A 72,089-nucleotide genomic window follows, 5' to 3' on the forward strand; every position below is an offset into this window, starting at 1 on the left:
TCGACGGGCCAGGTTACGAACCCCACCACCCGGGACGGGGACAGGATGGTATCTCCCCCCTCAGCGACACCCGAATCCGCCTTGGGGAACTGGCGGGAGAGAGCATCAGCTTTGACGTTCTTGGAGCCGGGACGGTAGGTAAGGGTGAAGTCGAAACGACTAAAAAAAAGAGCCCAGCGGGCTTGTCGAGAGTTGAGCCTCTTGGCGGACCCAAGGTAAGTGAGGTTCCTATGGTCAGACCACACCAGGAACGGTAGTTTGGCTCCCTCCAGCCAGTGTCTCCACTCCCTCAGGGCCTCGTGAACCGCCAGCAGCTCCTTGTTGCCCACGTCGTAATTTTGGGCCGCGGGTTCGTAGCGCCGAGAGAAGTAGGCGCAAGGGTGTATCTTCTGGTCCTCCCCCGACCGTTGAGAGAGGACCCCCCCGATCCCCGTGTCCGAAGCATCTACCTCTACGATGAACTGTCTCTCGGGGTCGGGGTGGATCAGCACTGGCGCGGAGGAGAACAGGTGTTTTAGTGTGCCGAAAGCGGTCTCAGCAGCGGCGGTCCAGCAGAAGGGCCGTGAGGTGGAGGTAAGCGCAGTGAGCGGCGCTGCGACCTGGCTGAACCCTTTAATGAACCGCCTCACAAATCCCGCGAACCCCAGGAAGCGTCTAAGTTGGGTCCGGTCCGTGGGCTGAGGCCACTCCACGACGGCCTTGACCTTGGCAGGGTCCGCCCGCATCTGTCCGTCCTCCACCACATTACCCAGGTAGGTGACCGAGCTGGTGTGGAAAACGCACTTCTCCCCCTTCACGAATAAGCGGTTCTCCAGGAGCCTCTGCAGGACTAGCCGGACGTGCTGGTGGTGCTCCTCCACGGACCGAGAAAAAATAAGAATGTCGTCAAGGTACACAACAACAAAAATGTTTAACATGTCCCGAAGGACATCGTTGACCAGGGCCTGGAAAATAGCAGGGGCATTAGATAGACCAAAAGGCATGACGCGGTATTCAAAATGGCCGAGGTGGGTGTTAAACCCGGTCTTCCACTCGTCCCCCTCCCTGATGCGGACTAGATGGTAGGCGTTACGTAGGTCCAGCTTGGTGAATACCTTGGCATGGGTGAGGGGTTCGAAGGTGGAGCTAATGAGGGGAAGGGGATAACGGTTCTTTACAGAAATGTCATTCAGAGCCCGAAAATCAATGCAAGGTCTGAGCCCACCGTCCTTCTTGGATACGAAGAAGAATCCAGCCGCGAGGGGAGAGGAGGAGGGCTGGATGATACCAGAGTTGATGGACTCCGTAATGTAGTTACGCATCGCCTCCTTTTCAGGGAGTGAGAGGCTGTAAAGTCTACCTTTAGGAAGGGTGGCACCAGGCAGGAGGTCTATAGGACAGTCATACGGGCGATGGGGTGGAAGGGAGAGTGCCTCGTCCTTGCTGAACACCTGGGCTAGGTCGTGGTAGATGTGAGGAACCCCGGTGAGGTCAGGCGGAGTGATCTTAGACTTGGGGTCGCTAGAGGGAGACAGGGCGGAGCGAAGGCAGGAGGCGTAACACGTACCTCTCCAGCCTAGGATCTGGCCCGAAGCCCAGGAGATGTGAGGTTCATGTCTCTCGAGCCAGGGTCTACCCAGCACCAGGGGAGACGTGGGGATCTGAAGGACAAAGAACCGGATCTCCTCGGTATGATTCCCGGAGATCGTAAGAGATATAAGCCCAGTGGTGTGGGTGATAGTTCCTAGGGAACGGCCATCAATGGCCCTAGGCATGATGGGGCGGTCTAGAAGGACTAGGGGGATGCCCGCCTGGTGGACTAAGTTTTCATCGATTAGACAACCATCAGCCCCGGAGTCGATGAGGGCGCTGACAGACAGGGTGTCCTTCCCCCAGGTGAGAGTGGCAGGGAATAGGCGACTGGGGGTGACCTGGGGCTGAGAGAGAGAGGTGTTGCTCACCAGTATGCCCCCTACTGGTGAGCTGGGTCTTTTGGCCGGACAGGACACGCCCGGATGATGTGCCCCTCCTTGCCGCAGTACAGGCACTGCTTGTTAAGAAGCCTCCGTTCTCGCTCCTCTCGCGAGAGCCGAGAGCGGCCGATCTCCATGGGCTCCCCAGCCCCGGAAGTAGCCACGAGAGGAGGCAGCATGGGCAGAGAAGGGGGCGGGGTCGTTCCGGCGCGATAGGTAGTGGGGCGCGTGACAGCTCGCTGGACGCGGTCGGTGCGTCGTACCTGGAGGCGTGCATCCATCCTAAGGGCCAGGGTAATCAGCTCATTAAGGGTGCCGGGATCGTCACGCACCAACAGGTCCTTGATGGAATCATGTAACCCCTTGTGGAAAAGGCTGAGGAGGGCTCCGTCATTCCAGCCTGTCTCCGTGGCTAGAGTACGGAACTCGACCATGTACTCGGCTACAGAGCGGGAACCCTGGGAGATGGCTAACAAGCGGCCGGTTACATCCTGCCCGTCCTGGGGGTGGTCGAACACGAACCGGAACTCCGCTTTAAACAGGGGGTAATCCGTGGAGTATCTTGAACTGCTCCCGACAGCGGCTATGGCCCATTTGAGCGCTTTGTCAGCGAGTAGAGACATGATAAACGCTACCTTGGCCCCGTCGGAGGAGTACTTGGAAGGCTGGTGCGTAAATACTAATTCGCACTGGGTCAGAAAACCCCGACAACAATCGAAGTCACCATGGAATGGAGCGGGGCTGACTAACCTGGGTTCCCAGTGAGCGACAGGAGGATAGAGCGAAACGGGGTTCACAGGATCGACCGGGGGATTAGTCATCTGCCCAGATATGGAACTCGTGTCAGGGGGTGGTCTGCTGCCAGCGGCGATGAGGTCCAGAGAACGCTGGATGGAGGCGAGAGACCCGGACAGGGCGTCCATCTTCGTCTCGAGACTATTTACAGCCCCGACGGTGGCACGGGTGGTATTCTCCAGTACGGCTATCTGGCCTTGGACCGTGGGGAAGGCCTTCAGGAGCTCGGCCTGCAGACTGGTAAGTTGCGTAGCATGGCTATTTACCTCTCTGCGTAAATCTACGACTAATGGGAGAACCCCAATACCCGGGGAACCACCCTTGTTCTCTGGAGTTCCACCTTGGCTCATAATGGCTTGGACATACTGTTATGCACACCTTGAAACTGGAAAAGCCAAATGTGGTGGAACCCCAGAGAAACAGAGACAGAGGCCAGGAGAATATATAATGATTTATTATGGATGATAAACAAAGAAATAGGCCCTACACTAACTAGTGGAAAAATAAACATAAGGTGTGATGCAGGCGATAGTTATGGGGTGTGTAATTATACTATGTGTGTGTGCGTGTATGAGGTCAGGGGTGTTGTATTATGTGCTGCGATACTACCCTAGTGAGCAAAGTCCGAGATCCTTTTCGGGCCAGGGAGAGTGATCCATGAGAGAGTAGTCCAGAGGGGAGTCCAGGGGTCGAGCCAGGGAGGGAAATCCAGATGAGAGTAGTCAGAGGGGGTCCATACAGAAAGTTATGTCCAAGCGTTGGATCTCCGTCTGTAGCAGGGTTAAGTAGGCGGCTGTCCAGGTGGTGATTGGGACAGCTGGGCTGAAACGTAATAGCCCACACCTGCTGCAAACAGAGCCAGAGATCCGGCCCACTCAATCCGGCCGGGAGGGGGCGCCAGAACGAGGCTCACGGGGGCGTGTCGGATTAGGAGGCACAACAGTTTGGGCATAATGTTTTAACAGGGTTTTCAGTAAACATTTTAAGAAGGTTATAAGCAAACGTTTTTAGAATGGTTTTTAGAGCACGTTATCCTAAAACATTCTGGGAACAAACAAAAAACTTAAGCTGAAAATGTTTTGAGAACATAAGGTGTAATGTTCTAGCAATATTGTCAACTCACATTTTAAGAAGGTTATTACCAAACATTTGTAGAATGTTTTTGAGAACATTATCCTAAAACATTCTGGGAACTTAAAGAAAACTTCCCGCTGAAAACATTTTCAAGAACATTAGGGCATAATGTTCTAGCAATGTTGTCACTTAACATTTTAAGAAGGTTATCACACAACATTTTAAAAATGTTTTTAGAGAACATTATCCTAGAACATTCTGGGAACTTAAAGAAAACTTCCAGCTGAAAACAGTTTCAAGAACATTAGGGCATAATGTTCTAGCAATGTTGTCACTTAACATTTTAAGAAGGTTATCACACAACATTTAAAAAATGTTTTTAGAGAACATTATCCTAGAACATTCTGGGAACTTAAAGAAAACTTCCCGCTGAAAACATTACGAGAACATTCTAGGTAACATTCTTTGAACATTTTTAGAACAAAAAATTCCTAGCTGGGAATGTTCTTCCTTTGTTATCGTGTAACATTGTGGGAACATTTTATAAAAGAACATTCTTGTTACAAGGGGGGTCAGCGAAGAGGACTCCCCATCGCCCCTACTGGTCGAAGAGCGACAGTGCTCCAGCCCTGGACTAATTATCGAATGATTGTTGTCACCTGTGAGTGTTTGTCAGTGTATATAGGTGTGTCCCATTTCCTTGTTCCCTTGTCAGTCGATCACTTGTGTTACCCCGTATGGAATGGTTCAGAACCCTGTGTATGTATTACCACTTCACGTATCCATTACCCGGAACGTAATTTGAACTTTGACTTTGTTTGCTGGTTTGCAACCTTGTACCGCCTTTGGAGCCCTTTGCTCAATCTTTAGTTTTCGTGCACTTTATTATTGACCGCAGTGCCTGAGTTATTATTACCTACGTGCTGAGCCCTACTGCTCCCCTTTTGTTATTCCGGCTAAGAGTTTATGTTTGTACCTATGAATCATACGTCTCAGTAAAGAGAATCTTTATTTTATTACATCTCCGTCTCATTCTTTACTTACACCGCACCTAGATCCGACATTATTGGGTACACCCAGAACCTATTGAGAAACATAACAGAACCTATTGAGAAACATAACACATTCTATAATCTGTTACCTAAACAATGTCCCCAAAACATCCTTGGAATGTTGCAGGTAAAACGTTCTTCCTTTGTTTACATATCACATTACAGGAACATTCTAGAAAAAACGTTTTGTGATCTGAGGCATCAATAACATCCTGAAAACATTATCGAATGTTGCTTTGAAAATGTCCTTCCTTTGTTATCATGTAACATTGTGGGAACATTTTATAAAAGAACATTCTATAATCTGTTACCTAAACAATGTCCCCAAAACATCCTTGGAATGTTGCAGGTAAAACGTTCTTCCTTTGTTTACATATCACATTACAGGAACATTCTAGAAAAAACGTTTTGTGATCTGAGGCATCAATAACATCCTGAAAACATTATCCGAATGTTGCTTTGAAAATGTCCATTCTTTGTTATCATGTAACATTGTGGAAACATTTTTATAAAAGAACATTCTATAATCTGTTACCTAAACAATGTCCCCAAAACATCCTCAGAATGTTTCACCTAAAACGTTCTTACTTTGTTAACATTTAACGTTATAGGAACATTATTTGAAATGGTAAACATCCTTAAAATGCTCTTTGAACATTAGATGAAAACATTTTCTTTAAAACATTAGCAGAACTTGTCGGGAATGTTAGCCAATGTTGTGGGAACATTCCCTGCTAGCTGGGTCAATGCTGTTGTACCATTTTCTGAATCACACCATTATTTTTCTATGAATGTTGTACTTCTTTTGTGAACTATTTAGGGTAGAATATGTATATATTAACAAGAAAATGCTTTGTTTGATGCTATTACACTAGTGTGATGTGTTGTTTTTTCATAAAGTTTCCTCATTATCATCATCTCAATCTCTCCGTCTCTCACACACACGACTCTGTACACGTTGTGCAAAGAGAATGTACAGTATGCAAACAGAAGTTAAGATCAGTGCATTGTTGCAGGTTTGCCCTGCGTCAGAACCCCCTTACTAAGCAGGATCGGGGACTGACAGAGCGGGGTACAACTGGAAGAGAAACAATGTTGTTTCAGAGAGCAGTTCCAGCTAGTCATGGGATTGGCCGTATTTAGGGTCAATTTATTACTTTCAATATCGTCAATTCATGACGTAAACTGAAGTGTCTACTTAATAATAGTTTAATTTCCATTTTTTAAATGTATTTATTGGAAATAAATGGCAGCTTTTCAATCCTTCAATTCAGTTTCTCTCTCACATATGACTGAATGAAGGGATTGAAAGAAACAGATTGATATTGGCCAGTTCTGGCAGAGAATACAGAATGTTAGAAAGGTTCCAATGTTCTAGGTTATATTTGGTTATCATTTCCACCTTAAGAGCTAAGGTGCGTAATATCACCTGCCACCTTAAGTGCGCAGTGCATTCTGGGAATCTGGGCCGCATTGATTCAGATCGGAGAAGAAGTTGGAAGTACCACACAAGTTTCTCGTGTTACCACTCCAATCAGTTAGAAACATTGTGCAGCATTACAGTGTAAATGTGCGTCACTGAACTACTGTAAGTACAATGTTTCACCCAGTATTTAGGTTGTACATATTTGTTGTGTTGATTTGGATACTGCCGTTTTCTGCACTCTATACTAGCACTAGCAATTAGTTTGGACATGTGCTTTCTATGGCCGCCGTTATTGCGTGCTCTTCAATGAAGTTCGTTTGGCGCAGTTCACGCTGCAGAGTTTGTTATTTGAGTACTGTCTTAAGTTGGTGTTATAATTCAGATTGTATGGCAAAGTGTACTGTTAAGTAGCTTAATGTGTATGGTTAAGTTACATGTACTTTTGTATTGTAGAATGCATTTGATATTGTAGATCAGTACTGTATTATTAGTAACAACATGTGTACTGTAATACCTCTTTCTGTTTGTTGCAGAACCACACATACACCCCTTGTAGTGTTTGCAAGCATCCTACCCATGCCTGAACTGTACCCTGTTTGACCCACTAAAGAAGTCTAAACCAAAAGTCAATCTCCTGTCATGTGTGTCCTGATCGACGCCCCGGGGGCGAATGGAGCATACTCCCATTGAACTATTCACCGTATACAGTCCTTTACCATAACCTCACTAACATTGGTCCTTCGAGCCGGATGCTCTATTTACCCCTGGACAACATGGGGCTTGAAGACTGCGTAACACGTCCTAAGCGTCAGACACGCCGACCAGCCCGTTTGGACGACTACCACGTCAACTATGACCAGAACAGGCAACGAGACAGGCATGGGTACGAAGAAGAGTGGACATCTCACGAGGAGGGAGCGGCCAGGATGACCACCCTCTACTCCACCCCCTCTCCCTACACTGATCACTACAGGCGGAATGCTGTCCTCCAGGAGGCGGACCTGTACCATCCAGAGCGTCTGAAGTACAGTCCGGAACCCCAGCTAGCCCACCTACAGTATCCAGAGAGAGAGCCCAGGGAGGAGATTCGAGAACAACCTTCACTCCGTCATGTACCCCACGAACACACCCTGAGAGACGAACTCGGGGAAATACAGAGAGAAACCGCCACGCTACAGCAGTCACAGCAGGCCATTTATGCTGATGTGGCTACACTCCGTGAAGCTCAGGCCGAGATTAGGAGGCTAACCAACACAGTAACCCGCCTTCAGCAAGCTAGGCCACACTCCGTCAGCTACTCTCACACCCATCCTGTCCACATTGAGGATGAAGAAGACTGGCCCGAACCCCCGCCGCCTTGGCCAGATACAGCGGACTATGAAGAGCCGTCATCTCAACCGAAGATAGACCGGTTGGACGCGATGATTGTGGAGCTACAGCTAATGAAGAGCCAAGCCATGTCAGCTAGCCGCCGGCAAGCGGCACCAGTGAAGACCGGCAGTCAACCGGTACACCTACAACCCCAGCAGCTAAGAAGGGAGCTCTATCAGGCCTACACGGCGGGCTATCCACCTCAGCAGCCTCCACAACCATTCCAGCCTCCAGTACAGCCTCCACCCCCGAGGTCTACGTACCACGCTGCTACGTCGCCGCAGCTCCCGTACCAGTACCAGCCTGCGTACCAGACTGCACCCATCCGAGCTACACCCTACGCCGCTGCGTATGTACCTCAGCAGCCTCCAAACTACCACCAGCCTGCATATACACAGCATATACCTCCTAGAGCCCCGTCCTATGCAGCAACTTATACACCTCGACCGCCTGGCCACCCTCCAGTCTCTACACAACCAGCCTCATGGATGCAGAGACAGGGCCATCAGACCCCTGTTCTACCGCGCTACGACCCAGCAGCCACAGTTGAAAGGATCTACAGGGGCCCACGCCCAACCATACCCAACTTCAGCAGCCGTGACCCCTGTGAGTTTGCACGTTTAAAGATAGCTCTGGGAAATCTCCTGCCCATAGATGGGACCGAACTTTTCAAGTACCAGATCCTCGTAGACCATCTGAAGTTTGAGGAGGCAAAGTTGCTAGCAGATTCATTCCTCAACTCCCCCACGCCCTACACGGACACCATGTCAGCCCTCAATGAGAAATTTGGCCAGCCCCACCAAATAGCTCTCAAGAAAATAGCCAGTGTCCTGGACTCACCTGATGTTCACCGTGGGGACACCGCTGCCTTTGAGCGGTTTGCCCTCCATGTCCAGTCACTGGTCGGCCTTCTAAAGACATTGGGCCCTGACGGGGATGTGGAACTCCGCTGTGGGTCTCATGTGGCAAGACTGCTATGCAAACTACCCCCAGAGCAACGGGTGGACTTCCGCCGATGCACTTTCCGGGAGCCAAGAACTGTTCCCACCCTGCCCGATCTGGCACAGTGGCTCCAGTATGAATCGTGGTGCCAGGACTTCGACGGACAGATATCATCCAAAGTGGTGAAAGAGCAGCACGCATCCAGGTCAGAGGGTCGCCATGGACAGCGGCCCACTACTGTCCTCCACGGATCAAAGGGCCCTGAGTCCCCGGGAGACTCCAAGGGGAAGAAGGGGAGAATCAAGCCCTACTGTCCTTTCTGTGAAAATGAGGAACACTTCCTCAGCCAGTGTGAAGAAGTCACAAAGCTGACCAAAGAAAAGCTCACAGACTGGATAAAGGCCAACAAGAGGTGCTGGTGCTGTGCAAGGCCTCACCAAGCAGCCCAATGTGACCTCAAGAAGCCCTGCAGCCTGTGCCAAGGGAAACATCTCCGCGTCCTACATGAAGTCAACGAGCGATCACCGAGACCATCGGTGAAGGAGGAGAGTGGCCAGGTGAGCTCTGTCACTGAGACCCTGTACGTCGGTCGACCACCAGAGGGCAACAGAGTTCTACTGAAGGTCGTCAAAGTGCTCCTCCATCATGGCAATCGCACTATAACCACCTATGCCATCCTGGACGACCGGTCTGAAAGGACTATGCTCCTGTCAGCGGCTGCCAGAGAGCTCGGCCTACAAGGCACACGTGAGGACCTGACCTTGCGGACCATCAGACAGGACGTCCAGACTCTCCGCGGCTCTACAGTAGCCTTCCACATCTCTCCTGCCTCTGATCCAAAGACCAGCTTCCTAGTCTCCCGGGCCTTCACTTCCGCTCGCCTGGGTCTGGGAGACCAGTCCTACCCGATGGACCGACTCCAGAAGAGGTACCCCCACCTGGCTGGCCTGCCAATCAAGCCCTTTCGGCGTGTTAGACCACTGGTGCTTATTGGCTCCGACCACCCAGAACTGATCACCGCCATCGGACCAGTCAGACTGGGTCCTCGAGGTGGGCCCGCCGCTGTCCGTACCAGACTGGGTTGGACCCTTCAGGGCACAGCACGGTTCATCCAGCAGCCTTTACGTCCACAGCAGTGTCTGTTGACATCAGTTCCGACACAAGATTCAGAACTGTTCAAGCATGTTAGAAGACTCTGGCAGCTAGACACTCTTCCATACAGGAGTGAGAAGGTAGTGACCAGGTCGAAGCAAGACCATGCAGCAGTAGCCCTGCTAGAAGAGAAGACCACCCGCGTAGAGGTTGCAGGAGTCATGCGCTATGCCACGCCTCTTCTGCGCAAGGGAGGCATACCACTCCTCCAACCCCCCGAAGAGTGGCCTGTCAAGCCCAGTATCGAACACGATGGAGACGCCTCCGAGCTGCGAAAGTCTTCTATCTTATGTGGCGTCACTTCAACCACAGTCAGCGCAGCCGACGCAGACATGAAGCAGTATGACACATGGAAGGAGCTGCTAGAAGCTACAGCGCAGGAGCTGCACGGGGCGGCAGATCAGAACAGCCTCTGTACTGCTGAAGATTACCGAAAGGCAGAGATCCTCATACTCAAACGATCCCAGCGGGAGAGCTTCCCAGACGAACTGCGGCTCCTGAAAGCAGGTAAATCTGTTGCATCCAACAGCAGATTGCTCACCTTGTCACCAGAGATGGATGAAGAGGAGGAGCTCATTCGTGTTGGCGGCAGACTCCGTCATGCTGAAGACCTCGAGCCGTCAGCTGTGCATCCTATCGTGCTGGATCCTAGCCACGCCTCTACCAGACTCCTCATTCAAGACTTCGACAGTCGTCTGCACCATCCTGGGCCCGAGAGGGTGTTGGCGGAGATACGACGCTCATACTGGATCCTGCGGGGCCGTGAAGCGATACGTCGTTACCAGCACACCTGCACGGAATGCCGACGCTGGAAGGCCAGACCTTCCGTTCCCAAGATGGCAGACCTGCCGCCCGCCCGCCTGAGAAAAGGAGCTGCGAGAGGCGTTCGCTGCCCTGTCACCAGATCTACAACAGCAGCTTGCCAAGCAGAAGATCAGTTTCCACTTCAACCCCCCGGCAGCACCCCACTTCAGAGGAGTGTGGGAGAGGGAAATCCGTTCTGTAAAGGCGGCCTTGTACACTACGGTGGGAGTCCAGTCAGTCACCGAGGAAGTGCTAAGGACCGTGCTGCTTGAGGTGGAGGGGATACTCAACTCCAAGCCACTGGGTTACGTCTCGTCCAGCCTCACCGACCTTGACCCTGTGACGCCAAATGTTCTGTTGATGGGGCGGCCCGACGGGTCCTTACCTCAGATCGTGAATACACCAGACCAGTGGCCAGGCTGATCGCCCTGCCATCGGTCCCGACCAACGAGGAAGACCACAGCACTGTCGTCACCGCCACCCCCTCGTAAGACATTAGAGACTTTGTCACCTTTCTTGGGAGCGAATGTACTCCGTACTTTCGGGGGCGGCTGTTAGAAAGGTTCCAATGTTCTAGGTTATATTTGGTTATCATTTCCACCTTAAGAGCTAAGGTGCGTAATATCACCTGCCACCTTAAGTGCGCAGTGCATTCTGGGAATCTGGGCCGCATTGATTCAGATCGGAGAAGAAGTTGGAAGTACCACACAAGTTTCTCGTGTTACCACTCCAATCAGTTAGAAACATTGTGCAGCATTACAGTGTAAATGTGCGTCACTGAACTACTGTAAGTACAATGTTTCACCCAGTATTTAGGTTGTACATATTTGTTGTGTTGATTTGGATACTGCCGTTTTCTGCACTCTATACTAGCACTTGCAATTAGTTTGGACATGTGCTTTCTATGGCCGCCGTTATTGCGTGCTCTTCAATGAAGTTCGTTTGGCGCAGTTCACGCTGCAGAGTTTGTTATTTGAGTACTGTCTTAAGTTGGTGTTATAATTCAGATTGTATGTGTGTACTGTTAAGTAGCTTTCGTATATTTTGGTATCTGTTACTGCTAAAAATGAAGAAGAGTTCTTGAGCAAATTTAAGACCTGTTTATTCAAAAAAGCAGGTTACACAGCATGGCCCCTCAATGGAGCTGGTGGTCCGAATCGGTCACAGGATATTAAGTCAAAGACATGGATATGAAGAAAAAAAAGAGAAAGAGCCCATCTGTGTACAGGATTTTATACCCCCCCTTGTCACTGTCGCTGAGCCAATCAAAACAGAGTCCACGTCATTTTAATTTGGTCAGATACAAAGTTTTGCCAGTGAGATCATAGTAGGTGAGGTCATTTTCTGTCCTGTAAATAGGATGTTATTATCTTATTATCTTCCTTTGCTGTGTATTATCTGCCATACCTGAAGGCAGATAATGTACTCTGCATTGGTTTAATGCAATTCACCCTATGGTCTAATACAATTCTAATGCAATTTATGTTATGGGCGTCTTGCTGGCTCGGGCCCTAATGCAATTATATCTTCCCATGATGATATTACAGCCTCTGCACATGCATGTCAAAAGGCCATTGTGTGTATTAGAGGGCCATTGCTATGGTTACAGAGCATGAAAATACACGACACAGCCCCCCTCGGAACACCCAGAGTGTGTTCCGAAACTAAACGACAGACAGAAAAACTACATCAACCCATCAACTACATCAACAACATCAACACATCAACACATCAACACATCAACACATCTCGGTAGAACCTCCACACAGACCAACCCAGGACCAGTACTATGAACCAAAGATAACACATACAAAAAATAGAAAACAACCAATAATAAAAAGAATCTTGTAAATAACAATCACAATTAAACCACACTCAGTTCATCATGCATAATACAAAAACTGAGATACAGAAATTTCCAACGACCGATGTTTCCCTCGTCCTCGAAGCGGCAGGGTCAGAGGTTGCTAGCACATGGCCCCAGTTGGAGAACAGCCTTTACCGCTGTCTCAGATTGATAACACTTTCATAGTCAGGAGCTTCCATTGTCGCGTAACCATTACATCACTTCACAACCGACATCAATCACATGATATAGAAAGAAACAAACAGGAACCGAAGCAAACAATCACAAAACATCACTTAATAAACAAATCATCAAAAGAGGAAACAAAATCAGAAAGCAAAACAGAATCCAGCTTTTGCTCATCAGCTATGTCGGCCATCATTAAAGCATTAACCGGAACATCAGAAATACACTTTCCAAAACATTTGATTAAAATACCAAGTAACATAATACAGATGATAATGACAACAAGAATAATAGCGACGGACCTGATCATATTACCAATACCTGAAAAAGCAGAATCAAAGAAATCCAATGTATTCCAACCGTGTTCTTTACGTAAATCCTCTATACCCTTCTTGTTAGATTCATGGAAATCATACAGAGCGTCACCAGAATCCGAAATATAACTGCAGCATTCACCGCCTATCAAAGCACAAGTACCACCCTGACTGGCCAAAATAATGTCCAAAGCCATTCTATTTTGGAGAGCTACATTCTTAGTTTCAGTCAATTCAGTAGCCAGGGCAGATACTACAGCATCCGAAGCATTAATGTGTTTTTCAAGAACGGATGATAGGGCACTTAATTCAGTCTGAGAGTTGTAGACACCATAACTTGGGAATATTAGGCCAAAAAACTTCTGAGCGGTAGACAACGCCCTACGACTACGATGGGTTGCTTGTTTGTGAAGTACAGACATCTCTCCCGAGTAACTTTCCTAATCAAAGGTATCAGATGAGCTAAATAACAAAGACCCTCACTCAAAGCAGGAAGCTTAGAGAATGCATTATTATCACACACAAGAAACACACCCTCCGGGAGTTGAAGCTCCGTACCAGGATACAAGAAAATGACACCACCTATACAAGACGCGGCCCCTAGCTGACGAATCGCGCTGCCCTTGAGCCGAGATTGAATGTCAATACAGGTTGTAATATTTACGAGAGGCATGACCTTAAGCTGCGTGGTGCCTTTCTGCCGTCTGGTAGTATTGGTATCATGTAATTTCATTTGAGGCACCATAGCACAATCAACAACTTTACATTTCAATCCAGAAATAACAACTGAACCTCTCCACCGTGTAGAAGTCACACTCCCAGAACATGACAGATGAGGACTCAATGCAGTACCATTCAATTGAACGAACATAGCTTGGATAATATATATCTTCTTCGGACCTGTTGGTTGTGACAAATGTGTAAGCCTATCAATAATAACCTTCCCCACACCGCTAGGCCTATGGTGTTCGTTAACTGCTGCTGTCAGACGTTCCAACACACCAATATCCACACCTGCATAGGAAGAATTTAAAGGAACCAGAATCGTGCTGGGCTGACAAGAAGAGCTCTGGTTCTTGCCCTGTAAAACAAATTGGGCTAAACCCTGCCAATTATAATGAAACCATTCTGCTTTAGTTAACGGTATGGGGAAAAACATAGGAGCAGATGTACTTACAGGGACCTGTTGACAAATCCAGCAATCAGAATAATTCATTTTTGAAGCAAAATCTTTCATGATACTAGTGGCAGAATTAGGGTGGGACCGTGTCCCCAGGTGATTAGAATCATACAACAAATAATCGTCAGTAGCGACTACAATCGCCTTCGTAGAAGCCTTCACAGCAACATTTTCAACCTTTCCTGGTAACTCAACGTGAACATATTCATGCACAAATTTCTCACAGTCCAACGAATAGTAGTGTGGAAAGTCAGGAGTGTTCCTACAAACTTTGTCCTTGAAATTGTTGGATTTACTAGACACCTGTTCACCGATATTACGTCTAGCACACCAATACGAGTTCAACACCTTGTCAACATTAGTTAATGTCACACGAGTTTCTTGCGTGTTGCTTGAGTGTTGATTAAGTGTAACATATTTAGCATCCAGTAAATACCACTCGTCCGCTTCGGCGGTATAGATCAAACAATCATCAACAGTACAACGTGAATGTGGGCAAACAAAAGCTCTACCTGCTGTGATCATTCTTCTCTGACGTCCAGGCATAACAGTGTGTGAGTGAAGTGTAACATTGTCCAAAGAAGTCAATGGGGTAGGAACACTAAGGGGTATATTAGTCTCTGAAACGGCATGGCTTGAGTTTCCTCCTAATTGGCCTCGGTGTATCACGGGATCTGTCTGGTTGGGGTGTATCACTGACAGGTCTGTGTCTCTCAATGGTACCTTGGTCCGGGCAGCCGCCCGGGTTGCTGACATCTCCGTCTGGAGCATTGTCAGGGTCGGAAGGGGTGACAACAGGGGCAACACCAGGCTTGGTAGAACCCCCAAGAGGGGTGTCGCAGTCACCGGATCCTTCACGATCTCCATTGGCCCACTCATCTCTGGGCTGGACAGGGTCTGGGACGAGGCCCCCGGCATCATCTGCATCACGGCGCAGATACTCACCAACATCTTCGTCAGCCTGGATGTCCAAGCTGTGGACTTCCTCGTCCCCAGGGGTCTCCTCACCATCCTGCTGAGGCTCTCCCTCATCGTCCTCATTGGGTGCCTTGATGCAGTGATGAACGTGATACCAGGTGGGGGACCCCTTGATTTGGATGGCAGTCCCAGTGCACCGAACGACCTCGTATGGTCCTTCCCGTCGAGCCTCATGCCACTTCCGTCTGTAGACCTTCACGTATACTTTGTCACCCGGTTGCAACGCGTCCTTCCTCTCCTGTGCGTTCACCTCCTCTTCACGTTCCTGTTTGTGGAGCACATAAGAAGAGATACTCTTTTGCCGGTTAGTCATGTACTGTACATAGGCTTTCATGTCACTCTCCAAGAGAGCCAAACTTGGCCCTTTCCCACTGGTTCGTGCACAGGGAGCTGTCATTATTCTCCCCATAGCCAGTTCATGGGGAGTCAAGTGCAGCCCTCGAATCTCACTGGAACGACAGGCCATCAATGCAAGAGGGAGTCCTTCCACCCAATTAAGACCTGTATGCTGACAGACCTTAGAAAGACGGTTCTTAAGGACCCCGTTCATCCTCTCTACCATCCCCTGGCTTTGAGGTGAGTAAATACATCCAAATCTCTGCTTGATTCCCAACTTTTGTAGTATAAGCTTTACCGTCTTATCCACAAATTCCTTACCATTGTCTGACGCTATCCTATCTGGAATTCCAAACCTAGGTATGAATTCCCTGCATAGGAACTTTGCTACAGACTGAGCATCCTTTTTTCGAGTGGGGCATGCTTCTACCCATCTGCTGAACCTGTCCACTACAACTAACATGTACCTGTATCCTGCAACAGGACGAATCATGTCCACATAGTCAATCACCAAATGTTTCATTGGCCCGTTTGGGGTAGGGATATGCCCAGTTCCCACTGGTATTCCAGGTCTGATATTGTTTTTCAAACAGACCACACATTGACCAAGGATATGGTCTATTTGTTCCAATAAATATGGAGCCCAAAAACCATATTCCTTGGTGATCTTGCGTCTTACCTCCCCCCTGGCCACATGTGCTAATCCATGGGCTTCCTGTATCAGCATGCCTAATAAATCTGGGGGTGCCACAACCAGTCCCTCATGATTTCTCCATAGACCTGTGTCATCCTGACTAGCCCCCCTTGTTAACCATAGGTTTTTGTCTAGCGCATTTGCCCCACTCTGTAACATCAACAAATCCTCAAGCGTGACCATGCCCTGTAACTGTGCTTCATGTGTGACCAGCAGAACTTTACCTGCTTTGTCTGCTCCTGTAATGGCTTTGGCTGCATCATCTGCAGCCCTGTTACCTTGTGTGACATGTGATGAGTCAGATCTGTGTGCGGCACACTTCACTATGGCTAATTCCCTTGGTTTCATCATGGCTTGTAACAGCTTCATGATTTGGGCGTGGTGTTGAATAGGCGAACCATCAGTTTTCTTAAAACCCCGTCCCTTCCATACAGCTCCATGTAGATGACACACATTATGGGCGTAGGCAGAGTCGGTGTACACTGTCACTCTTCGTCCGGTTCCCAAGTTGCATGCTTCTGTGAGGGCAATCAACTCAGCCAACTGAGCTGAACAAGGCTGAGGAACAGCCTCGGCTTGTTCCACAATGAACCCTGAATTTTGGGATCGGACTATGGCATACCCAGCACGTAAACTTTCTCCTACCCGGTAACAAGATCCATCAGTCCAATACTCAACGTCAGCTTCCTTTAAAGGCAAAGCTAGTAGATCTGCTCTAAGCTTAGAGTACCTCATAGCTTCCTTCACACAATCGTGTGGTTCCCCATCTTCTGGGGTTGGCAAGGTCTCTGCTGGGTTAAGTGTGTTACATCTTAGTAATGTTACATCTTCCCTTTCCAACATCCTGTAATAATTCCTAATCCTAGGCATCGTCAAAGTATACTTGCCTTGATTCAAAAGATTCCTTAGACTGTGGTGGCAGAGAATGGTAATTGGGTACCCCATTGTTAAGGTTGTTGCCTTCTCGTACATAAGATATGCCCCGGCCATTGCTCTGTAGCATGGCGCGAAACCCATTTCTAACTCTGAATATGCGACAGAGTAATAGGCTATGGGCTGTGGACTAGGTCCAATGCCTGTTGGTTGCGTAAGAACAGCGCAGGCATACTTCCCTTTGGCTGAAGAAGAAACATACAATCCAAATTCTTTGGAATAATCTGGAAGCGCTAAAGCTGGCGCTTCTTGCAATTTGTGTTTAATTGTCTCAAACGCCAAATCAGCTTCCCTTGTCCAAGTAATGCAACATTGGAGTTTATCACTACCTGTTTCCTTAATCATCCCCCTCAATGGAGCAACCAGTCTAGTGTAATCCTCCACCCATGCTGAACTATACCCAGTAATGCCCAAAAACATCATCATTTCCCTAACCGTTCGTGGTTTTGGAGCCTTCTGAATAGCTTCCAAGTGTTCATTAGTGACACTGCGATGTCCCTGTGTAATAGATTGTCCTAAGTAAGTTACCTTTTCCTGGCAATACTGTAGCTTCTTTTTAGACACCTTGTGTCCCTTCTCCGCCAAAACCTTTAACAGTTTAACGGAATCCCTGTGACATGTTTCTTCATCTGGGGCACAAAGGAGTATGTCATCCATGTACTGAATGGCAGTACTACTTATCGTCTGCCCTAACCCGTCTAAGTCCTCCTTCAAGACCTGATTAAAAACATGAGGACTGTGTTTGTACCCTTGTGGCATTCTGGTATATTGATAATTTTGACCTTTGTAGGTAAACCCAAATAACCCTTGACTTTCTACACTAAGAGGTATAGAAAAGAAAGCCCCGCATAAATCAATCACTGTAAATACTTTGGCTGTAGATGGAATCTGAGTCAACAGCACATGAGGATCAGGAACTTCAGCTGGATAGCTGACAACTACCTCATTCACAGCCCGTAGGTCATGTACCAGACGATATGAACCATCAGGTTTCGTTACTGGCAGAAGAGGTGTGTTACTTAACGGATATTGAGTTATCTTCAAGACTCCTGCCTCTAACAATCCTTTGATCTGTGGCTCAATTCCATCAATTGCTTCCTGTTTCAATGGGTATTGGTTTTTCCAAGGGGGTTTTGCACCCGGTATGAGTTCAACTCTCAATGGACGAGCTGATTTCACAAATCCAATGTCTGTACTGTTCTTTGCCCACAGGTCTGCTGGCACATTCTGTATCATTAACCAAGCTTAATGTGTATGGTTAAGTTACATGTACTTTTGTACTGTAGAATGCATTTGATATTGTAGATCAGTACTGTATTATTAGTAACAACATGTGTACTGTAATACCTCTTTCTGTTTGTTGCAGAACCACACATACACCCCTTGTAGTGTTTGCAAGCATCCTACCCATGCCTGAACTGTACCCTGTTTGACCCACTAAAGAAATCTAAACCAAAAGTCAATCTCCTGTCATGTGTGTCCTGATCGACGCCCCGGGGGCGAATGGAGCATACTCCCATTGAACTATTCACCGTATACAGTCCTTTACCATAACCTCACTAACACAGAATGACAGACAAGTCTGAGAAAAAGGCATTTATCATGAGTTCATTGCTTCACACTCTAAGGCAGACATTCATCAAATTAGTGGTGAAAGGGGACAGCAGAGAATAGATATAGGTGGCTCTCAATTATAACATGGGGTAAGCAAGTAATAGACTTTTAAAAAGAAAACAAAAAACAAAAAGAACAGAACTAATAGATAACACATGAATTCAAATCACATTTCATAAAAATAATAAAACAGACAATAAGTTAATACTTGTAACATAACTGCTGACTAGTAGTAGAATGATGGAAGTGCTAGGGTTTGTCCAATTTTAGAATTTCTCAACTGCTGTCCTATTTTCCCAGCCCTTTCGTAAAAAATTTGTACATCTGCTAGCTCATCAAAGGAGAATGGAAGACATGTTTGATGTGGACTACGATGGGGTGACTGCTGCGGCCAGCTTCATCTTCTGTTCTGCAGGAAGTGAGTTCACAGCTCCCTGAAACTCCTGTGCGTGGTGCTCAGCGAAGCCTCGGACCAACAGAAGCAGGGTGTTTTGGGTTTCTAGACAATGGAGAGATTTTGTGAGCAAGCGCATACTAATGCAGTAAGATAAGGGACTTGCCTAACATGATTTGTGGTTCTCTTCTCACCTGCATCAAGCTCTTTGGTTCCCAAGACATGACTGGAAGCAGATATGATGGGCTTCATTTGACTTACCACCTGAGGGGGACAACGTAATCAAATATGATACAACGAAGGGACAACATAGACATCTAGAGCACAGCGATGTTCGTGTCATGTTTCACTGCACAATTACACTGTTCAACACTGCTGAAGTAGCTATGACACAAAGCATGACCAGTGAGTACGCCCGCTGATCTTGCTGAATATTTGGTTAGAAGTAAATCACTTGGGCTGGGTTGCACCAACCTGGTTTACATTTTAAACCGGTTTAAATCAAGGTTTATCTACTAATCCTGTTGCACCAAACTTTAATCCTATCTTAAACCTAGTTTAATTTAATCCTGGTTTAAATCTAAGCCTCTGCTAATCCAGGTTTAAACCTGGTTTAAACCTGAGCTAAAAATGTAAGTACCAGCGCAGGATTGCGGGAATACAGGAGGGCCAGGCAGCTGTACACAGTTTTATTCTCCTCCATGTCCTCCTTCAGAGGGAGACGTTCCACTAGGGCAGGAAACACCTAGGAGAAGAGAAGAGGTGTGCCTAGTCAGTGAGACACTCTGAAACACTACACTCCTTCAAAACATCTGACTGTGTCTACAGCACTCTTCCCTCATTTACACTACAGAGCCGGGCCAAGCTGAGCTGTACTGGACTGGCCTGGTTATCCACCATAGTTGCTGAAACAGTGCTGGAAAGGACAATTTGAAAGGAAAACCACAGTATGGTTTTGGTTGGCCCTGAATTGGATAAATCCACTTAGTAAGCTGCTGGCAAACTCTGCATGTTGACTGTTAAAGAATAGAACAATAAAATCTATTAAAAAAGGCGCTGATTCACAGAAACTAAAGAGAACTAAATAACTTGCAGTTGGCGCAGAACTCAGACTTTTACCAACTCCCAATGGTACATTTCCGCAAACCCTCTAGGTCACAACGCTTGCACTAGTTTTGAGTTCAGGAATAGTCCCAAAGCCAATCTACCGCATGTGATAATCACGCAATAACCGAGGTTAAGGCTGAACTCTACCTGCTCCAGAGGAACACCCTCCATGTGGCTCATGATCATCCTGCAGAGGGCAGCGCACAGGTTGTCGATCACCGCTTGGTCCTTCTCTTTAGACAGCAGGTTGGAGAAGAGGGACAGCATCATAGGGTAGTCTCTGAGACAAGTTGAGGAACAAGACACCCTGAGAGACAGACAGATAGGACAGAACTAGGGCTACTTGTATTGGGCCCTATTACATAGTCAGTGGATAATCTTGCACACGGACATTGTGAGCACACATCTGCACACACGAGCACACGCACACAAACATCTTTAGACATTTACTGCATTGAGGACGGCAGTCACAACAGACACACACAGACACACACACACAGGAACTGAAAGGTGTAGCCTTTTCCGGAGCCTCAAGGCCAAAACTCAGAGGCTAACCAACAGCTACTTTCCCCAGGCGATCAGGCTCATGAACAAGCCTACTGTAGACAACTGACTATCATCCACAAACACATCCCATGCATATGGACTACCTAAGCTTAAGCTCACAGTCAGTTTACTACTGTCACTTATGTCCTGTAATATTGACACTTTTTTATTGAATTATGCCTAGTGCCTTAATGTCTACAAATTGCAAGATACTGCTTATTGTAAATAATCGAAGCCCAAGAATTTTACTCTCTTACATTTGTGTAATGTGACGTAACAATAAACTTGAAACTTACTCAAAGAGAGAGCTGAGCTGTGTGTCACTCAGATAAGATAAGCTACCGACCTCCCCTTACATAAGCGGTCTCAGACATTCAGGAAAGGATACTGGGCAACGGTAGGGCCTGCGGCCTGAGCCAGTGCTCCCAGCCCAAACACGCTGTTTTGGCGCACCTCTGCGTTGCTGTCCGTCACCCCGCCCACCAGCACCGGCAGCAGCAGGTTGGCCAGCTTTCCGGCCACGGTCCTGCCCCCAGACACACCCACCAGAGAGTGCAGGGTCTTCCCAAGTGTGCCCAGGGAGAAAGAGCGGTCAGCCACCGTGCACGAAGATTTCTACAAACAGAGTACACATTCTCTCATTCATTGACACTTCATATCTTTATGCTTTCATCTCAGCAGACTTAGACCGAGGGATACTTTGGTTAAATGTAAAATTACATTTGATTATTACAAACTAAAAACTCATGCATAACTTTATTTTGGTTGTTATTCACTAAATCAAGCACGACCAGGCGCCATTTGAAGAAGAAGGAACATTGTGGGCTTGCTTGTTTGTGGAAATAGATTAAAGATGGTTTGGACAATAGACAGATTTGCTGGCTAGTCAGAGGTTAGCATATATGCAGATAGATAGAGAGATGAGAGAGAGGAAGTATAGACAGATCAATACAATTAAGAGTTTCATAAGTATGACTTATACTGGGACAGCAGTAGTGAATGGCAATAAGAAGAAAGGATGATGGCTGAGTAGTTGAAATAAAGTGATATAGTAGTATGAACAGTGGATTAAAGGAGACAAAGACGAGAGAGAGAGAGAGAGAGAGAGAGAGAGAGAGAGAGAGAGAGAGAGAGACAGAAGCACCCTGACTCACAGCCTTGTTCATGATGAGGGGCAGCAGCTCGATGAGGTAAGGGGAGAAGACGTCGGCGGGCACGGCAGACGCCAGTAACGGGATGCCCTCGCCAGCAAACTCCTGCAGCATGGCGTCATACTCCGCCTGCTGCTCCTCATCCTCCGCCTCGTCTCCTCCTCCACCCTGACACACCGTCTGTATGGGGAAGAGGGGACAGGAGGGTCACTGAGACATTCTAATACACAGCAAAATGACTGGCTGGGTTCTGTCAGGCAGCCATATTGTTCTCCAAATATGTTTAACTGGTTGAAACAACAAAGAGAATCAGGGGGGCGGAGGATGGCCAGTTACCGGTCATTTAAGAAATAAAATACAGACATATAAGACGCTGCTAAAGCGATTGCATTATAACAACAGTCGTCTCCAGAACAGATGAAAGCTGTCTGGAGACAACCATAGCAAAAGCTTGTATTGGAATTTCCTTAGGTATCTAAAATGTAGCTAGTTTGTTGGGTAATTGAGCTTTTCATTTGATATATACAATACTGGCAAGGCAAGGAAAGTTTATTTGTATATAACATTTCATACAACTGGGGCAATTCAAAGTGCTTTACATATACGTATATTGCTTGTTAGGTGATATTCTCCCGATCTGTTTAAGTGGAGGCCGTCTCTTCTGAATAACTCTCAGCCTCCAGTAAATGTTCCAATGGTGAATAAATGTCATCCCTTTAAGTTTGCACGCTCCAGCGAGCCAAGTGTCAAGGCTTAGGAGTTGGCTAAATTCGGCCTACCGTGGGGAGGACTCCTGAGATGAATGTATCAATCTCAAGCTTGCCAAGTTTATTGAAAAGTTCTATAAAATCACGTCTCAAGTCTTGTGAGCCCATTTTACGAGAATCGATTGTTCCCACATGCAATATGAATCGCTTTGTCTCTGGGTGATCAGACAGTGTCTTTTCCAAATCTTTTGTTGTGTGTGAAACCATTGCATTGGGAAGACAGTGGATATGTCATTTTTTACCTTTCACGTTTCTGATCGTCAAGTCTCCAATAAACAAAGTATCATTTGGAGGTGAAGGCGGTGGGGTCTGTTCCAGGGCGTACTAGCTCTGTGTGGTTTGACTGGTGTCTCCGCTCCGTGTCCACGGGAGCCCACTGCTTTCCAGGCCTGTCCATCACCAGTGTCATTAAATTATTTGTTTTGTCTGGAACCTTTTTATCAGGGGGGTAGCATAAATCTAGCTCTTTTCCCATCCCGCTTCTGATGGCTGGATTACCAATCAACAAAGTATCTCTGTGAGGTGAAGATGGAGCTTGCCTCGGCTCCGTGTCGGAGTGCCTCTGACTCTTATCCGGGCGCTGTGCAGTCATGCAAGGCCGCAAGTTAGTTAATGATAGGCTTCGGTTGGCTGCTTTTCAGTGATTTCTGTAGCCTGTGGAATCTTTCCGGGGGATGATTAATCTGTCCAGTGAATTTTGCAGCTGTCAGCTGTCTCATTAGCTCTGGAAAATGTGAATTATAATATTGATCCTTTAGAAAGGCTTGCGTAAGCGGAGGATCATTAGCGTAGCGAGTTTCCAGGGCAGCGAATCTTCTTTGCAGGCTATATTCTAATAAGTCGACTCTCTTTGAAAGATCCACACAGCTAACAGATAGTAGGCATAGTAAAAATAGTAGAGAGCAAAAAACGAGCGAGGAAGAAAGCAGATCTACTCTACTCAGAACCAGGAAGTAGTACTACTGGAGACCCAAGCCGGCCCAGCTTATCTCACCTTCTTCTTCAGTACGTCGCGGATGGCCTGGCTGATCTCTTGCAGGCGTCTGGGTGCCTGCAGCGCATCCCCCTGGCAGGCCTTGAGCACCGCGTTCATGGCCTCCAGCACGCCCATCACCACCTGCGTTATACATGACATTTACATTATCCTGTATCATCACATTATCATACCATTATTTGACCAATTTAACTATATTATAACATCATGATTAGGGCATAGAACACTGTGGATATATATATATATATATATATATATATATATATATAGCTGTTTCACTGTTCACAGCTATATTTATAGCTGTTTCACTGTTTATTGTTTTGTGCGTTTGTCTTTCTGACTCTGTTCCGTTTGTCCCATTCCCTTGTAAAGCGACCATGGGTCTGTGAAAGGCGCTATATAAATGTAAGTAATTATTATTATTATTATTAAACTTGGTGCGCAGGTCCATTAGACTCAGACACATGCAAATCAACCAACATTGGCGAGCAACCGCCATTATTTTGATACCTCTTGATGTGGTTCACCAAAATCTCTTAAAATGTTATACACATGCCATACATATAAAAACTGATTTCATCAAAGACAGTCTCTACTCTATTGCTATAAATGGCTCATCATCATCATCATCATCACCTGCCGCTCGCGCTCCTTGCGTATTGCCTCCAGGAAGCTGGGCAGCACCACTTCTAGAAGCTTCTGGAGGACTAGGAGGGACAAACAAAGCAGCATGTTAGCTAACAACCTTTTATGGAAAGTGGGCACAGAGCAGTGATTGGGATGAAGAGAGAGAGAGGGAAGGGGGGGGTTTATACCCTGACGGTTGGTTTCTGAGGGACTCTCCTGACACACTTTGTGCTGAGCTCGGCAGAACTGGCCCATGGCCCCGAAAGCGGCCCTCCGCACATCCTGGTGGGGGAACTGACAGGGGGAGGCGGGCAAACAGAGGGTGTACACGGTAAGAGATGCCTCCGTTACTCACTCATAATATACAGTAGCACACTTATTCATACTCACATAGTAGCTAGCATACATCATTTAATCAGACATCCATTTACCGACACACACAACACCCTCCTCCTCCTCCTCCTCCTCCTCATTCTCCTTCTTAAGAAGGACAGAGCAAGCAGAGCTACTTACATCCTTCAGCTTATAAACCTGCTGGAAGCTGGACTCGAGGAAGGGCTGGAAGGCAGCACTGAGGAGTGGGTTCAGAACAGAAGAGTCAGAACCATAGCGGATATCCCAGTGTCCTATATCTATGGTGAGAACCGAGTGAGTGAGACTCCTAACTATCGACAGCAGCTATTAATTACTATGTTCCAAAAAGGACTGACTCCATGGCCATTCCTGTAGATCTGGAAAGAATTTGATAGGTGGTGGCAAAATGGCCACTCTACTATCATCATCAGAGTACACGGTAGAGCTGTTATTATTTGCCCTTCATCCATCTCACTCCTCTCAGATCTATAGGAGTATGTGGCTGGAGGTTGATTTGGGATTCAGCAGCATGTGTATGTGTGTTACCCAGTGTTGAAGGCAATCTCTCCTAGGGAGTCGCAGGCGTCCTCTTTCTCGTCAATGTAGGCGTTTTCTACACTGAACCTGTGGGAGAAGAGAGAGAGAGAGAGAGATCATGAGTGTGCTTGTAGAAATAGCATGGCCCCTTTCTTTCATTCTCTCCATGGCTTCATCCACATACAGTACGGTGCTTATAGAAATTATTCAGCCCTCTTTCAACACTTTCTTCTTTTGTTTCCCCAGAGCATCAAACAACTGATCTGCACACCCTATTGGACACTTTCAAATGTAAAGAAGACAGCTGCAGTAAAGGCCTGGCAAAACATCACAAAGGAGGAAACCCAGCATTTGGTGATGTCCATGGGTTCTCGACTTCAGGCAGTCATTGCCTACAAGATTCTCGACAAAGTATTAAACATTTGCATTTTATTTATGATTACGTTAATTTGTCCAATTACATTTGAGCCCCTGAAAATAGAGGACTGTGTATATATTTTTTTGTAATTCCTAAACCTTTCAATATTTTTGTTCAACAACTTAAATTAAAACTGAATGTATGTACTTAAATTGCATCTTGATTTTTTTCCTTTCAAATCCATTGTGGTGGCATACAGAGCCAAAATTATGGAAATTGTGTCACTATCCAAATATTTCCGGACCTAACTGTACAACCATACTTGTATAATGCTGGCTACAGTTTACCACAGGTTGGGCCATGTACATTAGCTAAAAAGTCAGGACACAACATAAATGAAACCTATAATGATTGGGAACGAACACATCTCGTTTAAGTCTGTTAAAACTAAGCCTGTTTTGAACTGGCTGCAATCTCCGAGTAGTGGAGTAGAAACGCCCACAGATGATCTATCCAGGCCGATCTTGGTGGAATCTCAAGACAAAATGGCTGTGTGTGTGTCTGTATGCCACTTCACACACACGGCTACTACTTACGTGCAGCGGCGCAGGTCTGGGTCGACCCACTTTGGGAACCTCGGGTCTATGGCATCGGTGAGATTGAGGCCCAGCAGAACACACTCAGCTGCGAGTGGGCTGAACACGTCTTTCCCGATGGTGCGTGCCTGCACTGACAACGTATCTGCCACGGGGACCGAGGATACATATCATCAACCTCCGTTTCTCCAACCCAGGACACACTTGTGGTAAATTAAACTGGGATGACGCTGCAGTGACATGCAGCTTGTACATGAGTGAAGTCAAAATGCGAAGAAAAACACAACACGTGTTTTAATAGGCTAGGTGCACGATCTCCACTACTTCCTGAAAGGCACCTTGCATGAACATATCCTGTCTCACTCTATTGGTTTAATTGATTAATCAGCAGTGCACTGTGTGTTCCAACAGTTTACCGCACAGCTGATTAATCAATTCAACCAATAGAGTGAGACAGGATATGTTCATGCAAGGTGCCTTTCAGGAAGTAGTGGAGATCGTGCACCTAGCCTATTGACAACATGAAAGATGACAAGATAGCAGCATTAGCGCTAGCTCACCCAGAGCCTGTGTCTGCAGGGACCTCATCTCGTCACGGGTGTCTGTGAGGAAGCCCTTCAGACTCTCGATGACGGGGGGGAAGTAAGGCACCAGCATCTCTTTAGTAGCGTTGGCTGAACCGCAAGAGGAAGGGAGGGGGGTTAATACAGTCTGAAAGGTTTACTACCCTGGGGGCCGGTTTCAGAGACAAGGCTTAAGCCTAGTCCTGGACTAAATCACACTTTCAATATAAAATCTCCATTGAAGATGTTTTTTAGTCTAGGATTAGGCTTAAGCCTTGTCTGTGAAACCGCAAACAGAGTCTGACGTGGCTACCAATCCTCATCTCAATCTGCACTGACACGAAAAAACATAATAGCTAAAGCAATATGGTAAATGTCCACTAAGGGAACATGCTTTTTCCTAACCCTAACCCAATAATAAACTGTTAGCTGTGATATAACTAACTTTCTAAGTGTTACCAATACTAAGCTTATGTTCTGTGTGCTACCAGTGATCACAAACGTGTTCATTATTAGCAGTAATAAGCATTACCTATGGCTCCATTACCTATGGCTCCGGTGGCGCTGACCGCCAGCTCTTTGAGATGGAGACTGTCTGCGTTGCTCAAGGCGGACAACATTGTCTCCATGAGAGTGGGCAGGTAGGTGGGCAGGTAGGGTTGGATCTCTTGAGAGAGGGAAGGGGTTGAATGGTGTCATTGAAAACCCACAACAAAGAATCTTTGATTGACCAGTTAAAAATCCCGTCTCCGAGTGGAGGCATAGCCATAGTAGATTCAGGTGAAGTGAACGGGCAGCACTCTCACCCAGGTCCTCCAGGAAGCTCTTCAGGGCGTAGAAAGCCTTGGTGACGTGGCCTATCTTGGACTGGTTTAGTGCTGACATGTAGCCCAGCAGCAGCGGCATCAGCTCATTGCTGTCCTTACTGACCTCAGGCTGAGAGGAAGGGGGGGGTTAGATAGGCTGTCCTTACTGACCTCAGGCTGAGAGGAAGGGGGGGGTTAGATAGGCTGTCCTTACTGACCTCAGGCTGAGAGGAAGGGGGGGGGTTAGATAGGCTGTCCTTACTGACCTTAGGCTGAGAGGAAGGGGGGGGGTTAGATAGGCTGTCCTTACTGACCTCAGGCTGAGAGGAAGGGGGGGGTTAGATAGGCTGTCCTTACTGACCTTAGGCTGAGAGGAAGGGGGGGGGTTAGATAGGCTGTCCTTACTGACCTTAGGCTGAGAGGAAGGGGGGGGGTTAGATAGGCTGTCCTTACTGACCTCAGGCTGAGAGGAAGGGGGGGGTTAGATACTTACTGACCTCAGGCTGAGAGGAAGGGGGGGGTTAGATAGGACTGACCTCAGGCTGAGAGGAAGGGGGGGGTTAGATACTTACTGACCTCAGGCTGAGAGGAAGGGGGGGGTTAGATACTTACTGACCTCAGGCTGAGAGGAAGGGGGGGGTTAGATAGGAGTTCTAAACAAGTCCACATCTCCATACACAAACCTGTTCAGCAGCTAGAATGTCTTTTCAAAGGATGCCTCTCAATCTCATTATTAATACGGTTAAATCTGAAAAAATCCCGACTGATCACGTCCGGTCTGACTGACCTGTAGGTGTTCAGAGAACTGTCCTAAAGCAAAGAGGCCTGCGCTGCGGACCACCTGGTTACTGTCTGACAGACTCTGGCACACTGTCTGCAGCATGGAGGACAACAACCTGACACAGACAGACACACACACACACACACACACACACACACACACACTTAACTACTGGACACATCTACAAGTGAATGAAAAGGAGAAGAAGAGGAGACATACAAAACTAACTGGGACTTTAACATGGGAAACAGTCCCAGTTAGTTGCAGTGTGCTTGTCTAGGGGACTTGAACAGGAGTTGTACTCACTTGGTCTGTATGTGGTCGGCGCAGCCTTCCGCCAGCCCGGCCATACACATCAGTCCAGCCTTCCTCTCGTAGGGGTTCTCACTGGCCAAGCATGCCTGAGTGAGGGACATCTGGGCCACAAGAGAGACAGCAGCACTTTATCATTTTTCTCATATTATTTTAAAAAAAGGAAAAAAACGTTTTTCTTCAGAGAGAAAACTCAAGGGATGACAGATGAGAGAATAAATAGAACAAGGCCACACAAACATGATAAATTGTTTAACGGATGCCTGTCACTTCACCAGTACTCAGAGTGATGACTGGAGACCTCCATTTGTTGATGTTAGTGTAACAGTGTTTGTGTGTTTGTGTGTTTAGTCAGGAATTTAGAATCATCAGAATATCAAAATGTTTATATGAAAGAGCTTACATATTGAATATAACATATTTGGAAGACATAATTGGTGTAACTGTAGATAGTCTGCTGTAAAACTTCACTTATCCCGCGCGAATGCATCACATGAAACACAGGCGTCGAGGGGGGGATTTCTAAATTACGGACCTCACCACATAATACTAGTCCCGTGCGAATATTGCTTGATGGATATTCAAAGTACTTTGATACTGTTTTTTTTGTTTTTTGCTTGCTTGCCCTCACCTTTCTGAAAATGAAATCCATTAAACAATGAATCAAGTTTGTATTGTCTAAATCGAATAATAGAAACAATAGAATGTCAGGTGCCAGGTGTAAGCTGAAATGTCTTGTGGACATACAGTATTCCGAGACGCTGAGCCCGACAACTATCATTTTACACAACTAAAACATTTATTATATAATAAATCATCAGGTTGAAAGAATATCATCAAACAGTCCACATTTGAAGCAGGCACGTAAAGAATACCTCTGTGTCATTGGCTGGCATAACAGGAGAGAAACTCTGGGTGTGGCCCCCATCTTCCCCTGACCTCAACCCTACTGAGAACCTTTGGAGCATCCTCAAACAAAATATATATGAGGGTGGGAGGCAGTTCTCATCAACACAGCAGCTCTGGGAGGCTATTCTGGCATCCTGCAAAGAAATTCAAGCAGAAACTGTCCAAAAACTCACAAGTTCAATGGATGCAAGAATTGTGAAGGTGATATCAAAGAAGGGGTCCTATGTTAACATGTAACTTGACCTGTTAAGATGTTTTTGTTTGAAATAGCTTTTGATTTCAGTAAATATGACCTCCTAATATGACCTCCTAACCCTAAATTCATCAAATTACCATTTTTAGTTCTTTACAACCTATAAAATGTTTTGAAACTCTGTTGTGCATAATAATTTGGAACAGTGCATTTTGAACTTTTTATTTAAAAAAAAAATACTGTTATCATTGGGAGGTTTGTTCAATAAAATTTGAATTATACTCTAACGGTTGATGACTTGAAAATTATACTGATTGTCATTTGCATCGACTATTTAGGAAAATCTGAGAAAAATATAATTTGCATAATAATTTGGAACGAGGTGTATACTAACCAGCTGTTGGAATAGTTTCTCTGGGGGCATGTAGAGAGCCAAAGTGTCAATAACCTGCTGACAAAGACAATATTTTTATTTGAGGAAAATAAAGAGAAAGAAAGATGTCAACCTAACAGTACCTGACATAATGGGCCCTATTATGCACTTCATAAGGGCGGCTACACACTAGACGACTTTTCAAGTTGTAACATCTCTGAGCCTCTCACACTAAACGACCGTCGTGCTGGTGTCCGTGTCGCAGCGGCGTGCAGACGTCGCAGCACAGCGCAGACTACAGGATGTGTTAACGACGGGGGCTCACAGACTACAAGATTCTTCACTTGGTCAGGACGATTCCTTGACATGGACATAAACACACCTGCTACCTTCTTTGAAAGAAATCGCGATTTATTCAGTGAAAACTAGTACACCATTCAACATAGCATAACAATAGCATAGCATTCGCGGACACAGTCAGTCAATGCACCTAGCACAACAATAGCATAGCATTCGCGGACACAGTCAGTCAATGCACCTAGCACAACAATAGCATAGCATTCGCGGACATAGTCAGTCAATGCACCTAGCACAACAATAGCATAGCATTCGCGGACACAGTCAGTCAATGCACCTAGCACAACAATAGCATAGCATTCGCGGACACAGTCAGTCAATGCACCTAGCACAACAACTAGCGCCGTAGCTAAAGGCTATTATCACTCATTTCCCCGACCTCTCATTGGCTGTGCTGTCCACACGGGTCGTTGCCCATCTCAGACTAGCAGAATGTAGATTCCGTCGGCCGATAAAATGAAACATGTTTGAAAAGATCTGGAGCCCTGCGACGGCCCTAACGACGGGGTCGGCGGTCCTCCGATTGCGTCTCTGAGCCTGTCACATTAAACGAGCGTCGGAGACGGCGCGTCCCCGGGTTTGCAACGACTGGAGGATTTTGTCGCCGACCGCAAAAACTGGTCGGCGACAGCTAAATCGGGGTTAAAATCGTCTAGTGTGTAGCCGCCTTAAGTCTTAAGCAATAAGACGAGGCGGTAGATCTAAACTTAAGACGTGGAGGCGTGGTCAAGGCCACTTTGCTATTATGCGTGCGGTAGTGGGCGCCTAAGACCCGGCGCTAAGCCCAGAAATTAGTCATGGGTGTGTTTTGGGCGTCTTCTCAATCAACCCAATCAGTGTGCCAGGTGCCATTCCCTTTAAGAACCGGCTGCGTTAAGTCATAAGCGCTATGCTATTATGCAGTTCATAGGCGCTAGACTTCATGCACGTTTTGAAACACGAGCGCGCCTCCGCGGTTTGCGCATGCGCGCCGACCGACTTCTTAAGAAGTGGGTCAGCGCGCATGCGCAAACCGCGGAATAGCAAAGTGGCCTTGACCACGCCTCCACGTCTTAAGTTAAGAACTTTTCAAACCACTTCTTAGCGCTAGGCGCAAAGTCAGATCGCATAATAGCAGGGGCGCCTAGCGCACTTCATTAACATATGAACACTCCCACAATGAGTAATATATGCACGGGAGTCTTACGTCTTATGTGTGGGCGCCTAGCGACACCTGCATAATAGCAGTAGCGCGTATGAAGCGCATAATAAGGGTTGCGGTAGGTCTTAACCTGGCGGTGCGTCTTAATTAAGACTTAAGACGGCAAGTTAAGAAGTGCATAATAGGGCCCAATGTGTTTGACACATATTGGGCCAAACACAGATTAAGCCTAAAATTGACTAAAAAGAGTTTACAAACAATTCAGTTTTTCAGTTTTCAGAAGTCGTCCTAGTATGTGTTCAGGAAACTGTCCTATTATGTCTGCTGTGTATCACGCAATGTTGTGAACTGCTGTGGCGCAGCGGTCTAAGCATTAGCCTCTAGTGCAAGCTGCCCACCGGGGACTGGGATCGAATCCCGGTCTCGCCAGACCCGGATATGGCCGGGGCTCACAGGGAGCGGCATATTGAGCGGCCGCTCCCAAGGGGGGTATAGGACTATTTCCGGACAAGGATCCGTCGCGCAACACCGCCCCCGTCTGGTGCTGGAGTAACGGTGTCGGGCTCGAGGAGCCAGACAGCTAGTCTGCCTGGCGATCTCCTCTGGGGCTGCCGGCCACGGGGTCGTGCGGCGGATCCTACGCAATAGGCAGGGGATAATTGGATGCTAGGTTGGGTACAATTGGATACCAAATTGGGTGAAAAAGGGATAAAATAAAAAAATAAAATAAAAAAAAGAGGCACTAAGAGGATTACCCCAGCCGCGAAGTTTTTGGGGCTGTCGGTCTCGTACTCGTCCTCAGGGTCCTCCTCCCCAGGCGGGGGTGCTGCGCTCAGCACGGCGAAGACCGTCTGCAGGATGGGGCCCAGCAGCTTCTGCTTCAACACCGTCTAAAGGGGAGGGAGAGTCATCACCAGCTCCGTATACTTTCAATGGCAAAAACGGAAAAGTGCAATGCATGCAGAGATGGCTTTCTTTTCTTCATTTCTCCAATGAAAAACTGCTGCAGCGTCCCAATTATCTACCGTCTTCTGCCTAGTACGGAGTGTGCACATTACTAGATGGATCACAAAACGGATGACGTCTTGTAATGCGTGGCATTGCACAAAAGCATGCTACAGGGGGAAAGGTAGAGCATTGTAACACAGCCTGAGTGTAAAGGGCAGAAAATGGATGAGGAAAGGATGGCACATCCTGAGTTTAAGGAGGGAGAGAAGTCACTGGGGGTTATATTAGGCATAGAGGAGCAGTATGTAGGGCATCCATTTATAGTATGGTTATAGTCAGGGGTGCACATAACTGGTGCGCCAGTGCGCATGCGTCGCCAAAATGCATGCTGCGCGGCAGATCAGCCGCATGAACGCGCTCTTGCGCACAAACAGCTGGAAACGCTGGGAGAGGAATTTACTTCCTCAAAATCCAACTGCTGACTGCTGACTGCTGCATCACTGCAGTGCAAGCCCCACTAAGTAACTATTTGCCGTCCCCTCAGCCGAAGGCCCGACGAGTAATCCATCACAACAGTCGACCGACGACGACCACGGCGACTCCCCTCACGAAAACATTCGGAAAGTATCGTAACTCGTACTTTCATTCCGCATATCGCGTATCGCACGGTTATCACGCCGCCACGTGAAAATTCAGACCCCTGACCCAGGGAATATGGTTGGGAATTCTATTAGGAAAAAAAAAAGGCTTTGTTGCACAATCAAAATAATGAGCTATTTAAAGTGATAGCCTACAACATCCTCTACCATGGTTGAAATTGAGGACAGTATTAACAGCAGTCAAGAGAGCATTGATGATGATTAAGCTTTGTAGCATAAATAAATGCTTAGGCTGTAACTTTTTGTTGAAAAGTTGATTTCAGTGTTTACAGAACAGAGCAGTGCTTAAAGAGATATCAGTTGATTTCATTGTGTTTAAAGGAGTCTGACAGACTTTCATGCTTAAAGAGCAGTCATTTGATTGTGCATTTGTTTCTTTTGTTTTGCACACAATAATTTGTTCGTTCATCTTTATTTATGAATAAATGTCGTTTTGCTAATATAAGTTATCCATGTATCCCTTTTTTATCCATCCTGTGGGACGGGTCGTGACTCGCGAGCTCGGGGAGCACCAAGCAGCATCCCTAGGTGCTCCTCTTAGCACTGGCCCCAAAAAGTTATGTGCACCCCTGGTTATAGTTTACCTTGCTCTTAAGTCTGATGAGAAAATTGATGCACGAGAGAGCCTGGACCCGCAGGGAGTCGCTGAGTGTGATGTCTGCGCTGACCTTGAGAGAGACACACACACACACACACTTCATTGAACTGCAAACAGAAATGCTGCATAAATCCACAAGAGATACTGTATGCTGCATGTATTGGTCAACATTACAGCCAGCTAAAAAATGTACGAATGAAAGGCTCACAAGAGTATGAGCTTAAAAAAACAACTGAAGTGTCAATTAAAAATGTGAATTTCACACCCAGTCAATCATGTCTGTTGGCTTAAGAAATTGTCATAATCAAAAAAGCTACTTCTTTTTGAGCATTTTAATTCTAAATGACTCTTGCCCAATCGGAATATTGAGCATATTCTGATTAATTAATACAGGAATATGGTGTGCATGTAAATGTAGTCACTGTGTTCTCACCTCCAGGCAGAAGTGGACGATTTCAGTGATGATTTCAGGCACAATGATGGACACTTCGCTCTCCATCAGCTCATCGTACACCTCCGTACATTCGTACACCTTCATGGCCTCGCTGGCCTGGTCCTGCACAATACACACAAAGGGCTCTAAATACATCCAGATAATGTGGCTTACGAGCTAGAATAGATCTGACATCCTAATCCAAAGCATCCAAGCCATTCCAGGCCAAATTTTCCAAAATTGGCAAATAAAGGTTAATGGCAAAGAGAGACATGAGCGTGCAACTTTCACTTCATATTGAGTTTAACTCACCTGAAGGTTTGCATTACTTCAAAACATTCTTTATTATAAATGTGTGTCTGTAAAACATCTGTCTTGCTCTGGCTAGATGTGTCATACTATGTGGTAGCTGTACATTTCTGGAACTTAATACCCAGCTCTATCAAACAATGTTCCACTCTGACAGGCTGATAGATAACCAATCATGTGACCACTGACCACAGACCCAAAACGTATTTCTTTCGGGTTATTATATATCATCTTTTTTTATGATGTAATGTTTTCTTGAGTGTAAAGTGTGATGTTTTTATTTCCTGTAGTTCTATTTTATGTGATTTTACTATGTCCTGTAATTCTGTGATGTTTTTATTTCCTGTAGTTCTGTTTGATGTGATTTTACTATGTCCTGTCAGGGCTTGACATTAAGCTTTTTCAGGTACTTGTCCTTTGGACAAGTGAACTTATCTTTGACTTGTCCGAGAGCTCAAGTTACAAGTCCACAGCACACCACACACACACACACACACACACACACACACACACACACACACACACACACACACACACACACACACACACACCACAGCACAGTTCTACTGAGGGAATGACATATCAGCACATAACAAACCTGGTCTGCTTGGATGAGGTGTCTGAGGGCAACGATCAGTCTTGGGACGAGGGAACGCATGAAGTTCTGGAAGACATGTCATTACAGCTGTCAATCAATGAATGGGGAATGAGGAAAGACTGAACATCTGCTCATCCAACATGATGCATTGAGGGTCTTCCACACAATCATGCTGCCCACCCAAACCGTGCACTTTACATTATTTACTGCACATTCTCTGCTTTCCTCAGAGGTAACACAATGTTTTTCCGGGCCAGTTCAGCCCGCTTTAAAACAGCTACGCAATGTGAAAAGGAAATATTCGCATGGTATGGGTCACGGGCAGAATAGGGTGAAATTTAAGAATTTAAGTGGGCAATAATGACATGTGACTAGAGGGGACTCACCATCTCCTCTGTGCTGGTGTGTGACCGCTTGGTCATGGCGGTAAGAGTGAGGATGCAGTAGTACAGTGCATTGGGGTTGTTCAAGTCCTCCAGTACAGTGCCGAACAGCTCCAGCAGCTGGCGGTAGTGGGGCTTGAAGGACTCCGGGTTCGACTCCACCACTTTGCTGAGCAGGAGGAGACCCACCTGAGAGGAGGGGGACAAGAGTAGAATAAGTTACAATAAGTAAAAACTCTTCAGTCCATGAAGAAAGACCCAACAGTGAATCTATTCAGAAGTAATTTCAAAGTCAAATTATCTCACAAGGGAAATGTGTTTGGTGGTGCATAGCAAAACACAATAGTTTCAAAAAGATGCATCACCCAATTGACATATTTGTAAATGCACTGGCCCCCCCAAAAAATCATATTTAAATAAAATAAAATATTAATAACAATTATTATCACAACATGCTCTACATTATGTAGAGTTTGAAGGACAAGTTCTGCTTAGGATTGATGTTTGATAAACCAGAGGGTTCACTGTGGATTAAAAATCATAAAATAATTGATTTTCAAAACATTAAAAAGGTGCAATATGTGTCTTTCTCCTGTTGAAAATGTAATAACCATGCTCAGTCATGACTTATGACGCATTAGCAGTCTGTGACGATGTGTGCACCTGCCAAGATGGTGGCTTTCTGCCAGAATGTTCTTTTCCAAAATGTTCAGGACGTTTGTGGAAGTTTCTGACCACTTGCTGCTCATTGGCTACCAACCTACCTACAGCAAGCACCTCGTTCTGGAAGCCCACCTAAGCACCTGAAGCTTTGTATGCAAAAACATTTCTAACATGTATTCTGATCACTTTGTCCTACTAAATATACTGTTTGACATTTGCCTATACTATTACTATGTCTGAGTTTTGTTTTGGGAATGAGGGGATTTGTTTGTAACTTTGGGTTAAAGTTGTATCCAGTCATGCAACCCTCGCCCTCGGTGACAGACATGGTTGCACAGTGATTGTATCAAGTCCACCACCATTTTAAAAAGCGAACCGTAAACTGATAACATGCAACAACAATTTATCTCTCATTACTCATTGAGGTGGTGGTGTAGCCTACCTGTCTGTCCGTTGGGTTATTACTCTTGGTAAACTCATTGAGCAGGGTGAGAAGAGCTGGCCAGCGGTCAGGTGTCTCATGTTTGACAATCACAGCACTGAGCTGTGAGAGGGAGTGACGCACTGTGTGGCTGCAACAGAGATACCACATTTACCATAAAAGACCAAAGCAAGGGGGTTGTTCATTGTATTATTAATTGTGTTTATGGTAGGATAAGCATAAAACTGGGTGCCATGACCCATTGGTTTTCATGTAGGCCAAACAAAGTTGGCCTAAAGTTTCAACATCAAATGCCACCTACATTGTCTTTCATATCAATACAACAAGCTTACTCTGTCTCCTGTTGGAAAGCTTGCAGGACCCCTGCCTTCAGACTATGGAAAAACAAAAACAAAATAAGAAAATAACATCTCAAACACAATGAAGCGTTATGGAATGAGAAGCCGTGGTATATATCGTGGATGTTGGCACAGCCTCTTCTTCTTTGGTGTAACGTCAGAGGTCCAACTCGGTGTTGCGTAGCCATGCCCGCATCTCTGGTTCTAGGTCGAAGAGGCTGGCTTCTGAGGGTGGTCTATATAAGGGGCAGATGGTGATTATGTGGTCGGCGGTCTGCTCTGGGTCACCGCACTTGCATGCCGCACTGTCCGCCAGGCCCCACGCCTTCATTGATGTTTTAAAGCGACCGACACCAGTTCGTAGACGGTTCAGTGTGGTCCATTGCCGGCGTGGTAGGTCGTCTCCTCCAATGGCGCCATCTCCTGGGTCCCAGATGTAGCGGGCACATGTAGATGTTGGCACAGCTAGCGGGGTGGTTAGTTACACCCTCCAGCTGGGCCAATATCCACCATATACCACGGCTTCCAGTTCCAAGAAGGAGGAGGCTTTCCATCATTTGTTTCCTATGCCTCCTAGGCTATGACCCCCCCAAAAATACACAATGGAATAATCAACTCTTATTATTTCGTTTATGTAACAATTTTCTACTCTAACCTCTCTCTGTTATCCGGGCTAATCTTCTTCCAGCTAATCTTCTTCCTCAAAATCTCTGCGGCTGACTGGCGAATCTGAGAGAGATGGATTTATAATGCCCGGATGAAGGTGACGGTAGCAAAGACAACACATATCATTGACAACTCAACACAAGGTGAGCAAACCTGTAAGCAAACCTGTAAACCCCATTAGCCTCAACCTGTAAACCTCATTAGCCTCAACTGATTGTGAACTCTTCTCCGATGTGAGGGTTAGGGGACCCATGTTTGTACTTTGTACATACTTGTGGATTCTGGGAGCTCGTCATGACAGCACACAGAGCTGGAATGATGGCTGGGTCTTTGAACGCCTGCTCCATCTGAGCAATGGCCTAAAAAAAATGAATGAATGAATGGACTTTATTGTCATTGCTACAGTACAGGTACCAAACAACGAAATTTAGGAGGGGTGGCTCCCCTCCTAAAGAGAGGAAACAAACAACACTGTAACAGTGTTTTGCCAAGTAGTAACACATCTATATGAACATGAATGCTGACCACTGGCACTGTAGACACAGGGGACTGTCACGTGTATGAGTGACAGAAGAATAGCCTGCAGTGTCAGCTGTCAAAGACACACTGCATTTTGATCACTCTTCTAATCAATTTCTCATCTAGTAGTGACATTAGACTGGTAACTGATGTGTAGCAGTTGGTAGTAAACGGGCTAGCCCAGGGTCACCAAAGCTTTGCCACTAATGACGGTTGGTACTAATGGTTAAACACACGGTCGTGCCCATCCCGTTTGACCAGATCAATTAAGACAGCTGGTCTATCTGTTCACATTACCTGCTGAATGACGGCATCGTCAGGCTGGGTGAGCTGTAACAGAATCTGCTCTAGTCCCTCTGACATTTTGTCTCTTCCGAGATGATCAGCGTGAAACGGCAAGCGAAACTTCAAAACAAAACAACAAAGTTGACCCTTATACAGCAGCTGTGTCAGTAAGCAAATCTAAGATTAGCATATGACAGCAGATCCTCACTATCTAGTAAAATAGCTTAGATAGTTCAATCTATCTATAGTTTAATCTAGCTAACGTCTATGTTAGCTAACGCCTTACCTTAGGAAGGACTTCCAACTCCGGTGGCGGTTGGGATTGGAGTGTCGCTCCCCGGCCGCTTCGTTCCGTCAGGTCGCCTCGCGGGACGAGAAGGGTCCAGCTGCGGACATCACGCCTATCACCCGGAAGCTTGATGGACCATATTTGGTTGGAGCGCGTCATCACAGAAGTAACCGCGAGAAACCGCGAGATTTTGAAGGATCTTAAAGCAAGAGAGATTTTAAAGGACATTTAACACGAAGAGGAAGAAGAATTACAAATACAATGGCAAATGCAGCTCAGGTGAGAATTTCGAAATATTATTGTTATAGTGTTCAGATATGTATTTATTATTTAGGTTGTTGCATGTGTTACGCATTTGGCTGTATTCAAGTCTTAAAAGGAGGCATGCAAGCAACATCTCTCACTAAGTATCTATGACCGTGTGCCTGTTTCTGAATGGGCTACTGCTCCCAAAACACATACTCCATGCAACTTTATGGCACATGCAATATGTTTAAATCCCTTTGCGAGGGAGACCTGCTTAACAAGAAATGTGTGTTTATACTCTGTGTCTAGTAAATCTAGTCCATATCCTCCAGACCTGGGTCAATTCAAATACATACAAATCGTATGTTACTGTAGATACTTTCAAATACTTGAGCAACCTTTGATTTAGTTTTGATTAGTACAATGCAACCAATAGAAAAGTTCCAAAAATGAAACTCCAAGCTAAATCAAGCACAACTCAAATATGATCCAGATGTCCTAGACTGCTCTTCTCCCCACACCGTGTGGTTGTCCTTGTTCAGCTGAGTGGCATTCTCTGTGTAATGCCAGTTGATCTGGGCAGGCTGGGTTTCTTTAGGAGGCAAGGCATCTGCAATGATGACCCTCTCATGAGGGGTTATCATCCCACAGTTTCTGGCTACTGATATGGCTGTCAGCATATTGTCACCTACAGAGAGAGAGAGAGAGAGAGAGAGAGAGAGAGAGAGAAGAGAGAGAGAGAGAGAGAGAGAGAGAGAGAGAGAGAGAGAGAGAGAGAGAGATACCACACACAGACAGGGAGAGAGAGAGAGACAGAGAAAGAGAGAGAGAGAGACAGAGAGGAGAGACACACAGGGAGAGACACACAGGGAGAGAGAGAGGGAGAGATGGAGGAAACAAGATGCTACACTTACATTGATATCAGTATAGATGTAGTAGGGGTGAGTTAGCCGTAAGTAGCTAGATCATTTACAAATCTCCAAGATTAACAACAGCTGCACGTTATCTGTAACCTGTTATCTGATAACATTTGTATTGTTATGAATGAGGTTGCCTTACCTGTAACCATCACAGTGCAAATGTTAGCACGTCGTAAGTCTGCTAAAACCCCAGCAGTCTCTTCTTTGAGCTTGTTTTGCATGATTATGAGTCCTAGGAACTCCATATTGGTCTCAATTACAGCCCTGGAGGGCATAAGAAAGAGAATTGATTTATGTCAGGACCAAAAAACATGCATATTCTCACAAGACAAATCTGAGCCATGGATTTCAGTCTCTCCTGGCTCATAGATATTCTAAATACTGTTTTCATTTGAGTGTATAATATTATATTATAATAAATATTATAATTGCAAAATCAAGAATGCCTCGAAAGGATAAGATTCCTCTTGGACACCTGTTCCCTTATTGACTCAGTAGCGAGCGAGTCGCAGGAGCCAGCATCAGGCGGGCGTGAGAGCGCCTCTCACTCGGGCTATGTGGCGGCTCTATACCGTTAACATGGGCGCCTAAATGAAACTCACACGTGCTGCTGAGGTAAGGCGAGGTTGACGCAGCCAGTGAGTTTATCCCTAAGTTGGTAGAGCATGGCGCTAACAACGCTTAGGATGTGGGTTTGATTCCCGCTCAACACTTAGGTTGTGGGTTTGATTCACGCTGGGACCATAATATACTGACACATGTATGCACTTACTGCAATGTAAGTAGCTTTGGATAAAAGTGTCAGCTAAATAGTATATATGATTATATATTTATATATATGTACTGTACCTGTTGAGGTTCTGAACTTTGTACCAGGAGAGCTTGGCCTCTAGCTGTGCCAGGGCGATCACTCTGAACCCTTGCCTGGTGTACGCCTCCAGTGTCTCTGGGAAACTCTCTGGTACTACAGGGGAGAGAGAGATGGAGCAGAATAAATCAACACTGTAAGGGCACTTGGGTAGATCTGAGAGGATGGAATAGGTTTAAGCAAAAACATGACAAAAAATTCCATCAGTCTGCATAATGCAATGCAATACAACTATATTCCTTACACCTGCCCAATCTTATATCCAGACATGTTATAATATAGTTACATATAGTATAATTATAATTAATAATCGTACACAAATACCCTAAAATAAAAGTTGAGTCTCTACTTTAACTTCATAATAAATAGAACAAATATTAAAATTAGGTTGTTGTTTTTTTAATGAAAAATAAAATGCTTTACTGTCCCATTGTTTACACAGGGCACTGTAATACATTGCCTGCAGAAATAATGAGTATCATTTAGTTTGCACCTTTTTACATTCTCTCGCTATTTCTATCAGTCCTAGTAAATTGTGTTTCCAGGTAGCGTTAAAATTGTCTAAACATTTCCAATTCCCTAATCTGCCTCTCCCCTGTCATGCTCTCTGGCATGCCAGCACCTGCAAAGAGTATAAGATCAATTGAAAGTGTGAAGCCTTTTTTTATATAGAGAACTATTGGCATCAATGAAAAACCTTCGATATTTCCAGAAAACGTCAGGTGCAGTAAATACAGTTCTTGATAGTAAGTAACTAAGGTGAGTATTCAAGCAGTCTCTCTCTCTCCACTCTTCCTAGTGAGCAGTTTTCTCCTCTGTTGGGCTAGGGTGTCACATCCACAGACTGGGCTTGACATTTTAGGCCCGTTTCAACCTCTATTCAAGGGTTTAGTAGATGGCTGACCTGTCTCCTCTCTGCAGAGGCTGGACACAACCTCTGGCGCCCCCTTGAGGTAGGAGTCCATGTGTTTCTCCCCGAGCCTCCTGACCACCACACTCATCCTCTGGAGCAGTGGTTCCCAACCTTTTTTGTCTTGTGTACCCCTTGAGCTGTTTTGCCATGCCAGAAGTACCCCCTCACTCATGCGTGTTGATTATTTCCCAAAAAAATCAATTAAACTCTAACTTGCAAATATAACATTTATTACTGACACACAGAGAGCAAAACCTCTTCTCATGTCTCCAAAACTCTAAACACATTTTCTGCTTTACACACATTTTGCTATTCAAAATGGCACTTTTTAAATGCACTGAACACGGTTTTCTGCACACAACAATCTGACATAAAGTCACATGTTTGCCATTTCAAAACATTGCCATTCAAAATTAGACTACATGAGCTAATTGGCCAATACATGTGCCACCTGGCCACCTCAATGGTTAATTGTTACCACATGCCCACACACTCACTGAAAATAGAAAAATAAATAATAAATAATAATGAATTTGATTTGATATCTGTTTCTTTTCCCTTTCTCCTGCTCCTCTTTGGCTTCTGTCTGAGGTGCAGTGATGTCATAATTTTCTCATCCCAGAGTCTTGACTGATGGGGAGAGGAAACAGACAAGATGAGACAGGATACAACTTATCACACACACACACACACACACTTAAACTTCTTATCTAACTCTACTGATTATTAATGAAATCATTTGAACCACTCCCCTTTAATACATAGATATTTACACCATTGTGAAAAATAGACTCACCCAGTAGCAGTTGCAATTCTTTTTTTCATCAGTTGAGCTTTAATGAGACACTTGAGGTTGCTTCTCTTTTATAAGCTTTGACAGTTCTGGAGGCAGTGTGGCAACAGCAGTCACCAGGCTGCTCTCCACACTCAGTCTGTTCCTTGGCTTGGTTTTGATGTGGGTCAAAGCTGAGAAGGTCACTTCACACATATATGTAGATCCAAAAGGCAAAAGTTCATTCAATGCACACTTTCCCAGCACTGGATATTCCTTTTCAACATCACACCAAAACTCTGTCAATGACTTGTCAGCATGTGCCATCTTCAACCCACGATCAGAGGACATGTCCATCAGATTTTCCTGCAGGCTTGCAGGAAGGCTGCTGCTGCTCCTGTCATTCACTCTGAATGGGTTCCTCACCCAGTCCAGTTTTTCTGACTTTGTTTCAATGTCATGAAAGTACTGGTTGAAGTCAGTGTCAAGTTTGGACAGATGTGCTTTAACTATTTTCACCACAGGACCTCTGTCAGCATCAGTGGTGGCGAGATGGCCATCAAGCAGTGGGAAACAGCTCACATCCTTACATTTCCTCTCCCATAATTTAACCTTCTTTATGAATCCATTCACTTTGTCATACATGTTAAGGATGTGTGAGTACTTGCCCTGAAGTGAAAGGTTGAGCTCATTCAGCTTAGTGAAGACATCAGCAAGATATGCCAGCTGCGCAACCCACACTGCATCCTCAAACAGGGCTGCAAGAGGGTGGTCGTTTTCTGTCAGGAAAGCAAACACCTCGATGCGCAATTCATAGAGCCGCAGCAGCGTTTTGCCACGAGACAGCCAGCGAACGTCTGTGTGAAGCAGTAGCTGCTCATGCTCTGACCCGCTGCCATGACAAAGAGTTTGAAACAGTCTGTGGTTCATTGGCCGGGACTGAATGAAGTTAATCACCTTAACTGCGTCATCCATAACTGCACTTAACTCGGGGCTCATCCTTTTGCTGGCGAGTGCCTCCCGGTGAATAATACAGTGCATCCACTTAATTTCGGGGTTCACCTTCATCACACGCCCAAGCAGCCCACGCACCTTACCCGTCATTGCTGCCGCTCCATCGGTACAGATGTGACTGCAGGATTTCCACTCCAGATCGTTGTCTTTGAAGAAATACTCCAGATCGTTGTCTTAATCAGAAATATTTCCTCGCCAGTTGTCTTTCCTGGCAGCGTCTTGCAAAACAAGATATGCTCATTTATGTCCGACTCTTCTTTATAACGCACAAAAGCCAGCAGCTGAGCCTCCCCACTAACGTCGGTCATTTCATCTAATTGCAAAGCGAACTGACCTGCTTGCTTCATTTTATCCACCACTTGTCCGACAATATTTATGGACATATCATCAATCCGACGGGAGACGGTATTGTTAGATAATGGTACCAACTTGAGCGTGTCAGCTGCTTTCTTGTCCAGCATAGTTTGAGCCAAAATCATAGCGGCAGGCAAAATCAGATCTTCGGCGATTGAATGTGGGGTTTTTGACTTAGCCACTAGTAATGAAACAGCATAGGACGCCTCCAGTGCTTTGCTTGACACACTTGCCGCTTTTTTCAGTGTAGCCTGACTTGACTTGAACTCTGACAGTTTTCGCTTGAAAAAGTCGTCAGTTTTACCAACAGTTGCTAGGTGTTTGGTGCTCTGGTGTTGCTGTAAATGGGCTGGCTTCATTGAATTATTAGCCAGGACTTCGCCGCAGAAAAAGCACTGTGGCTGTGGTGGATCAGCCGATGTACATGTAAATCCCCACAAAACATATGTTTCCAAATAATAGCGGGGTCCTTTTTTTCTTTTTTTCTCTGATCTGACCGTCTGATCTTCCTCTGATCTGACCGTCTGATCTGCCTCTGATCTGACCGTTACTGTAGCTGGTCGTTTTAGCCATCTGTCCATCTTTGCGGTATACTGACAGGCCTAGCTGACGTGCGCGCGTAAATGAACGTAAATGAACGTGATTTAAATGTGACGTGACTACCGCTTGTGTTACAGTCATTACCTGTCGGGGAGGAACTTAAGTTGCAGCGTACCATTTTAACAACAGGTTTATGAAACGACTATATTTAATTATTTTTTGGGAAAGGGAAATAAATTATAATTCCAAATCTTTCCACGTACCCCCTGCAATCCCCTCACGTACCCCTAGGGGTCCGCGTACCCCCGGTTGGGAACCACTGCTCTGGAGCACCGAGGAGAACGGGAACTGGCGAACTATCCCAATCTCATAGGACTGCTGGAGGAAAGACAGGAAGACAAGATGGGAACCACTAAGTCAACCAACAGGTCCATCTGTCAGTCCAAGTCTCAATTCCTTCAAATGCATTCTTCCTTCATTTCTTGAGGTAATCACAAATCTAACCAGGTTCTAACCAGGCATGTTGTCTTCAAGATGAATTATAACCATAAGGAAACATGTGTAAAAGGCTGACTCTCCTTCTGTCTCTATACATCTAAAAAAGATACAGGAGGAAAAAGCCCCAGACTACTTACCGACAACTCAAATAGCTCCTGGAAAGGAAATAGAAGGTTTGCATTTAAAACCTCCTCGGTATATGAATATTGTATACTCAGTTCAGACAATGTAATGAGTTAGGCACACATATATTTGGAGGTTTAAGAGGTATAAGAGTATGTCCATAGTATACCATGTTCTGGGCTAGGTGATTGACACTCTGGTGGATCTCAGGGAGAATTTGCTTGGGTGGCCGCACAACAGTGGGCATTATGGGATTGTGGAGAGCTGTTTCCTGCTCTGTGGGCTCCTCCAGGATCTATACATCACAATTATTGGTGTTGAGTAACATGTCAATAACATGTCAGGTCTCAACTCTCCATCGAGAACCAACCGCCCCTTTTTGACCTGATGGAGTTAGCCTGGGTACCTGTCTGCTTATGTTTTAGGCAACTAGGTGCTGGCTTGGTGCTGTCACAAAGCAACAACAACGTAGCGTTCCTGTGCACAAAAAATGTATGGTATACAGACAAATGGAGGGGAATGACATTTATGTGTCAATACCCACACTAGCACTTTACCTTAGTATGCATGGCCAATACATCAGTTCATACTTGGTAGTGTGAAAGTTTGGATGTTGGATGTCATTCTTGTATTAAGGTTTATAGGCATGTGACTATAGTATAAGTATAAGATCCATAAAAGAACAGAAATGGCATTGAGACAGACTAACCCAGCCGGTAGCATTGAACATCTTGAGGTCCAGTGGGTCTCCGGAAAGTTCTCCCTCAATCTTAGTCAGTTCGTGGCAAGTTGCCATGCAAGCTACAAACCTAGACTTGACCAGGCTCTCTTTCTCAGGGTCATTCTCTGAAGGGAAGAAACTGAAGGAAGGGGGAAAAGAAAGGTTGAGTGATACTGAGTGTGACTTAAGGATAGGTCACCTAAATTAAAAAATCACAAGAATACAGAATCACACTTGAGTCATTTTTCCCTTTTTAACCCAGTGATGCTAATGCTAGTGTAGGCTCCGCTAAAGTAAATAAACCCAAATTATGGTTTGCTTTTTGCTGTAGTCTCCCATGCCCAGAAAAAAACTCCCCTTGCAGACAAACATTTACAAATGCAAAAACATGGACACTGCATGTCCTTCTCACCTGCCATTTTCAACTCTCTGGATACCCCAAAGATCCAAGCCATCTTCAGTGAGAGTACCAGTCTATGTAGGAAAGCGACACCAGTAACTAGACTACTCCTCAATTACAAATGATACGATGGAACCCAGTATGTCCTAGCAATTGAAACAGCCTGACACTTGGCATAATGTTTTCTGATGTGCTTTGGGCACGGGGGGGCACTATGGGGGTCACCTTATCAAAACAGACTAGGTTGAGCTGCCCACACACGTTGATCCTCTGGGGGCTGATGCAGAAGATGCCCATCCGTTTCAGCCTGCGCTGGGCATAGACGATGCCCGCTGTCATGGCTGCAGGTAGAGCCGGGGGCACCATGATGGTGATGATGTCCAGAGACTCAATGATGATGGTTTTCGCTGGAACCTGAGAATGAACGGAAGAAAAGTGCTCAACAAACCAAGAGTTTAAAGGGGAAGGAACTAGACATTTACTCTAAATGGCAAGCTGCATGACTAAGCACCCAATGAAAAGGCACTACACAAATGCAATCAACCCTTTAAATGGATGTACAGACAAGCACAGAACGGTGTACCTGGTTTATGATACTGAAGACTACAGTATAGATGAAGCCGATCCCTGCCACAGCCACCAGGCACAGCAGGAAGAGGTAAGCATCTCTGTACAGCTTGAAGTCAGTGGGCTTTGGGTAGAGGATGGAGCGCACTAGCTGGCCCTTCTCTGTAGAGAAGCCTGAGGGACAACACATATGGGAAGATAAGAGCTTGAATAGCACTTGAAAATTGTGGTTCCTTTTGTGATGATATGCAGTTAGAGGCCTCCTCCCACATGAACCATTAGAGAGGTATATATATCACAACACGTCCTAGTGGACCATGAGAGAACGTACCACTGGCGAGACTCAAGCTACCGCACAGGAATAACAAAACACACAACTTAAATAGAAATGTCCTATTGAAATAATAAGCACCTGCGTGCCTGAATGTTAATCTCCGCTGCCCCCTAGTGTCCAGATGGACACACACTGTACAGAGTGAAAAATTTAAAAGAACACAACAGTCTTACCAGTCCTAACCACCACAGCCTTGACAAGTTCCCTTGTGTAGAAGCGAGTCTGGATGACGTGGGTCACACAAAATAGTGTGTGTCTCTTGTGTTCCTCCACGCAGTAGGTTGTGGCCCCCTCCTCTCCAGAGCTAGGCAGGCTGGTCTTCGTGACAGGGACACTCTCTCCTGAGGATGGAGGATCCGTGGGACACTTATTCACATCATGAGGCACACAAAGTTTGTTACAGCACAATATCTAGATTAGAATGTTATCATAATATGAATGCCAAAGTGATGAATATTATTTAATTGCTAAAAATCAGGAAAAAAAAAATCCTATGTTCAACACAACACCAAGACTCCAAGGTTTTGGATCATGGAAAATCAAACTTTAGCCCATAAGAAAAGCAAAACGGGGTGCCAATGGCTAAATCTAAAGACAGCCATTTCCAAAATAAATAGAAATAAACAGTCTACACTAAGAAATAAAGAGGCACTACTAACATAAGAATGAGAGATGATATTAGTACAGATAAACTACATTGTACTTGCATAGTACTTCAGAAGGCAAACATAACAACAGAAAAAGGATAATGTAACCAATTGAATGCAAACGTATTCATTACCAAGCGAGCACACATAGTGCTCTAACATTATCATGTCTGCCCCGCTCCCTTATGATATAATGACATACCTTTATTTCCTCTACACACTGAAACACGTACAATACTGTGGGCCGCCACCATGTCATGGAGCATAACATATTGCTGAGATAAAAAAGAGAGTATTTCCAATCATGATACACAAAATCATACAACATCTCTAGCAGACAAACACAGGTAATCAATTCATGGTTTATGAAAGTAAGTGATCTGAAATGTAGGGATCTGACATTAGGTACCTAAAGACAAGCATGACTGGTTTTACTTATTCAGGGAGGAAATGCTCTGCACCCACCTTTTTGACTGTGTACAGCGAAGTAGCTATTGATATGATAGACATGAAGACGATGGCAGCTACATAGTAGTAATATTGATCAGTGCTCCAGAGGATGACACTGAAGAGCTGGAAGATGTTGAAGGGATTTAGGACCTGAGGAGAATGACAGTGACTGATTATCAAGCAGTATTATATGGCTGTCTATACAATTTCTAACATTGAAGTAAATGGACAATTAACAGTATGTTTTAGACATCTTGAGAAGTAGGATACACAATAGCCTACCTCTTTTATGAGTAGTTTGAACACAGAAGGAACCCTCACAGCGATTTCATTCACCTCAAAGAACAATCTCCTATTTGAAGCATTGTGAGGTAATTAGCATTTCTTTGCTTCTAAACATGTTCAATGCCAACTACTGTATGTACTGTTTTGAATGACCAGTTAAGGCAAATGTTAGAAACAAATTGTGTACCTGAAGTGACAGATTCTGAGCTTGGGTGTGGTATCTGTATGGTGTCTGTATGGTATCTGTATTATATGGTATCTGTGTGGTATCTCTATGGTGTCTGTATGGTGTCTGTATTGAATCTGTATTATATGGTATCTGAATTGTGTCTGTATGGTAGAGTAGTACCTGTAGTCCTGGAGCAGTTTGCTGAGACCTGTACTGTGGTCAGACTGGATGCTGGAACAGCTCAAGCTGATATCTTCCAAACCTCTAGAAGAGCAGCACGCACAGTCATCTTCTCCATTGTAATACACACAGACACACCGAAACTCTCTCTCTTCTATTGGACAGATGAATAACCTCTATGGAATTCTGGTATTCATGTGGCTACTAAAGTCTCCCAAAATTGTTAAATTAGAACATTAAATCAGCACTTTAGGTTTGCAGTGGTACTCTTACTTAAACACTTCAACATCCTGTAGCAGATCATTCCAGTAGTATTTTGTGCTGTGGTGGGTGAAGTAGTGTATCTAAGAAAGAGAGAGGGGAAGATTTGAGCTCAGGGGATAGCAATGCATCAGTATACAGTGCCCTGCGTAAGTAATGTGACAGTGAACATGTTTTCTTCTTTTGGCTCTATACTCTAAAACCGGGGTCCCCAATAGGCGGTCTGTGGGCCACTTCTGGCCTGTGACGGGTTGATTTAAGGCCCACAAGAATTTTGGGATAAATGCCAGAAGGAAAAAAGAACAATTTCATAGGGAAATTATAATTTTTTAAAAGTTGTCTTCTTCCGTTTGGTATTTCTTTTTTGGAGGGATGACGACAACGACACTATTTCAAAGATAATTAATAATTTCAGCAATCAATCAAAGAAGAATTGTTCTCTGTTAATTCCACCCCGCATTTCCCCTATAGTCCAGCCCCCTTCCTTGGCACGCCACAGAACATTAGCATTAATACGTCAGTTGCAGTGAATCGAAAAGCGAGACAGATAAAACAAAACAGTAAGTTCATTGCTACAAAGAAATGTATAGTTGACACCGAAAATACACTGCTCAAAGAAATTAAGGGAACACTTAAATCACACATTGCGGATCTCAATGAACAAAATATTCAAGTTGAATATCTTTATTGATCGTGTAATTCGTCGAGAACAAAATCACCTAAGAACGGTCAATGGAAACCAAAATCATTAACCCATTGAGGGCTGGATTCAAAATCACACAGAAAATCAAAGTAAAAAATTGTGATCACAGGCTGGTCCAACTTGCGTGAATTTCATCACGACAACTCATAATGTGGCTCAGTAGAGTGTATGGCCCCCATGTGCCTGTATGCACTCCCGACAACGTCTGGCCATGCTCCTGATGAGACGGCGGATGGTGTCCTGGGGGATCTCCTCCCAGACCTGGACCAGGGCATCAGTGAGCTCCTGGACAGTCTGTCTCCTCCCAGACCTGGACCAGGGCATCAGTGAGCTCCTGGACAGTCTGTCTCCTCCCAGACCTGGACCAGGGCATCAGTGAGCTACTTGGCGGTGGCGGCTGCACGATACATAACATCCCAGAGGTGCTCAATTGGATTCAGGTCGGGGGAAAGTGAGGGCCAGTCAATGGCATCAATGCCTTCGTCATCCAGGAACTGTCTACACACTCTGGCCATATGAAGCCGGGCATTGTCCTGCAAAGACAGGGTACCATTGGCTAGCATGTGGAGGTTTGTGCGAGCCTCCAAGGATATGCCTCCCCAGACCATCACTGACCCACCGCCAAACCGGTCATGACAGATGATGTTGCAGGCAGCATAACGTTCGCCACGGCGTCTCCAGACTCTTTTCCATCTGTCACATGTGCTCAGGGTGAACCTGCTTTAATCTGAGAAGAGAACGGGGTGCCAATGGCCAACCTGCCAATTCTGGTGTTCTCTGGCAAATACCAATTGAGCTGCACAGTGCTGGGCTGTGAGCACAAGTCCCACTAGAGTTCCTGGTTCTGGAAAATTCACTGGACAGATGAATCATCCCCCGAAAAGATTCCACAGGCTACAGAAATCACTGAAGAGCAGCCAACCAAAGCTAGCATTAGCGGCTAACCTGCGGCCTTCCATGACTACACAACGCCCAGATAACAGCCAGAGGGAAAAATAGATGAGATGAGGCAATATGCGCGTCTGGAGGGAGAACACGCAGTCTACCGCCCCCTACTGGCGGCAACTGGTACCAGTGGATGACAGTGTGCAAACTTGGAGGACTAAAGAGCAAACATCAATTGAATATTCCCATAACTCATTGCTCATATTTCTTGTTTACTGGTATTTACGTAACTTCGGTAACAAATTTACGTTTGGTTGTGTGATGGGGCTGGAGGTTGAGTGGCCCGCTATAAAAAGTAATTGGGGACGGGACCCCTGCTCTAAAAGTCTGGATGCACTTTATGTGCTAAGGGATTAATGAAATAGACATTATCTGCAGCCATCATCATAGACTCGCTGTGCGGCCGTACCACCTTGTCAAGCCTGATCTCGTCAGATCTCAGAAGCTAAGCAGGGCTGGGCCTGGTTAGTAACCTGGATGGGAGTCCAAAAAGGGTGAAAGCCTGGTTGCCGTGGCACATATATGTGGCTTGGGGTTGGCATGTTCCCCCCATGTCCACTAGGGGTCTCCTTCACCCCACATGGAAAGACATGCCAAAGTGAACACCCGTGTCTGACCACGACGGTGAAGAACGCTACTTGGTCCCCGGGGCGCCGGGCGTCGGTTCAAGCCGTGCCAAAAGGGCGACCGCTGCCCCTGGCTGCCAGTGGAGGAATGGCAGCCCGGATGGGTTACAAAGGCAGAGGACAATTTCCACCTGGCGACCCGCCGAAGATAGTGCATGTGCTTGTGTTTGTGTGTGTGTTCACCTAAAAAACTTGCATGTGTGTGATCAGAGTGTAAAACTGCCGTGTGTGGCCATTAAAAGACCATCAAGGTCCGATTTCTAAAAAAAAAAGATTGAAGCTCAGCTTCTACCGCAGGGCCATTCAGGCCCTGAACACAGCAAAGACCTAGGTTCTAGGCCCTGGACAATCTAGACAATTTGATGGCAGCTACTAGATTGTAATCAAGTGCAATACTGAAACACAACTGTGAACATTTCAAACCTGCAAACTGCGACACTTTAAATGAATGTGCAATAACACTATGTGCAATATGACAACCCTCGGGTACATAAGGTTTAGAGATAGGAAATGTTAGAATAGGTATAGCATAGCATATAGTACAGCACAGTGTTTTATTTGTATAGTATAGTATAGTGGATAGTGTACATAGCCTTTATTTATGTAAACCAGCTCTTTTCCCTTCTTGTTTTTAGTTTTTTTCCTAGCACCAGGGGAGCCCCCCCTCCCAAATTTCGTTGTATGGTACCTGTACTATATCAATGACAATAAAGACCATTCATTCATTCATTCATTCATTCACAATTGCTGATTGTGTCTCAATAGTCAATAGTAGATAGCTTCCTTCCCAAATCTCTCCTCCCTCTCAGGACCACTGTTCTAACCTAAATAACTACTGGACAATATGGTGGAAACCAACCGAGTGCTTTCTCTTAACAGTGGTTATGAGGGAAAGGGAATAAGGTGAGCCATTTCAGACATATCAGGAAACAGCATCTGATGTATACAGTCGTAGTAGGTAAGTAATCAAAGGGAACTACCTGTATGGGTTCGAGATGGATATATTTTCCTTTCTGTTCCTCTTGGTTAAAGATGTGTGCTCCATCCCCAGTATGGAATGTAGTCTGGAATTCCACACTGTCAAATGTCCTCTTCCCTGGGGCAAGCATCACATGCACCCTGGCCCGGAACCACCTCTTGAATTCATCCTGAACAGTATGGAGCTGTGTCAGGTCACTTTTACACATTGTAAATACACAGTATGATAGCATTGTACACACCAACTTGTCAATACGGTAGATGGTCATTACAGTCAATATAATACTGTCTTGATACAATGGCCACATTACTGTGTGTTTATGAATATTTTGCATGTCATACATGGACATGCTCTACATAGATGATACATTTGCTTCACATTAAATGGAGAGAAAAAACGGTTGGAGGATGTCAGAGGGGAGAGATCTCCAGTGAGTGTACCGTGGACCGAAGCAGCAGGGTCTGGGCCTCTCTGACGGAGGTCCGTGTGCAGGTCCCTCTCACTCCCCACTCTGGCAGCCAGTATAGCAGCAGGAGCAGGAGACCACCGCTGCACACCGCATCGACGCCCACCAGCACCATCTTCCACAGGCAGGGCTGATACCCCCACACCTCCTACAGCACAGAGCATATACATACAGAATATGGGCACACATTTGGGTCAGAGAACAACCCCCACTAGAGGGAAGGTGGCACTTTTGAAGGATTGTGGAAGTGATAGGGTCAAAGGGGTCGTACTGCAAGACACATTCTCCACGTCATGCTGTCTTGACGCAATGTACACTGTCCCGATGGCAGTTATCACACTGGGCTCTCTCTCTCTCTCTCTCTCTCTCTCTCTCTCTCTCTCTCTCTCTCTCTCTCACACTCCTGTTCAACTTTTAGTTTGTTGGCAGGACAAATATGAAAGGATTTGATTCTGTATGTCTATCAATTGTATTGTGATGACTACACCATGCTTTATGGGAGGCAGAGTGAATGTTTTTGCCATATTGAACCGATCTAGTCATTGGGGTACGACCGGAAATTTGGAGCATTTGATTGGTTATGGTTAGGGATATATAGTGCAATTTGGAGGGGAGAACAGTGCTTTGATCTGTATGTTCACCATCTCTTCCTCCAGGCCCTGGTTGACCATCTTCGATTCTTTCTTCTCCATCCTGTCAGAAGTGTTCAAAGGACCGACTGAAACAAAGAGGTCACATGTTAGAACAGCACCTTTCTCCATCCCTGATGATCCTGTGCTTGGGTATCATTTAGTCCCATCACTATTTGTGTAATTATGTCAAAGTTAGGTTTCAATACTGTCACAACCCTGTGTAACACATGTGAGCATCTCCTCCATGTGAATGAACTCTCTTAACCCTCATGGGGCAGTAGCGAGCATCGGCAGTAGCTAGCACGGGCAGTTCGATCCACGCTTAAGTCAAGATCCTCTACCCTGCCGGTCTCTACACTGGTATTAGAAGTGGTGATGGTCACCATGTGTGCCATTGGAGAGGCATGTCCACATAAGGGACTTAAGATATAGTGAGGGCACGCTCTCCTGAATGGATGGGACAGTGTAACGACCCTGTATAAGGCCAAGCTGAAGGCTGTGAGTTTGTAGCTTGCCCATCCGCTCCACTGCAGATCTGCCTAAATGACACCCCATGGCAGGAATATGAGCATGAGGACCTGGAACAGTACACGTTGTCGGTTCTGAACCACATAGTGAACTGCACCAACTCAGTCACCGTGGACAAACGGGTCCGGGTCTACCCCAACACGAAGCCATGGATGACTGGGAAGGTCCAAAAACTGATCAACGAGAGGGACAACGCCTTCTTCGCAGGGAAGAGCACACCGCTGTACAGCTCCACCAGGGCTAACCTAAAGCGCGGAATCAAAGTGGCCAAGGCAGACCACAGAGAGAAGATTGAGGAATGCCTCCTGAGCAACGACTCCAGGCGGATGTGGCAGGGGGTTCAGCAGATGACAAACTTCAGAGCCAACAGGCTCACAGCCGCAGAGGACGACCCCCTGCTGGCGGGAAAGCTGAACACCTTCTACGCCCGGTTCGACGAGGGGCGAACGGAGGTAACCACAACACAAACACCACTCTCTCCAGCTCTCAGCAGCCTCACCCTCACAGAGCATGAAGTGAGACGCGTACTGAAGGTGGTGGACCCCAGGAAAGCCTCGGGGCCGGATGGCGTCCTGGGACGGGTGCTGAGGGACTGCGCCGACCAGCTGGCCGGGGTTTTCACCAACATCTTCAACCAGTCCCTGTCCCAGGCCACCATCCCACCCTGCCTGAAAACCTCAACTATCATCCCAGTCCCGAAGAAAAGCACGGTGAGCTGCCTAAACGACTACCGCCCGGTGGCACTCACACCAATCATCATGAAGTGCTTCGAGAAACTAGTCCGGGCCCACATACTCACACGCCTCCCGCCCAACCTGGATCCATACCAGTTCGCCTACAGAGCCCACAGGTCCACAGAGGACGCCATCGCGACGACTCTCCACGCCACTCTATCCCACCTGGAGAGGGGAAACAGCTACGCGAGACTGCTCTTCGTGGACTTCAGCTCCGCCTTCAACACCATCCTTCCAGACAGGCTAGTGACCAAACTACTAGACCTGGGTCTATCACACTCTATATGTGCGTGGATCAAGGACTTCCTGACCGACCGCCCCCAGAGGGTGCGGGTGGGCCCCCACACCTCCACAGCCCTCAGACTCAGCACTGGGTCCCCCCAGGGCTGCGTGCTAAGCCCCATCCTCTACAACCTCTACACCTACGACTTCACCCCCGTCCACCCCAGCAACTCCATCGTAAAGTTTGCAGACGACACCACCGTGGTGGGATGCATCTCGGGGGGGGGACGAGGCGGCGTACAGGGATGAGGTAGAGCAACTGAGCAAGCTGTGCAAGGTTAACAACCTGCTGCTGAACAAGTCAAAGACCCAGGAAATCATCGTAGACTTCAGGAGGAAAAAGTCCGAGATCCAGCCCCTGCTCATCGACGGAGAGAGCGTGGAGAGAGTCTCAACCCTCCGATTCCTGGGGATGCACATGCGGGATGACCTGACCTGGAAGGACAACACAAAAGCCACCATCAAGAGGGCACAACAGCGGCTATACACCCTGAGAGTCCTCAGGAAGGAACACAGCAAGCAGGAGATACTGGTGACCTTCTACCGCGGCGCAGTGGAGAGCATCCTCACCTACGGCATCTGCAACTGGTTCTCCAGCTGCACAACAGCGGAGAGAAATGCGCTACAGAGAGTCGTGAGAACAGCACAGAAGATCACCGGCGCCCCCTCCCCTCTCTGGAAGAGCTGTACAACACACGCTGTCTCAGGAAGGCCTCCAAGATCTCCAGGGACCCGACCCACCCTGGGTACGAACACTTTACCAGGCTGCCCTCGAAAAGGCGGTTCAGGACCCTGGCCGCAAGGACAAACAGACTGAAGAACAGCTTCTACCACAGGGCCGTCCAGGCCCTGAACACAGCAAAGACCTTAGTTCTGGGAACTGGACAGTCTGGACGGATTGATGGCAGCTGCTGGACTGAAAAAATCAGGTGTAGTGCTGAGGCACAAACATGTACATTTCAAGCCTGCAAACTGTGACACTTTAAATAAATGTGAAATAATACTATTGTGCAATATGACAACCCTAGTCGTCTATCTGTACAGTATAGTACAGTGGATAGTGTACATAGCCTTTATTTATGTAAACCAGCTCCTTCCCTTCTTGTGATTTTTTTTTTTTAAGTTTTTTTTTTTTCCTTTCCTAACACCAGGGGAGCCACCCCTCCTAAATTTCGTTGTTTGGTACCTGTACTGTAGCAATGACAATAAAGTCCATTCATTCATTCATTCATTCATTCATTCATTCATTTGTATCTGAACATTCAAGGTTAATTTTTTATTGCCGCTGTTACCTTGATAAACTTGGGTTTGCTCTAAACAAAACATGACTGATTGATTGGGCTAATTTGTGATGGGCTGTGTTTTAAATAATAATAATAATAATAATAATAATAATAATAATAATAATAATAATAATAATAATAAAATAGTGTTTTATTTGCCATGCAATCAACTTGTCAATCAATTGTTGGAATGTGGTATTTTTTTGCTCTAGGCACAGGGTCAGCCATAGTCAGTGCCCCTGTAGCGATTAGAGTTAGGGTTAGGGTTAGGTGCCTTGCAACAGCAGTGGTAGGCGCCTTAGATATAATGCCAGCAACCCTCCAGTCACCAGCAGCTCCCTCCTGAGGCTGGGATCGAACCAGCTAGCAATTGCTAGCCTGCCTCTCTAACCTCTAGGCTACCGCTGCCCCCACTTTTTACTTGTTCAGTTCGCCTTTGGAGCACAAGGCTGTCGTATCACATACATTTCTCAACCCTGTCTGGTCTATAAACATGTGGCAACTAGTATAGCATTTGCACTCTGTCAAGAACTAGGCTAACTAAATCTATAGTCTATATCAATAATATCATTCACCATTAGTTCCGCATGTATTTCATTTCAAAGCTGTAAATGTGTTTCTAGCAGTAATACATTCTATACTAACTAATACTCAATTCGTTTTTTTATCCATGTTTTATGTTCTGTTGTCATGTTCATTCATAACTTTCATCAGGTTACTGTAGCCAACTCTTGTCCTCCATGCTTGTTGTTTGTGTCACAAAGTGATGATGTCCTAACTGTCCTATAGGGAGTGACGAAAAATCACTTCAGGGCAAATAAGTTTGAAATGTGGTTTAAAATAGCCTATTCCACGTGGTTTCTGTATGTTCAAACATATTTTCGAATCAGATATGAGATTTCTTTTTTTTAAAATATAATAATAATAATAATTCATTAAATTTATATAGCGCTTTTCCGAGGCTCAAAGACGCTGACAATATAGGGGATATGGGAAACACAAAAACAACAAGTAACATGGAACACAGAGTCAGCGAACGGGGAGGGGGGGGTGGTGGGGACAGGGGAGGTGGTTAGGGGTAGGGGGGGCTGTATGCATATCAGGGGGGTGGCAGGGTTAGGGGAGATGGGTAGGGGTAGGGGAGGTTGTATGGGTGTCAAGGGGGGGGGGGGGGGGGGGGCGCCGGGATGGGGGAGATGGCTAGGGGTAGGGGAGGCTGTAGGCAAGGGAGAACAGGTAGGTTTTGAGGTGGGATTTAAAAATGAGAAGTGAGGGTGAGTCTCTGAGTGGTTGGGGGAGAGAGTTCCAGAGGCGGGGTGCAGCTCGTGAAAAGGCACGGTGACCGAAGCCTTTGAGTTTTGAGGGTGGGACAGTGAGGGGAACAATGGATGAGGATCGGAGGGTACGGGTAGGGCGGTGGGGGAGAAGGAGGTCAGTCAGGTAAGGGGGGGCCAGGCTATGGAGGGCTTTGTATGTGAGGATGAGGATTTTGAATTGGATGCGTTCTTTGATGGGGAGCCAGTGGAGAGAGTGGAGGACAGGAGTGATGTGGTCACGGGAGCGGGTGTTTGAAAGGAGGCGTGCAGCAGAGTTTTGGACCATCTGGAGTCTATGGAGGGAGCGGGAGGTGATGCCGGTGAGTAGGGAGTTGCAGTAGTCAAGGCGGGAGGAGATGAAGGCGTGGATGAGGGATTCAGCAGCGGACGGGGAGAGGCAGTGTCTGATTTTTGCTATATTGCGGAGGTGGAAGTAGGAGGTCTTGACGATGGAGCTGACGTGGGGATCAAATGAGAGGGTGGGGTCCAGGATGAAGCCGAGGTTGCGAGCCAGGGGGGAGGGGGTGATGGTGGTGTCATCGATGGTGAGTGTGATGGGTCCGGTTTTATTGAGGGTGGATTTGGTGCCGATGAGGATGACTTCGGTCTTTTCACTGTTGAGTTTGAGGAAGTTGTGTGTGAGCCAGGTTTTTATTACCTTAAGTATGTACCTTAGGTATGAATTAGCAGTCGAATGGAAGAGGCGAGTAGGCTAAATTCATCAAATAACATACATGAGGTACTTCAAATACAAACACGATCTTGAACAGAATAAATAACACAACAAATTTATTATTGTTTCACATAGGATTCACCATTATACTGTGTTGCAACTATTTTATGGAGCATTTTATTATTATTTAAAATACCTGTTTCCATCAGTATTTCTGAGGAAATAATGTGCTGTAATTATGAGGAAACGTCCATGTCAATGCCATATTGCAACAATGGCTACTTTCTGGCCTGCATAAACAACACAAAAAACGATTACCAAAGACTACCAAGTGATGCTGTATAATGGTTCCCAAACAAACAAACAAGTATCAATACAGATTTGCTATTCTACTAATTTCACACAAATCACCATTAAAAAACTGGCTGATAATACAGTGCATTAAAAAGTGTTTAACCTCAAACCGATTAAAACAACAATATCTTATGTGCAAGACTGTTTGTATACTTCTATAAAATCAAAGAAAAGAAAACATGAAATACCAATAAGAAATCATCACAACAAGCACCTGGGGAAACTCACAACAGACAAAATCAATTATACCAACTGTTGTGTACCTACTGTGGTTAGTAGGCTACCCAAATAAACACGGAGAAACGGACTGTAGTTTACTAGCTTCTTTACTTGGAGTAATGACAACGTTACATTGCATGTCACGTCCTACATAGGAATGCTGGGAGGTACGTCCAACAGGTACGTAATAACGTAGTGACGTAACGTACTCAGGCCAGGTAGAATAAACAATGCTAGAGCAATAGATGCAAACCCAAATACTCTACAACTCCTCCCCTTCTAGATAACAACAACATTAAACACCATAGCATTTACTAGGTTGAACATAACTAACAATACCCTTGCTTTAAACGGATAACTAAACACACTAGTGTCTTATTCAGAGAGATAGTTTGTCTGGAGGTCTGTGGGTGCGTGTTGGATAACGTCTCTCCTCCGGGGGTGTGACCCCCGGGCTCGCACCACCAGCAGGGAGACCCAGGCGTGGGGTCAGGGGCCGACCAGGGCTAGGCAGACACCCCGTTTCACGGTCGGAGGTCGGCAGGCCCAGGCTCTCCTGAGCAGTGTTGGAGGTAGGCAGGCTCAGGCTCTCCTGAGCAGCGGTGATACGTGCAGCAGGATCCACCACCTCTTCTGCAGTGCGTACCTCTGACCTCCGTAGTTGGTCAAGGTGGCGTCGCCAGACAGTGTCAGGAGCTACTTCTACAGTGTAGGACAAGGGCCCTTGTCTTTCTTTGATTATGCCGGGCACCCACTTGTGTTCTCCACGGTAATCCCTGGCCAGCACAGTCTGTCCAATCTCTAGTTGACGTGTTTCCCTGTCGTGCGCCCTTAGACCCTGTCTGATCTGCCGATCCATTACAGTCCGCCGCAGATTTGGCTTAAGCAAGTCCAGTCTTGAGCGTAACCCACGTCCCAGGAACAGCATGGCGGGTGTCCGGTTGGTAGTAGTGTGAGTGGCGTTACGGTAGGCAAACAGGACATTGGCCAGCTTCTGACGTAGAGAGAGAGAGGCATCTGCCATAGCTCGCAGACCTTGTTTTAGGGTTTGTACGAACCTCTCGGCGAGCCCGTTGGTAGCCGGATGATAGGGGGCTGATGTTATGTGGCGAATTCCATTGAGCTTCAGGAACATCTGGAATTCATTAGCCGTGAATTGAGGACCATTGTCACTCACCAACTGTTCGGGGATACCAGTTCTTGCAAAGAGGCTTCTCAACACGTCGATCGTGTGGGCTGTTGTCGTGGAGCTCATGGTGAACACTTCTGGCCACTTTGAACATGCATCGACCACCACTAGGAATGTTGTCCCCATGAATGGACCGGCGAAATCAATGTGGATACGTTGCCATGGCGATGCAGGCCATTCCCAGGCATGGAGAGGTGCAACTGTCGGCTCATTCTGTACACGCTGGCAGCCAGAGCAATGCATGGCAAGCTGTTCTATCTGTTGGACAATCCCCGGCCACCAGACGTAGCTCCTGGCGAGTGCTTTCATCTTCACCACTCCCAGATGGCCACTGTGTAGCTCTTCCAGCACCCTGGACCTGAGCTTGGTGGGGATGACGATCCTCATTCCCCACATAAGGCATCCAGAGTCAATGGTGAGCTCGTCCCTACGTCGGTAATAGGGAGTGAGGGGAGACTCTTCGTGGGTTGTCCAGCCAGTCTGCGTTGCTCTGTACACTTGTGAGAGAGTTGCATCTTTCCGGGTCTCTCTCTCAATCATTTCCGCCGTCACCGGGAGGCTTTCGAGTTGCATGAGTGTGAACATCTCCACCGGTTCCTTGTCCCCCTTTGTCGTTGTTGCTGTGTCAAGTGGCAGCCGGGACAACCCGTCTGCGTTGGTGTGTTGCAGTGTTCTCTTGAATTCGATCTTGTACCGGTGCCCTCCTAGGAACAGGGCCCAGCGCTGCATCCGTGCTGCAGCTGTCACAGGAATCGCCTTCTGGGGGTTGAATATCGAGACCAGCGGTTGATGGTCAGTCACCAGGATGAACTCCCTGCTGTACAGGTACTGGTTAAACCGTTTTACGCCCCAGACCAGGCCCAACGCCTCCTTGTCTATTTGAGAGTAATTCTTCTCGGCCGGGGCCAGGGAGCGTGAGGCGAACGCTATTGGTCTTTCGGTCCCGTCCCGCATCACATGTGACATAACGGCTCCTATACCATACGGCGAAGCGTCACATGCTAACTTCACAGGCAAGGAGGGGTCGTAGTGTGTGAGTACTGTCTCCGATGTCACAAGCTTCTTCACTTCCTGGAAGGCCTGTTCACATTCTGTGGTCCATTTCCATTTCCGTTCTGCCTGAAGTAGTTGGTTCAACGGGTAGAGCACCGTGGACAGGTTAGGCATGAACCGGTTGTAGTAGTTGATGAATCCGAGAAACGACCTCAGCTGCTGTACATCCTGTGGCTGAGGAGCCTCCATGACGGCCTCGATTTTCTCTTTGCATCTATGCAAGCCCTGTGCATCGATGGTGTGGCCACAGTATGTGATACATGATTTAAAAAACTCACACTTGTCACGTCTGGCCCGGAGTCCGTAGTCTTGATGTCTCTGTAAGACCTTCTGGAGGTTCTCCAGGTGTTCGTTATCGTTGGCCCCCGTCACAATGATATCATCTAAGTAGCACTGTGTGCCTGGAATCCCTTGTAACACCTGATCCATGGCTCGCTGCCATATGGCCGGGGCAGAGGCCACTCCGAAGACCAGCCTGTTGTATCGGTACAGGCCTTTCAAAGTGTTTATCGTCAGGAACATCTTCGAGTCTTCTTCTATCTCCATCTGTAGATAGGCTTCAGCCAGGTCCACCTTGGTGAACCGTTTTCCACCGGCCAGGTTTGCGAAGATGTCCTCAATCCTGGGTAATGGATATTGTTCTGCTTGTAGCACAGGATTGATGGTGATCTTGAAGTCTCCACACAGCCTCACTGCCCCTGACTTCTTTGCTACTGGGACAACGGGTGTGGCCCATGGACTCCAGTCTACCTTGGACAGGATCCCATCAGCTTCCAGGCGGTCCAGCTCAGCTTCCACTTTCTGTCGTATGGCGTATGGAACTGGGCGTGCTTTGTGGAAACGTGGGTTGGCTCCGTCTTGGAGAACGATTTTTCCCTTGATGTGTTTTAACGTCCCGATGCCGTCTTGGAATACAGGTGCTGCGGCATCCAAGACTTTCTCCAGTTTCACCTCTGTGGACTTGTGAGTGGGGTTTGGCGCCACCTGCAGGCTCTTAATGGATTTCCAGTCCAGCTGCAGCTCCCTCAGCCAGTCTCGCCCCCACAACGCTGGTCCTCCTCTTCTTACGACGTACAAGTCCAAAATGCATTGTTGACCATTGTGTTGTACATCCACAGGCAGTACTCTGAGGGGCTTGATTTTCTCTCCAGTGTATGTTTTTAGGAGGATAGATGATGGGTTCAGCTTCTGGTCTCCAAAGTACTTCACAAAGTCAATGTGTGCCATCACTGACACTGCAGAGCCGGTATCCAGTTCCATTTGTACTTGTTTGCCATTCACCTGTGGTGCAAGCCAGATAGCTTCCCTGCCGCCTCCTTTGACATGGTAAACATCCAAGCTATTGGTATGTTCACTCTCCTCGTCTGACTCGTCGTCTGCAGCCTCCTCCATGTTGTGCACTTTCCTGTTCTTTTGCGCACTCCACTGTGTCTTTTTTTCATTTTTGTTCACTCTTGATTTTCCCGAGCGACACACCCTCTGGATATGTCCAGTTTTGTTACATAGTCTGCAGACTTCGTCTTTAAACCTACACTGTGATGGGGAATGTGAGCCCCTCCCACACCTGTAACACAGTTCTTGCTCTCTTGTTTGTGTGACGGTTGCCATTTTGTTTACATTTACTGCCTTTACTCCTGTCTGCAGTTCAACAGCATCCCTGGCTGCTGTTTCCATTGAGACTGCGATTTCCACTGCCCTTTTGAACGTGAGGCCGGCCTCTGTTAGCAGTCTCTTCCGTATGGCCTCACCAAGAATGCCACATACCAAACGGTCTCTCAACGCATCATTCAGTCCATTTGCAAATTCACAATGTTCAGTGAGTCTCTTCAGCTCAGCCACGTAACTGACTATGGATTCACCCTCATGTTGATTTCGTCTATGGAATCTGAAACGTTCAGCAATTAGTAGTGGTTTTGGGGATAAATGTTCTTTCATTACCTCCACCAGTTGCTGGAATGTTTTTACGGAAGGCTTTTCTGGGGCAGTTAAGCTGCGCAACAGGCCATATGATTTCCCCCCCATTGCACTCAGCAACACTGCAACATGTTTGTCATCCTCAATGTCATTTGCCTTGAAATACTGTGAAATGCGTTCAGTATATTCAACCCAGTCATCCGTCGCGCCGTCAAACGGGTCAATTGATCCAATTCTAGCCATCTTGCCACGCTGTATAACGGGACTTTCACTTTCACTACTCACGTCGGAGTCACTAGTCTCAGTTTGTTGTTCCCGCGAAACAAGTTCAGTCATATCAGAGACAGGGTTCACTTTCCAACCACCTCGTCGCCACTGTTGTGTACCTACTGTGGTTAGTAGATAGATAGATAGATAGATAAATACTTTATTTATCCCCGTGGGGAAATTCATTTTGCCGCGCCACTCCACTAAAAACCACACATAACAACACAACACAACATAAAGGACAGACAACAACACTGGGCCAGCCATGTACAGTATATAAAAAACAGTGAGATCTGATATAAAAGTGGATTAAAAGGATGGCTATAGTTATTTATATTAAAATACTAAAAAAGTGATGATGGTGATTAAAATAAATAATAAATACAGATTCAGGAGCCTTGACCCCGACTGCTACTTTAGTTGCCATTGAACAGTCTTAGTGTAGGCTACCCAAATAAACACGGAGAAACGGACTGTAGTTTACTAGCTTCTTTACTTGGAGTAATGACAACGTTACATTGCATGTCACGTCCTACATAGGAATGCTGGGAGGTACGTCAAACAGGTACGTAATAACGTAGTGACGTAACGTACTCAGGCCAGGTAGAATAAACAATGCTAGAGCAATAGATGCAAACCCAAATACTCTACACCAACTGTTTTCAAGTGTTAATTATATATGCTAAATAAGATGCTGTCAAATGAACAATCAGGATGCAATGTCCCACAGTGTTATCTTCGCCTGATTACTTGTCTTTTCTTATAGTAATTGTTGGATAACAAACAAGAGACATTCAATACAGAATAGGAAATAACGTATTTGCAAATTCAGTTGAATCTTACAGAGCCTGCAAACTCCCCAACATAGTCTGTATGTGTAGTTGTGGATAACATCTCGCCCACCTCTTGTCTATGAAGTGATTATAACAAACTGATAGGGTTTCATCATTGTGAAAAATGATTGATCCGTTTATTCTGATGTGGGCTGTGGGCCTTCTGCTTCTGATGTGAACAGAATAACACACTATAAGTGACAGTAATCTGTCTATAACAACACTGACTTAGATCAATCAATCACACTTTATTTATATAACACAAGTCATGCATTGAATGCAAGTGCTGAACATAAAAACAATAGTAAATATATTACACTACAATAAGAGGTAGGAGATATGAAATAGATACATTGTATTTGTGTAAAATAAATACAACACAATAAAACCAGGAATAAAACAAGATATAGAAGATAACATAGGAGTAAAAGTGCAAGTTGACATATACTAGATAAAAGCAGGCTAAAAAATATTTTTTTTAAGTCCTCCGGCAAGCCGTTCCACAGTGTCGGGCAATAGTGGATAAAAGTGGCCTCGCCATGGGTCTTAGACCGGACCCCTGGAACAACCAAGAGACCAGTACCAGAGGACCTGAGGGATCTATAGTCGGTACAACTCATCCCTGCGAGTTATTTCTCAGGTCACCTTAGGAAGCAATCCCCACCAAATGAAGAATTTACTTAGATAGGGGATAGATGTCCAGTGCCTCCATTCAGAGTCTGTGTTCTATGGGATGTTTTGTCTCCTACTCTTTACCTTACAGACTTACCTGATCCGACCGGTCTCAAAATGTAGCCTATAATTAATGCAAGTGCAATCAGGCTAACGTTACTCATTCTCGCAGTTCCAAATTAATGAACGTTGAAGCGCACTGCCGTCGGGTTGTAAAATAGCCTAGTTTGATAGGCCTATTGACAGCGAATAAAACAGTGAAGATGACAATTGTTTCTGCTGTTGTTATTAAAATCTGTTCTCCGTTGGTTGTATCTCAAAATGTGGCCTATTAAAATCTGTTCTCCGTTGGTTGTATCTCAAAATGTGGCCTATTAAAATCTGTTCTCCGTTGGTTGTATCTCAAAATGATGTGGCCTAACTAATGATGTGGCCTAACTAATTAATGCAAGTGCAGCCAGGGGCGTGTCCAGGGGGTGGCCTGGGGTAGCACGTGCCACCCCTGAAATCTGATTGGCCACCCCAGGTGCCACTCCCCTGATTGATTGGCACACAGCTGACATGATGTATATAATTTGATGTAAAGAACTCTCAAAAAACACATACGAAATATTGTTTTAAGTACAATAAAGCTTTATTTCTTTTAAGAACGTGTGGAGTGCATCTCCAGCAGTGCGATATCTGTAAACATACTATCTGTAGACTCTCCGCTCAGGGTTGCCAGATGGGATTGACAATTTCGAGCCTAACCAGTCTAAAAACAGCTAAATCCACAAAAAAACAGCCCATCTGGCAACCCTGTCTCGTTCTGAATGTCGTCAGTGAATTGTTACTGCTGGGTCTTACCCCTCTCTCTCTCTCTTTATCTCCTTCCTCTCTCTCGCCCTCCTCTCTCTCCCTATCTATCCCCCTCTCTCTCCCTCCCCTCTCTCTCTATCTCCCTCCTCTCACTCTCTCTCTCCCTCCTCTCTCTCTCTCTCTCCCTATCCCTCCTCTCTCTCTATCTCCCTCCTCTCCCTCCTCTCTCTCTAACTTCCTCCTCTCTCTCCCTCCTCTCTCTCTCTCTCTCCCTCTCCTCTCCTCCATCAGTTACCTGGTTGTGTTCATCCCCTCTACGGCTCCTGTTGGTTCTGAAGTGGACCAGGCAGAACGCGACCAGGCAGAACGCGACCAAGACCCAGAGCAGACAGGACCAGTCCTGGACCAGCCAGGAGGTGGCCTCACTCTGGACCTCCTGGGCGGGCCACCCCGCCTGGGGGGGCATCTCCATACCCACCTGGGACCAGGAGGGAGACTCAGACAGCATCTCACGGATCATCTCTGATCTGTCTCTGTCTCTATACTGTTTTCTACCACATCTTTTCCTTCCCTTCGCCTCTCTATTAATTTGCTTGGACACAGAGCTCTGTGAACAGCCAGCCTCTTTAGCAATGACGTTTTGTGTCTTGCCCTCCTTGTGCAAGGTGTCAATGGTCGTCTTTTGGACAACTGTCAGGTCAGCAGTCTTCCCCATGATTGTGTAGCCTACAGAACTGGACTGAGGGACCATTTAAAGGCGTTTGCAGGTATTTTGAGTTAATTAGCTGATTAGAGTGTGGCACCAGGGGTCTTCAATATTGAACCTTTTCACAATATTCTAATTTTCTGAGATACTAAATTTGGGGTTTTCATTAGTTGTCAGTAATAATCATCAAAATTAAAAGCAATAAACACTTGAAATATATCAGTCTATGTGGAATGAATGTATACATTATACAAGTTTCACTTTTTGAATGGAATTACTGAAATAAATCAACTTTTTGATGATATTCTAATTATATGACCAGCACCTGTATTAATGGTGGGACACGTGACAGAACGGACATTGTAGGAGGTAACTGCCTCCAGCAGAGGGCAGTAATGCAGCATCAAGGACGCACGCTGCCGTTAAAACCAAAAGAAGAAAAAGAAGACGACGACGACGTGTCTATTCCCGCGATACCAGGGAACGAGAAGTCGATCTAAGATGGCGGAGTCAGTAAACACACACCGTGCTGAAGACCTTACGAGTGATTATTAAGTTTACAACTGTGACAGAGGGCAAACATTAGTCACATCTAGTTAAATCGATAGATAGTTACATCTCTGTATTTGGTTTCCTTTACTGCGTATGAAAACATCTCAACAGTGAACAAGGAAGGTCAGTAGAAGCCTTTGTCTCAGCTCGCTGCCTCACTGTCTAACATGTTACTACTGACCACTTCTGTCTGCAGAGAAATGCTATTCTGTCACTATACAATGTTGTTATATATATAACACTATACAATGTTGTTATATATATAACACTATATAATGTTGTTATATATATATAACACTATATAATGTTGTTATATATATATATATATATATATATAATACTATAGAATGTTGGCGGAACTTGTTATCAGTTTATGTCCGTGTCGCCTGGTCTGGACGAGCACACGGAGGTACTGATGGCGCTTCTCCACTATGGAAGGCCATCAACGCAAATAACGTCTAGAAATCCCTTGTCCACACGTAGCGCCATTGTAGTAGATTTTGGCACACATGCACACATAAACCGTATAAACTGTATAGTTTGCCTTTTGCTATAAGGACCCTCCTGACTATGGGGGCTAGGGGAGGGGAGGGGAGGGTTTACGACCCTTTGTTAAAGCCATGTGGTCATCTCAAAATGGCTTCCTGTGTTCTGAGCCCAACCCCCTGACCTATAACCTGAAGTGACATCAGTCACATGAAGCAACAATACTATGTGCAATATGACAACCCTTGTGTACATACGGTTCAGATATCGGAAAAGGATATTTATAGCATAGCATAGAGTACAGCACAGTGTTTTATTGTATAGTAGTATAGTATAGTAGATAGTGTACATAGCCTTTATTTATGTAAACCAGCTCTTTTCCCTTTTATCGCACCTTGGGCTTTTGGGCTTTCTACAGTAAAGGTGATGGGATATTATTTGAAACTGTATTTACACATCATTGTTTACAAATAGGGGAGTGGAGCCAGGGGGTGAGGCTCTCTTCACCTCAGCCAGCCCCTCACCACCAGCAGCAGCTGCTCTTGTAACTGTTCCTTTGTTTGATAAATAGTCTGAGAACTCATTGGCTGACTGCCAGTTTAGGACAGAATGCTTCAAAGCATAACAATCATATTATTATGACGTCATGTTGTTTGTTATATTGAAATATATGGGTTAGGGTTAGAGAGGTTTTAGGTTTTATTTCATTTCTAACATTTCCCCATGCCAGTTATCCGGTATGACATGTTGTGAGTAAAGAGTCTAATAGCTCTTGACCTTTGTAAGGCAGTGAGGGTATGTCCAGAATGTCAGTAACACTAGGCTATGCTACACCCTCAAAACATTTTCATATCATTTAATAAACAGAGATTAATAGATTAAATAAATGTTTTTTTATAAACATTTTCCTTATTTTAACTTCATAAAGGGGTTTGGACATCACGTCACGTCATTGGGCCAGTTGCTTATGGTCCCTTGAAAAGGAGGGTGCCACATATTAAAGAGCTGTAACATCTAAACCATTCCTCCAACTTGGATCTGGATACCCTCAAATTAAAGAGGGTGTTTGACAGTCTGCACTTTAAGGCCATATTCATTCTATAATATGTTTTGGTAAACAACTAAAATGACAACAGTTCTGTCAAAGAGTCCAAATGGACCTAACTGTAGCTTGGCTACTGTTTTCCAATTCTGGAAAAATAAATGTTCAATGTTTTGATTACATTTCCTCACTCTGTTTTAATATTTTGATCATCTGTGTTGGTAGGATTCCCTGCACTGTGAACTGTCCATCTGGGCAGAGAGATGGAGGCTTCTGCTTATTCAGTGTCAGAGAGCCAGAGGACACACCTTGGGTCCCCTGATGCAGAGGCAGAAGGACAGAACCACCGGAAGGACAATCTTATTAGGCTCCAGCCACCACCACCACCTCCCACCCACAGGGACCATCACTCTCCCAAAATTAAAGAGGAGTACGACACACCGTGGGACAGCTTTCTACGGGACTTTATCAAAAACCAAAAGGCCAAAGATGAGATGCTCAGCAGATCTGCGTCAGGGTGTCACCTCTCTGAAGCAGCGAATGACATGGATAGTGACAGTAATGACATGGATAGTGACAGTAACGGCAGTTCAGAGATCAAGACTGGAGGTCAGGAGGTCAAGATCGAAGAGTGCTATGGTAGGAATTCCTCTCAGCAAAGGCCAACCACAGGCCGCGCTAGAGCTGACCAATCACATCCTGAGTCAGGTGGTCACAAGAGCAGCTCAGTGATTGGATTACAGGAGCAGCAGAGAAGGACAGCGGCAGGGCAAACCTCTGAGCAAAGGAAACATGGTTGTGGTCATGAGGACATGCGCCAGTGCTACGTCCAGTGTGGGAAGAAACTAAACACGGCGGATATTGTGAAAATACAGCAGCGAATTAGAAGACCAGACCAACACCGTTGTGCTACAACTGATCAGTAAGTCACACATGCTGCTAACGCTAACACGTGCTGCTAACGCTAACACATGCTGCTAATGCTAACACATGCTGCTAACCCTAACATGCTGCTAACCCCTAACACATGCTGCTAACGCTAACACATGCTGCTAACGCTAACACATGCTGCTAACGCTAACACATGCTGCTAACACATACACGTGCTGCTAACACATACACGTGCTGCTAACCCCTAACACATGCTGCTAACCCCTAACACATGCTGCTAACGCTAGTAGAGCCTAACTAGAAGATTATTTTCATAGTTTATTATGTGTTAACATTTTTCCTGGACACAAAATACATTTGGAACCATTTAATGTTTACTTTCCAGACCCTTAAATTACAGCAAATGCAATCAGTAATATTATTATTGTATTTGCAGGACGTGTCCTCCTGTCAGTCTAGATGGGAGTTCAGTGAACTGTTTGTCTGTCATGTCTAATCGACCTGCGTTGTTTCTGCCTCCAGTGTTTCCAGCCGCAGGTCCTCTTCAGCTCATGTAACCATGGTAACCATGTATGAACCAGAATGCACCGAGTCCCCCAGATCTGGCCGTGGTTCTCCAGCCCTGAAAAGCCCACATTGGGGTCCAGAGATGGTGGCAGTGAAGCTGGAGGAAGAGGATGTAGAGGAGAATGGTGTGATGGTGAAAGAAGAGGATGGAGGAGGCCAAAGGAGGGAGGAGGGAGTGATGGTGAAAAGCCCACAGTGGGGTCCAGAGAGGGTGGCAGTGAAGCTGGAGGAAGAGGATGGAGAGGAGAATGGTGTGATGGTGAAAGAAGAGGATGGAGGAGACCAAAGGAGGGAGGAGGGAGTGATGGTGAATCAAGAGGACAGAGGAAGAGTGGAGATGAAAGACAGTGAGATGGATGGTAAGTCTTTGTTATTGGTGAGTGTCATTGCACTGTTGTAAAACCAATGCTGCCAGTGCAGTGTAAGTCAGTCAGTACCTGCATCGTCTGACAGTCCTGCTCTCTCCCGCTGTGTGGGGTTGATATATCAGGGCTAGTTCCCCAATCTAACCCAGTCCTGGACTACAGGACAGCCACATGTAAACACTTTTATCCCCAATCTAACCCAGTCCTGGACTACAGGACAGCCACATGTAAACACTTTTCTCCAAAGTGACTTACTACGTTTGTCTAAAGTAAGTGAATCAGTTTACAAAATTGGGGAATAAAACATAATAAAAACAGTCAAGAGAGAAATATGATAGAAAATCCATTTTAGGAATATCAACTGCACTCTACTGCTCTCTACTGCTCTCTACTGCCCTCTACTGCCCCCTACTGCTCTCTACTGCTCTCTACTGCCCCCTGCTGTTCTCTACTGCTCTCTACTGCCCCCTGCTGTTCTCTACTGCCCCCTACTGCCCTCTACTGCCCTCTACTGCCCCCTACTTCTCTCTACTGCTCTCTACTGCCCCCTACTTCTCTCTACTGCACTCTACTGCCCCCTGCTGTTCTCTACTGCTCTCTACTGCCCCCTGCTGTTCTCTACTGCCCCCTGCTGTTCTCTACTGCACTCTACTGCCCAGGGTTTCCGTTAACTGGTAATTACCGGTCTTTGTCCGGTAAAATTTGTTGAAGTCCGACAAATTGAAAACTCGTCGGACATAATGTCCGGTGAAAATAATTCCCTCTAAGCACAATTTGAATACAATTCGCTAAAGTTCACATTCTGATTCCTTCTATTTTAAAAAAGACGAATATATAGGCTATATATTTCTTTTATTATGATATGATTTGACGCCGGCATGATGATGACTCCTAATGTGTAGGCTGGCCTATGCGAAACAGCTGTAATAGCCAGATGCCAGATGGGATTGATGCCAGATGGGATTACAGCCTAACCAGTCTATTACCGCTAAACCCAGTAGCCCATTCGGCGATAACCCAGCCCACCTGGCAACCCTGCCAACCCGGCCACCATAATAATACGCAAACGTTGCAGCTCAAAGTGCACCATAGCGAGCGATTAAATTAATGTAAACATGGCAAAACAAAGTAAGCTTAGCAATTACTTCATGAAACCAAGCAACAATGAGTCTGAGGAGAAGTCTGGCTCTGAAGAGATGGAGGCGGCTGACGCCGTCGTGGTGAGCACCGGTTGCGCGAACAATTGCAGGCCCTCTTCCTCCGGGACAAAGCGTGCGTGTCCGACGCCCGGCTGGAGGAGCTGCTGGCTCGGGCGCTGGAGGCCAGTAACTACGGCGTGTCCGTGCTGGGGAACTCCAGCGAACCCAACTGGGATTTCATCTCCTCCCTGTTTTTCACCAGCACCGTGCTGACCACCACGGGTGAGTGCGTGTGTGCGTGTGTGTGTGTGTGTGTGTGTGTGTGTGTGTGCGTGTGTGTGTGTGTGTGTGTGTGTGTCTGTGTGTGCGTGTGTGTGTGTGTGTGTGTGTGTGAGACAGCGAGTGAGAGAGAGAGAAAAAACCTAATTAAAATGTCATCGTATCCCAGCCTGCCTATCAATTGTTTCTCAATAAACAGTTATGTTCTCCTCATTGTCATACTCCCGAGTCCGATTAAGTATGATTTGACAGGCAGCTAAACGAAATGCCTTCCCAACCAGCGAGACCTGGTTATAGAAATGACGTTGTTTTATTGATAAAAAAAGGGTAAAACTGGAAAGAGAAAATAGAAAACTCACATTAATCCCAAATAATTTAACAAACTTCAGTTAACGTAATGTGGAGTCCGTTCATTGATCGATGCTGTCTGTTCAATTCCCAGTGAGGCGCCCGTTCAGCGCTGGACATAATGGCATAGCGCGCATGCGAATCATGTTATATTATTATATATTATATAGCTCGCATCTAATCGTATCGGATGAGAAATAGACATTAAATGGCATATATAGGCCGCTACACAACAGTAATCACCGCGACAAACAGCTATATTATATTTTAATATGATGACCGGAATATCTCACGTTTGTCCGGTAAATCGAAATCTTCCCGGACACGATGTCCAGCGGCAA

At 46.0% G+C, this 72,089-nt stretch overlaps 1 protein-coding gene and 1 pseudogene across 2 annotated transcripts; both read right to left on the minus strand.

Moving 5' to 3' along the window:
- Positions 1-18,668: 18,668 nt before the first annotated feature.
- Positions 18,669-38,434, minus strand: LOC308164499 (importin-4-like; the record flags this gene model as incomplete). Its single annotated transcript, XM_080538574.1, has 28 exons — positions 18,669-19,148; positions 19,238-19,307; positions 19,684-19,788; positions 20,298-20,430; positions 21,085-21,311; positions 21,851-22,027; positions 23,609-23,731; positions 24,245-24,315; positions 24,424-24,529; positions 24,749-24,806; positions 25,136-25,213; positions 26,081-26,225; positions 26,641-26,754; positions 27,191-27,310; positions 27,444-27,579; positions 28,237-28,345; positions 28,537-28,646; positions 30,039-30,092; positions 32,271-32,405; positions 33,707-33,790; positions 34,154-34,276; positions 35,061-35,126; positions 35,447-35,632; positions 36,549-36,678; positions 36,881-36,922; positions 37,542-37,615; positions 37,825-37,911; positions 38,369-38,434. 28 exons carry the CDS (start codon positions 38,432-38,434, stop codon positions 19,018-19,020), a joined length of 3,060 nt encoding a protein of 1,019 aa, XP_080394700.1. The 3' UTR covers positions 18,669-19,017.
- Positions 38,435-38,643: 209 nt separating this feature from the next.
- LOC308164501 (polyamine-transporting ATPase 13A3-like) lies at positions 38,644-53,318 on the minus strand (annotated as a pseudogene). Its single transcript has 21 exons — positions 53,268-53,318; positions 52,601-52,774; positions 52,162-52,329; positions 48,920-48,990; positions 48,647-48,730; positions 48,295-48,364; positions 48,028-48,162; positions 47,720-47,837; positions 47,089-47,326; positions 46,598-46,755; positions 46,240-46,428; positions 46,027-46,088; positions 45,603-45,753; positions 45,063-45,188; positions 44,908-44,925; positions 44,597-44,650; positions 41,584-41,683; positions 40,661-40,775; positions 39,951-40,075; positions 39,413-39,579; positions 38,644-38,742 (listed from the first exon to the last, which is right to left on the minus strand). The product of its transcript is annotated as a polyamine-transporting ATPase 13A3-like (transcript).
- Positions 53,319-72,089: the final 18,771 nt, after the last annotated feature.

Source organism: Nansenia antarctica (assembly GCF_963989245.1).
Source record: "Nansenia antarctica genome assembly, chromosome: 8".
Classification (NCBI taxonomy): Eukaryota; Metazoa; Chordata; class Actinopteri; order Argentiniformes; family Microstomatidae; genus Nansenia; species Nansenia antarctica.